We start from the raw sequence: 72,089 nt of genomic DNA on the forward strand, positions 1-72,089 counted from the left end.
TTTCTTAATAATCTATTTCTTAATTTCAATGTTTGATTACTCAAAGCTTTGTCTCGTTATGTTCCCAAATATTCAAAAATGTCTCACTCCCTGCCTGCCTTGACTCATTCTGAACTCTATTTCGGCCATGAACAGCATTTCTTGTTAACAAAGAAGCACCTCCAGTGGGGAAAGACCTTTAAATTCAAAGTGAAAGGTAAATGCTTCATCTAGCATGTCCTGCTCTTGGTTCTTTGGGGTGAAGCCTGGCAGCTTTGTGGCATAGGCTGACATCATTTCCCAAGATCTGAACACAAGGGCTTGAACGCAGCCTTTTGATGAGCTGATAAAGTATCAACCTTCCACTCGAACCCATTCCTCAAAACTACAAGTGCCATGTGTGTGTCATAAGTTGTCAATACTTTAGTGTAAACTTGTTAACCTTCTCATTGTGAAATACCATCTGCTCACTACACAGAATACGACCAAACATCACAAACACTTTATTTGTGGTTACCAGTTATTTTTACAGAGAATAAAGAACTCATTAATTTGTAACACTGTACATTAAATTAAAATACAACCCACCCCTACATCAAAAATTATTTAAGTTGACCAAGATAAAAAACCGTCTCTAAAAGCTTATATACATTAGAAGTAGCAAAAATAATAATAAAGGAAGAGATTAGAAAACAGCCATCAAATTCAGACATCTAGAAGAATTCTCCAACATCTGCTCTCTTATCTCGGCATTTGCTTCGAGCTTTTGTTCGAGCTTTGAAAGCTGCAGAGTTATATAAATGCTGAAATAGAAAAGAAAAAATATACATGGATCAGTAAGACAAGATATTCTTATAAACAAGAGGAAACAAACTAGGGGGGAAATATAAAACTCTCTAAGGAACTAGAGAAGTAACAGGCACACATCATCCTACAATAAAGGGCATGAACATTTCGCTACACACATTTACCTAAATAAAAACCAAACACAAGAAAATGGTGCCAATCACTACTTCAAATTATGGACTCCTTCTAGAAAATAAGCCTGGCACTCCACTAAGTTATTGCTCAGTACAACAGAAACACGCAAATGTTCCCATCACCAGGCAGAATCAGAGCTTTAGTTCCTAGAACTCCTCTTCAATGTATTTAGTCCTAAGAAGCAAAAGGACTCGAAGACCTGAAGAGAAACCAGAGAAGCTGTACATTTTGTTTAAAAAACAAAAACCAAAAACCTACCCTTTCAAAACGAGAAATCTTCATGGTTTTAAGTGTTGCAGCATCAAGCATCACAGGGGGTCCAAGCTCAAATACATTGCGAAGGAATTCATTTGTCTGAAATGAAAGAAGTACGGCGTGTATCAAATATCTATTTCACTGCATACAGTGAGTCTGACTACAGAAGTGATATGGCTCTCTGAAATAAGAACCTGAGTGCCTTAAATCCTAGGACTATGTAACGTAAAACTGTACACTTTCATAGAGCACCAGTAATATTCCAGCAGACATTTACTGCTTTTTAATGCCTGGATGCATCCTGGATATCAAGTTAACTTCAAAAGCCACTCTAGTCCTATAATTCCACCCCACTCAATTAAAGCAAGGATGTCACTCACCTGCAAGTGGTACTGCATCCCTGATCCAAGAACCTCTTTAAACGTGTCATAGGTATGTTTTTTGACCCAGCTATCAATATACATGCGCTCAGGACCAAATTTAACAGTTTCTGTTGGAAAATCCCGTTCCTATACAACAGAGGAGCCAAAATTATCACATGTCCTAAAATGGCCCAAACACAATTCCTATTCTAAAAAACAGTGATATAAAGGAACAGTATTTGAAACTGATATTTCTTTATCCAAATGTGGTCAAGCGAGTAACTACTGTCTCAGAGCAAGAGGGAAGGAACCTCGTGGAACTGTATAAACTTGAAGACACAATTAAAACAACTAATAAATTGGGAACAAAGCCACAGTTTTAAGTATCCTAAAACTTCAAAGGACTTAAGAAATGTGAAGACAAGTTCAAGTGTTTCTATTGCTGTAGGATGATGGGAGAAGAGGAGGCTGCCAAAAGAAATGGCACAAGACAAGGCGCAAGCTGAGTGAACAGATGGACCTCTGGACTCTACGAGAGGAAGTACGTAAAGATAAGTAGGTTAACAGACACGGAAATGGGAGAGAACAACCAGGAGTTCCAAGAAACCTCAGTTCTAGGTTTATTAAGAAAACAAAGCCAGGTGCAGCAACGTATACCTATAATGCCCAAAAGGTTGAGGCAAGAAGACAAAGTTCAACGGCAACCTGGGTAAGATGTTAGAAGAGAAGGGAGAAGAGAGATGTGTTTTGGAGGCAGGGTGATTCTGCCACAGCACCACAGCTATTCTTAAGAAGCAAGGGAGCTGTAGCCCAAGAGAAATGGACATTGCCAGTGGACATCCAGCTCACTGCCACAGGGATCCACGAAACCTGAGGAGACATGTGCATTTCACAACGACCCAGTTCCTTTTCTCTAAGCACAGTAAGGAGAAGGAAGTGGAAGGAATATGAATTCCATCTAGGCTTACATAGCTTGTCACTTAACAAGCAATCTCTTTGAATCTCTTCTGTGGCCTACAAAATGAAGCCACCTATCAGTTATTACAGGTTTAAGAGAGAGCATGGTCTATGAAGTGACATCCTGGTAGTCAAAAAATATATTCTATATTCTTTCACCCTTTGTAGTTTCATGGAACATGTAGACCTCAGAGCTTACTCCCCAATCATTTCTGTAAACTCCTTCTAAACCCTTATCTCTTCCTCCTTCCTAAAGATAGCTAAGCCCCTCTGCTTCCTAACTCAGGGATCTGCATCTTTCCCTTCCTCTTCTCCCTCTTCCCCACTTCCTGTTTCACTGAGTACACACATGGAGTGTGCACATGGAGGCCAGAGGGCAACCAGTGTCAGTCCTCGCCCCATCTTCCACCTAGTTGAGATCAGGGTTTCTCATTGGTTGTATGCCACCGTGTACAACAGGCCCATGAGCTTCCACATTCTACTGTCTCTGTCCCATCTCAGTGTAGGACACTGGGACTATAGATATTTGCTAACCGTAGATTTTGGCGATTCAAATGCAGGTCCTCAAACTTGCAAGGCAGATGCTTTTACTCACTAAGCCATCTCCCCAACCCTCATTTATATTTTCAAACTATCATTTTTTTGATCCCTTTCACTAGCAGCTAACACAAAACAGAACAAAACTACTAGCTGTTTATACCACTCTAGCTGCCAGTTCTACCCCTCTTTAAGTCTTATAGCCATGCCTATTAACAGATATTGGGGACACATTTCTTCACCTTCCAAACCACTGACCTGGCTTTTCTCCCAATGCTTCATGGTCTAGCTTAAATCCTCATATACACATCAAGTCTTTTTTTTTTTTTTGGTTTTTTGAGACAGGGTTTCTCTGTGTAGTCCTGGCTGTCCTCGAACTCAGAAATCTGCCTGCCTCTACCTCTCAAGTGCTGTGATTAAAGGTGTGCGCCACCACCGCCTGGCTGATTAAGTCTTGAATGCTCATCTGTTCCACCCCAAGAAAAATAAACTCTTCTTACCAACCAACCAAAAGCAGTTAGGTCTTCAACTTCAAGAGACTGCCTCACCCATCCTAAAGAAAGCTCATCTCAACCAAGCAGACGAACCCAAAAGGCTCTGACTGCCATGTGGCCTTTGTAAGAGCCTAGGTCTTGTTATTTTGGATTTTTAGCACCCAGTCCTCCCACAGATCAGAGAAGCTTACAGGCAACATTATACCAAACCTTAAGAAGCACAGAGTGTCTTTGTCTCAGTCACAGAATTCTGATGTGAGACGTAAGGTAAGATGCTGCCAACCACAGACAGATCTCTATTTCTTGTCTCCAGTGTGGTATAAAATTCAGAGCTTCGCATCTGCTAAGGACACAGTCTCCATCCGGACAGTGGCTTCAGTCCTCCTAACCCTATAGTAAGTGCTTCTGCTTTGCAGGACTTCATCCCTGTACTGTTGTGGGTGGTAAAGGCCTGACATCAGGGAGGTCTCCATGCAAGCATTCACCAGCCCAGCCCAGCCTCTCAGACACAGCTTCACAAAGGAGTCAGCTCTTCCCTATACTGTTAAGACCCTGCTCTGGGGTTTAAATGAGGAAATAGCTTTGGGCTACAGTGAAAATCAAGTAACAAAACACAGGTGCTTGCTTGAGTCTCTCATTTCAGCAAGTTGCCGGCTGTGCTGTCACTGACGAGGCCTACCTCCACAGCCCTCAGAACATCTCTGAAGACAGACCGCTGCTTTCTCTTGTCCACTTTGGCACGGTGTTTATTTCCATCTGTAGCCAGAGCCCGGAGCATCTGGGTCAAAGAATCCATATCTTCATAAAAAAAGTCCTGACCAAGGAAACAGATTTTATTTCACTTATTTTTCATCTTTTACATCTTCTGAAATTGACAAAAAAAAAAATACCAGTTGTATAAAGCAACACAAATTTGCTGTTTATGGAGATTTGTGCACAAATAAACAGGCAGATATTATGCAAAAATTCTAACTACAAAATAACACTCTCCTTCTGAGTATAACTAGCGATCAAGCACAGGCTGTGCTGTGCTGTGCACATGACCTGGGTTTCTAAAGTTCCACAAGGCAGACGTGCCATCTGTTCTGGATACCTGATCACTCAGACAGTGGCCCTCAACACACAACCACTTCTATTTCAGAGGTGCAAGTTAATCACAGTGCTTTTTCAGATGATGTGATTTCTATTTATGGCCACTGTCTCTAATAAGTAGTAAGATGCAGCAAGAAACACAATTCAATAATTTAATTAAAGACAGCTAGCTACTTCAATCACTACTGGGGGAGGAGCTGATACAAACTTGAAATCAATGTGGTATTCTTGCTTTTAATCTTTTATTAATGTATCAACTTGATTTGAATGCTGGTATTTCTGATTTTCCTTAGCTCTTCTAATAAATTTTTCCAACATGCTCCAATTCAACCTAAGCCTCTCTTATATGCCACACCCACCAGTAAGGTATCTTATATATAATATATAATTAACTATTACATCAGACCAATGTTATAATATCTTTATATTTAAATACCAATAAAATTGATTGTATCCTAAGATGATACCATTTTACTTCTAAGAGTTCAAGGGCTGCTAATTTTCCACTCAAATTTTACCAATTTGTTTTCTTGGTTCTCTTACTTTTTAAAAAGAATATATGAAGTTTTCAAATCTGTGAAGACAAGTCAAATTTGAGGGATCCAATACACTATCTTAATTGGATCCAAGTACTGCAAACCAGTGCCAATGATCCTCAACTGTGGAAGACTGCACCTCCCAGGTCGCTGGCTTTGTCTGGAGACATTTTTGGTTGTCACATTAGGGAAAGTGATATTGTCATCTAGTGGGCAGACTCTAGCAAGGGATACAGCCAAATACCTACAGCGTACTAGAAGCCTTATCGAGCTCCTAACAGCGGCAGTGCCAAGGCTGAGAAATTCCAATACAGTCTATGCAATGATGAAACTCAATCTAAGGACAGCTGGGGAACCACTAAGCTCAACACACTATTATTAAGTCTTGGAAATGCAAATGCCTAACACAAAAGTTTCCATAAAGTAAACAAGCATAAAAAATAAAAAAAGAAAATACAATACACTCAACAAAGGCATCCAATAAACAGTATCAAAAGTCTACTTTATTTATTAGGATATAAAAACTGTACACTCTTGAACAAACAAAAAAAATGGGCTCTGGAGATATAAACCAGTCAGTCATCAGTCTGACACAATTTAAATAGGATAGAATTAAGGCAAAATGAAATTATAAGAAACTTCTGAATAGGCTTGGGGCAAAAAGTTTAACATCACTGAAAGCATTACTCCTGTATGAAAACATCAGCACAGTAAAAAATGAAGCAAGCTAGGATGAAGAGATGGCTCAGTGGTTAAGAGCACTGACTGCTCTTCCAGAAGTCCTGAGTTCAATTCCCAGAAACCACATGGTGGCTCACAACCATCTGTAATGGGAACTGATGCCCTCTTTTGGTGTGTTGGAAGACAGCTACAGTATATTCATATAAATAAAATAAATATTTAAAAAAAAAGAAAAAGAAAGGCAGCAAGCTGGGTCCTAGCCAGCTGACTAAACTCTATTAGATAAAAATTATAGCCCATTTTCGTATAATGGCAAACACCTGTCTAGAAAATCACCTGGAAAGCTTACACTGAAATACAATTTGATCCCTCCCCAATTCACAAGAGCTAAACATGATCTCTAAAATGGTTTTATCCTGCTCTACTTCAGCACAAAGACTTTCCCACTTCACTTTTGCCAAAGAACAGACATTTCACACTGGGTCAGTTTCCTATCTACAAAGGCAAGAAAGAATGCCAAGGTGCTCTTTTGAGACTGTAATTATCAGACTTAGCCCCAAGGAGCTGTTGTTGCTGATTTAACCTTCTGTTTCATTATATATTGTAGCATCTCCTCTGTGCAATCAGATGGAAAAGAACAGGGAGAACTGGGGAATACTACAAGCTGACCTGCTTCCCTGCTATCATGTTTTGAATCAGAACATCACAGGGCCTCTGCTATTTTATAATAGATGTTGCTGGAAAGAAGCCACTCTCAATCCAATCAACATCTAATATAAAAGGCTACCTCCCACTTACCTGACATAGTCACCATCATTTTTCCTCTTTAAAGAAGAGGACACTGAGAAATAGAAGCTCTCCAAGATCAACTAGGAAAGGTGGCAGGCAGGAAAGTGTCCAGGCAGCATGGCTCCAGAGGCCATTGCTTCCCATACAGATATACAGCAAGCACACAGTAAGCTAGTACAGTAATCAAAGGAGTAATAATTTCTACAATTTTAAATACTCACTAATAACTAACCAACTAATCTGCCAGTTAACAGGTTTAATCTTACATTCCTCTACTGGCTAGAAATGGCATTTTCCTTTAACCCTTTTTGGAATGCCTCTTAAAGGTGAAGTAATAATGTAGTTTTAGTTTAAATTATATTTTAAGTTTTATTCCTGTCTCCAAGGTTCAAGAAAGATTCACCACACTGTAATAACCAGGCTAACAGTCCCACAGAACAATTATGTTAGCAAAAAGTTCTGAGTAATTAAATACTTATTTGCTATAAGAATTATTTTAATTCTGCCTATGTAATTAATCAACCTGTTTTTTTCTGATTCTTAAAAAGGTTTTATTAGTATAATAATTATATATATTGATTTATTATATATATATGGTTTTATATAGTTACTTAAAAATCAACCTGTTTAGCAGGGCGTGGTGGCGCGCGCCTTTAATCCCAGCACTCGGGAGGCAGAGGCAGGTGGATTTCTGAGTTCGAGGTCAGCCTGGTCTACAAAGTGAGTTCCAGGACAGCCAGGGCTATACAGAGAAACCCTGTCTCGAAAAATCAAAAAATAAACAAACAAAACAAAACCAAAAAGACAACTGTTTTAACTAAATTTTTTGCAGTAGTAGGACCTTGGTTACACTTAGCAAGTGCTCTACCACAAAGCTGTACCTATAACCTTGATTTAATTAACTTTAAACACTATAACTGCCCACATGTAAAAGCTTATTAAAAAAAAAAAAAGGTTCTATTTCTAACCCAACTGATTGCTGTTTAGTGGTAACTACTTGCATCACACACTAAACATATCCAGATGTGTTACCCTGGCTAGCCTATACATTTTATTAAGTCAGAGAACAAAAAGTATTTGGGTAGTAAAACTTAAAATGTAATTTAAACTAAAACTACACTATTACTTCACCTTTAAAATGCTTTCCCTTTCTAGCCAGTAGAGAAATGCAAGATTAAACCTGAGACATCTAGTTTCCATATCTAGTTAAGAGTCATCAATTAACTCAGTAAAGTGAATTGATTGTTAAATTTGAGTCCAATTATTAAATCGAATAAACTGATTCCTTAGCTGCTCACAGTTTTAATTTACCTTCATTCTTAGCTGCTACCTTCCTAATGAAGGGGAGGGGGCTACCACCCCTTCACACAGGCTGAGTATTAAAGCCTAACCATTTGAGATTTGGTACAGTCTACAACATTCGCTGTTCTAAAACTTACGACTAACCACAGCTTCATCCTGCAAATACCGCCTTTCTCCTTAGGTTAAAACTCAAAGAGGATGGACCGCCCAGGAGGCCTCATGCTTACACAAAGAACTAGAGGCAACTGAGAAAAGCAGGAGAAATGGCCCTCCCCAACAGTCTACTCTGACACATATGTACCAGAAACATCATATATACTGGATTAAGAGTATCTATGGAATATAAATATACATGTATGCATTCAATAACAGTGAAAAAAGGAGGCCATGATATAAATATACTTGTATTTTTGAGGCAAATTTAGCCTGAATATGTCGAGGAACTTACTCACTCATCTATAGATCTACCTGCCTCTCCATAGTGCTGGGATTAAAGTTATATGCTATTAGGATTGGCTCAAGGCCATGAATTTGAAGAACAAGAAGGGGTGTATTCGAGGATTGGGAGGGAAAAATAAAGATAAATGTAATTATATTATAATCTCAAAAATAAATACTTTAAAAGCACTTATTAAGTAACCCAAGGTTGGAAATAACGTCTCCTATTTAGTTAATAATTTCCCACATATTTGGGTTTCCCTATGACTTTTTTCCCATTTGCTACTATGACAATAAGGAGTGACAGAAACCTTTGTCCTTTACTTGTATTTTATGTGTATGAGTGTTTGCCTCCATGTGTCTCTTTCCACCATATCTGTGCCTGGTGTCCTCAGATGCCAGAAGCCATGGATCCCCTAAGACTGGAGTTACAGATGGCAGGTAGTAGATAGGTACTAGGAATGAAACTCAGACCCTCTGAAAGAGTAAGTGCTCTTGACCTCAGCCATCCCTCCAGCCTGTTTCTCAATTTGAAATGCCAGCACATTGAATGAATTAGTATCTAGGAATAAACTGACCTTTCTAGTAGCAATAAAAATTATGAACAGGGTAAACAAATATCCAGTATGCCAAGATAAAATCCTAGAACAGAGGACTTCCAGTTCAAACTTAATGTAGTACCAGTATCAGGGTCAATTAGGACAGCGGGTCAGATATTTCTCATTTAAATACCCTAAGAGGCCCAGCCACAGTAATTAACACCTGCATATAGACAGTGGTTAGGCAAACAGAATCCAGAGCACTATCAAAAGCAATGCTAAAGAACAACAACAGAACTTTCTCTCACCCCAAACCTATGCTGACTGGTGGTTCATCTCTTTGTCTTAGATTATAAAACACCACATGCCTAAAGTCAAGTATTTGTGAGTAGAACAACATTCCCTTAACTTCAGTTCTACAGACAGCAAGAATGTTTCTACCAATCCTACACCAGATTATACTCTCAAAACCAATCACAAGTTCTCAGGTGACCAGCCAATAAATGTATTTATTATCCAATTCCTAATTTTGACAGTGACAATACAAAGGAAAAATGGTCCTCGTGTGTCTCCTTCTGCCAATTAGATACTCACACTCTCCATTCCTCTGGCCAATTCAAACAGAAGTGCCAAAGATTCGCCAGCAGCAATTCTCATGTTTACATCATCACAAGAAAGGAGGCTTGGAAGTTTATGGAAATGCCTAGAAAATAGTCATTACTTTATGAGTACAACCAGTTATGTTAACTAAATGGTTTTTGTTTTTTTGTTTTTTTTTTAAATGAAACTAAAGGGTTTAGAAAATTGGCTCAGTGGCTTAATAGCACTTGCTTCTGTTCTTGCAGAAGACTCAAATTTGGGTGCTAACACACACATCAGGCAACTCACAACTGCTTTTAACTCCAGTACCAGGGGATCTGATAACCTCTGCTGGCCTCTATGGGCACCAGCACTCAGGTGGTACACATACACACATGCAAGCACACACACATAAATAAAAATGAAAGTAGGTTGAAGAAAGGTAATAGCACTGGCTGCTCTTCCAGAGGACCCAGTAAAATTCCATGCACCTTCATGGTGATATTCAACCATCTCTAGTACTAGGGAATCCAAAACCCTCTTCTGGCCTCCAGGGAGAATGCACTCATATGGTGCACAGACATACATGCAGACACCCATATACATAAAATAATTAAAGAAATGTATATATAGAAAATAAAAATACATACAGCTCCAGCTTTTTCTTCACCTCATTGATTGGGCATATGGTCAGTAATAATGTCCACGCGAGAAGCGAGCTGATGTGAAGCACTGTATTAGGAGTGCTGCAAGTAACATTAGTGTCTTTCTCTTTAAGATAGGACTTGGTGAAGATATTTTCTAAGCATTCCAGAGTTGAATACAGCTCCTGAAAGAGAAATAATATGCAGTAAGACCAGGACTATCTTCAATTAAATAAAATAAAAGCACTAACTGGAATTAAAAATTATTCTGCTTACAGTGATGTCATCTGTGGCAATAAAACAGCAAACACCAAAGCAAGTTGCACACTACAAAATAAAAGATATTAATGACCATTAGATTCTTGTTATACATTTGCTTTTAAAATTCAACGTGAAACCTTTCTCAACGACTTCCCTCCCTAATTCCCACACATAGTGTAAGGAGATGGGAAAGGCGGAACAGGAAGCAGAGGAATGTCCGACAAGGAGATTTTAGACCGAGCGCTGATATCAAATATCAAGACAACTTTACAACAGGGATTGTTTCTCTTGCGTCTTCCTCTTTTGCTAACTCATGAAACTAGAAGGAATATTGCACAGATCAGCTTCCATGAAGCACAAAGCAGAAAGAAATCTAGTAAAGTTCAAGTGATTCTCAAACTCCCTCAAGTATCACACAGTCAGAGATCTGAAAGCATGCTCAAACCCTAAGACAGATTAACAACACTTCACAGGCTACCTCAAATGTCTGACATTTATCCAAATGTAGCTTTTCACGAGGACTTAACCCAACAAACACCAGTGGCATTTAAGCTCCAACCTACCTTAACAACCAATTATCTAGTACCTGGGTATGGTCTTTAATCCCAAAAGTAAACAATGTATTCAAATGGAAGACTTTAGAGCACAAAAGAGAATTTGTCTTAAACTGCTCACTGTTTTAAGACAGGAGAGTAAAGTACTAGTAAGATCCTACTACTTATGGCTTGGGTGTTGAGTCTGAACAGACCTGTAAATTTTAATCTCATACTTACAGTCTGCCTAGCCTGGATACTAGCTGCTCCATCACAAATTATTTTTTTTAGGATTGGTCCAAGAGTCTTTAAAATCTCTTCACTCTCAAATCCAGGGCCCAGCTGAATACAAAGAACAGATGCTACTGCTGCAGCCGCACGCTGCTCGTCACTCTTTCCTGGAAAAGCAGCGGAGAAGCAAGCAAGGCAGATTTTATTTTCAGTATCAAGTGAGTGAGTTTCCAAGGTAGTAGTTTATAAGGAAGCATCTTTATTTCTGAAACCCATACTGTATTCCAGGCTTAAAATGCTCAAATGCTAAAAACAGATAAACCTCAGTCAAACCACAGATAAACACACATAGCTTAATTTCTCCAATGTTCCAAATAGATTTGCTCATCTGTAGACAGAGTCTAGTATCCATCTTGAGGGATTATTTTATTGACTGCAAAGGCAAATGGTTCCTGTCAAGCTCTGCCTTCTAATTCCTTAAGGAACTCACACTAACAGGGCTGCTACAGTAACCCTAAGCATGACTTACCTAAGGGCATATGCAGAGTCCCTCTTCTGATTATTTTAACAAAATAAATGATTAAAGTAAAAGATCTTTCTACATAAAGATAAATTTAGATCATTTTTCAAAGACACACACAGTAGAAGGTTTGAGCAAATACTGAAATTAAAAAAAATTTTTTTTGAGATGGGGTGATCTCACTATGAGGCCTGGTGTCTCATTCCTGTTACTGAATTGCTCACATAAACTTCCAACCTGTCTTCCTGTTCATAGCAATGCTCAAGGTAGAGATCTGAGCCACTGCATCTACTGTGTTGTGGGTGCCAGGAACAAATCTGGGTCATTAAATTGTCTCAGCAACCAGTACACCTACTTAGCCTGGTTTGCTGAGATGACGTCTCTCACTGCCCTGGAGCCTGTTTTGCTTTACGAGGATTCTGAAGATGGCCTCAAGTTCTCAAGCTCGTAAAGCAAGCAACCCTTTCTCTTTATTCTTAGAAATGTCACCTTTTACAATAGGAATTCCAGAACTTCTACTACACAGCTATAAAACTCAAATATGCCAGAGATATTCTAAATATGATGTTATTTTAGAATATAACTGTTGTTTTACATGCAAGGGAAAATTGGGCTGGATTCTTATAATGCTTTCCCATGTTTAGAAAAACAAAGATGTCTTGCAAAAACCCTACTTTCAGTTGCTATATGATGCGCTCCTCCCTTCCCTATGTAACCTGAGAATGGCAAGAACCTCTTCTGAGTTAACAAAAAATGTCACTCTACCCTCCTTAAGATCTGTTTATTAGCAAAAGTTACTGTAAGAAGAGAGCCAATTCCTTGTTGGTTCTGCACAGGTCTGTCAAGGACTATGGCATTACCTTTTTTCAGACAGCGCTCAATGCTATCAGTTAAAGTCATTCTTCTCTCGAGAACAAACTCATACAGCACTTTTGAAGACAGTGCATTTTTAAGACCTTCAAGAGCTGCCTGTCTTGTCTTCGCACTATTGAAAACAAATTAAAAAGGAAGAACTAGTTAGAAGACTGCTATAACTAATGACTTCTAAAGACATGTGATCTCCGTGTCTGTAAACAAGCTCCAAGCATCTATCTTTCAATAATACACTTATATGATCTCAAAATAAGAGGTGCTTTTGCAGTGTTTTCTATCAGAGCACTTCTCTTTATTGGTAGCCACAACTCTAAATGACTGTGTAGTATTTTGTACTTTCAATGTATAAAACATTATGTGTAAGACATGCTATGTAGTACGTATCTTAAGTAAATTCGGCTTCAGACCACCCTACCCCTTTAAACCAGCACTTATTATTCCGTCCAACCAGTCTCAACTTCCTGAGCTCAAATGAGCCTCTCACCTGTCAGATCCTCAACCATCTGGGACCAAAGTCATAAAACACATCTACATCTACATGCTACATATTCATGCTACATCTTCTGGGTATCTTATTTCATCTGTTCAATTCTAAAGATACCATGAATAAAACTTACCTTTGACAGTTCTCATACCCATAACCAATTTAGTGGAGAAACAACTTAAAGCAGTTTGTCCTGGTAAGCTGAAGATCAACTTTTAGTACTATAAATTTCAACTACAAAAGTTAATATATGCTACTATGCTATAACAATGAATAATACAAACCAATTTAAATGCTGATAACATGCTACTACGCACACTAATTGGCCAAAGCAACATTACATCAGACAAAGTAAACAAATCCGAGCTTCAGAAAAACATACTGCTTTACCAGAGAAATGCACAAAGTACATACTAAAGTAAAAAGTACATACTAAAGTAACTGGTTAGAATCACCCAGAATGGAAAGCTTAAAACGCCTCTTACCTCTTATCAAGGGTTAGGTCAATTAATCCCTTCAACTTGTACTCTAAGTCTTCTTGAGTTCCTTCCTCATCAAGAACTTCTGGTCCTACAGAACAGAAACCAATACTGTAACAAAGCAGGGAAAATGTAGATTGGGAAAAGGAACACTATAGCTCACATACAAGAATCCCCACGTCATCTTTGTACGGCAAGCCACAGGTATACATTTAAAACTCCTACCGTCCTCCGCAAAACTGGAAGGATCGCTATAGCCGCTGCAGTGGCTCATTGTTTCAATGGATGCATCTTCATCACTGAAAGGTTGAACAGTCCGATGCGGGCCACCTATTAGGAAAAGGAAAGAGATGAGTTCTCTTTGATATATATATATATAGCAAATTCCCTTTTTTTTTTTTTTTTTTTTTTTTTTTTGGTTTTTTGAGACAGGGTTTCTCTGTATAGCCCTGGCTGTCCTGGAACTCACTTTGTAGACCAGGCTGGCCTCGAACTCAGAAATCCGCCTGCCTCTGCCTCCCCAGTGCTGGGATTAAAGGTGTCTGCCACCACGCCCGGCTAGCAAATTCTTAACTTGGAAATGATCTTACTTAAAAGTGATCTTGTAATAAGGTCAAACTTTTTGTAAAGAGACAATTAAATTGCAAAAGAAGATATGTAACATTCCTAAAATAAGTTGATTCATCAAGTCTGTACTACAGAAGGTCAACTATTTACAGTATGAAGCAACTGCAGAAACGTACCAATCATCAACAGTGAGAACTAGCTTTAGTAAGCAGTAACCAGTAAGTAAATAGCCTCTTGTTCAGGAGTCTTATTTTAAAGGCAAGTGCCAAGTTCAAAAGGGGCAGGTTTTAAGGTAACAAAAGAATAGCAGAAGTTCTATATCTGATATGTTACCTGAGCTGGCATGGAATTCATTATGAAGACAAGGTTGGCCTTAAATTCACTGCAATCGCCACATGTCAAGCTCCTTAGTGCTCGGTTCACCAGGATGAACATGTGTGTGAGCTGTGGGTCCCTCCTTGAATTCCACCATGTTTGAGACAGTGTCAGTTTTAATATTTAAAAGTGTGTGTTAGCCGGGCAGTGGTGGCACATGCCTTTAATCCTAGCACTTGGGAGGCAGAGGCAGGAGGATCTCTGAGTTCAAGGCCAGCTTGGTCTACAGAGTGAGTTCCAGGACAGGCAGGGCTACACAGAGAAACCCTGTCTCAAAAAACCAAAAAGAAAAGAGAAAAAAAAAATACTGTATGGTAAACTGCAAAATTCTGGAATTCCCCTATCTCAAACTCTCTGTAGGAACACTAGGATTATAGATTTTTATACCATCCTGACTATACATGGGCTCCAGGAACTCCTATCTGCAAAAGCTGTTTAGCCATCTGCCAGTTAAAAAAAAAATTACCCTTTTAAAAAAAAGGAACTCAGGCTGTGGCTGTATAAACCTTTAATCCCAGTACTTGGAAGACAAAAAAGGCAAAGGTCTCTTGAGTTTGAGGCTGGCTACATAGGGGTGGTTCCAGGCCAGCCAGGTTTACACAGTGAGACTCTGTGAAGATTCCAACCATATCCTAGAGTTTAAAAATACCAATGCTATTACCAAAAATAATTTAACTAGCATATTTTCAGAATAAATTCATAATTGAGGGATTACACATTAACTTAAAAATTATGAAGTAGTGAATTACTTTGAGTCCTGAGCTAAAATGAGTCTCATATTCTGACCATAAAGTGACCTGGGCAGCCTGATTTACCTGCATTCAATTTCCTTGCATTAGTAAAAATCAAAGACTACATACATCAAATATCAATTCCTTATAATAACTAGTAACTTTAATATTATAGAGTACATTCTGCAGGAGATGCTAGGATTACCACCTGGACAGAATACAGAAAAATGAACATGAACTACACAACAGAAGTCAATCTCATTTACCCACCAATGTACCTAACCTCTTCCTTTGGCACCTATTATACAAAGGTTTCACCTACTACCTTTTATGCACAATCTATGTGCAATTTTACAGAAATAAATTTCAATACTAAGCATATCAAACACAATCACATCATACAGGAGTATAGAAAATAATGTGTCCTATACTACAATGTAGGAGTGTTCTACTAGTACATAAAGATGTCATTAAGTAGCATTATACAGTCATCTTACTATGTATAATATACTGATGTAACAGTGTATAGATGCAGACAATCGCTGCCAACCAATTCCCACCAAAGACTGGGCGAAAAGGTTAAGTATCAAAAGCCCATAAGTATATTAATTTCATCATGAAAAATTATAAAAAAATATAGATTAATGAGCATTATATTTGAATGCATATTTTTAGAACTTCAATTTCTCCAGAAATATTTTAATGTATAATTATTAACACTTCTGTACACACATCATCATGATTAATACTTAAACTTTAGGTATGAATAAAAATCAAATTCCTCAAAAAAATTAAGTTCCTGTATTTTTATTGTCATTATTACCTTACTTTTATTTACTTATTCCAGTTTGGGGCAACAGTCGGGCTCTGCAAGCCAATCTCACTATATAACCCAGATTAACCTTCAACTCCTGCCAATCTTCCTGCCACTCCAGCCTCTCAAATCCTAGGATTAATGGGTGTTAATTTTATTTTATTAAATCCTCTAAAATCAAGCCTGTTAGAGTTAGGCTTTAAATAAGTTGCTAAAACAACAACAACAACAACTACAAAAAAAAAAAAAACAACTCTATGCAGAGAAGTTGGCAAAACTTTAAGTGACCTTGAAATCTGCTTGCCTGATACCAAAGTAACTTGGATTAAAGTAGGAAAGCACAGAGAATAAGTGAGGCACCAATGCCAACATTTCTTAATCACTGTGCTAGGAAAAAATAAACACCAGCCTATTTCTGGATCTTTCCTCATGACAAATTATGCTAACAGCTGAGTATATTCTGAAGAATCTTACCATATTTACATACTAGCCAATGTAATTTTAAAACTGTTCATATGTGGCCTGTTTTGAAGATTATTTGTACACAACTTTAAGCTTCTGTCTCTTAACTAACTGGTTTGGTTTCTTCATGATTCCAGGAAGGGGTTTGAAAGGGCAAGGAATGACTGGCAGGACGCCTCAGCGGAAAAGGTGCTTGCTGCCAAGCCTGTCCGCCTGAGTTCATCAAGCCCTGGGATCCACACAGAAAATGTGTTCTGACTTCCCTATCCGTGTCTTGGTGTGTTCACATTCACGCACAAATAAGTAAAAGCACTTTTAAAGCAAGGAAATTCATCTTGTAAGAATGTCTAACATCTAGGTCAAGCTTACCTTGTAATCCTGACTTAATAACGAGCAGGCACTCTACATATGTGAAGTCCTCCTTATTTCTCAGAGGCTTACTATACAAACTTTTTTCCTTAAAAACCCTGTCTTTCATGCTAAATCTATGGCTTTACATCTGCTATTCCAGCAATCAGAAGTCTAAGACAAGAAGCTGCCTTTGTTTGAGAACAGCTGATGCTACAGTGAATTCCAGAGCAGGCTACAGATTGAGACTGTCATAATAAAAATGAGAAAAACAAAAAAGAAAACACAAAACATGAAAATCCACTCCTCAGGTCAGAACACTGCTGTGTAAACTTATCCACGCATGAGATCAATTTCCTTGGTTTCCTACAACTCTCCAATTACTTACAAAGAATATAAATAAAAATCCAAGACCCTAAGCAACAAACTGAAGGCTGTAGAGAGTCACTTAAATCAGATTTATTCTCCCTGTCATCCAAACTTCAATAGAAAAAGTGGTTTCTAAGTAAAACTTTTGCTAATTTCCTTTCGGACTCAACTATTTAGGAAGTAAAACACACGTGGCTAAAGTAGAAAATTACAGAAAAGCATTCTCATCCAGTCTCACTTGCTAGAGGTAGCTTTTATGGTAACAATATCAAAGCTTGCAGTTTCAACAACCAAATCAATTACTTTCCTTTTATAGATGCTTAAAGTGTTTACATTACATATGCTAAAATGCAGTGTTTAAACATGTATCTTTTCTATGAAAAAGAATTTAAAAGATAGCACTGATGCAGTCTGATGGCAGGTCAAATACACCTTGAGGCAAAATGTGTCTGTCCTAAGAAAAGAATAATACTTGTCAGGAAACTACAGAAAGGAAGGGTGTCTGTGAGGCGGAGACCTCTGTTAACATCTGTTTCCAAATTGTCAGTGTTTCTCCATTATTTTCATTTCATCTTTTTAAAAGGAAAACTTTAATAAGACTAGTAAGACTTTATGAAAGAACTCCGGTATTTATTCAGGAGGGAAAGCTTAAACAGAAGTAGCAGGGGCCTTGATTCAACCACAACTAGGTTACATGAACAGTATTTCATAACTTCACAGTGAATTTCACCACGCATTCAGGAGAAAGGGAAAAAATATCTAAAGATACATTTCTATTTATAATAGTTCATACCCAGCCAGTTATCACCTAATGCATGATCAAGAGCTTTCAGCTCTCCAGACCCTGGAGAAAAACTTTTGCATTGCCAGTCTCCAATATTTAACATGAAAACTGGTCATTCACTTTTCTAATATCATTCGAATGATCAAAGAGTAGCAGCTAGGTCAACAAATACCTCATGGCTATTATCTTGGTGTGGAACGACTGGGGGCATTCCAATATTCAACTCCATAAATCATAACAATTACTTAGTGAGATGACTACCCATTTCAATACTACTCGACTTATGTCTTGTGTGCAGTCTTGTAGAAGGGACCTTCGGTTGCAATCATTTTTTTTTTCTTAGCCATATGTTAAGAGAATCGTACATTCAGTTCAGCAATTAACCATCCAGAAAAAGCTTAGTCTTAGCATGGAAGGGGAAAAAAAAACAACTTATCCCTAACTTTCCAGCCAATTGCAACCTCGGCTTCTCACCCCTCTATCACTGCATGGAACCTATAGAATGCAGCACAAAGGAGAACGCGGTCGCCTAGGCTGGCAGCACAAGGGCTGCGGGGGCTCCCGGTTTCTGCAGGCTCCGGGTTAGGAGTGGAAGCCACGCTAAGGGTGGGGCGGTGGCCATGGCTTCCGACGCCTCCACCCGGCCTTAGAGGACCTGCGAGACGCGCAGGAAAGCAGCGGGATGGAAGCCACTCGTGCCTCTGCGTCACCCTGGCCCCATCACGCAAAGCTCAGGCCTCGTGACGCAAAAGCCGGTCCAAGCCCGCTGGACGTTTGACACTCCCGAGAACTCCATGTTGGAGGGAGAGCCACAGGCAGCGCGCAACAGCGGCAAGCCACCAGCGCTCCGCCCCATCTCTAGCTCGATAAAGAACCGGACAGCAGGCAGCGACGTCTAGGAAGAACGCCAAGTCCTGGTCACCCTTATTCTGACTCTCCCTCCAGCCCAAGGTCCCACTTCTCCCCGCCCCCAGGGCCGGAGCTCCAGCACTGCTCCCGCGTGCCAGCTCAAGAAGCGCGAGTCCCAGGGCATGATGGGAACTGCAGTTCAGCCGTACCACGCGCTATGCAGACTTGGGCGTCCGAAGCGAAGACCGAACTACAAGTCCCACCGCGCCCCAGGCCGGAGTCTCCCGTTCGGCCGGCCAGCCGGCTCCCGGGCGTGGGGACACCCCTCACCTGCCGTGGCCGCCGACGTCGCTGCCCCGGAGCCGCCGCCACCCCCGCCACCGCGGTGGGGAGCGTTCCGCTTCTTGTTCTTCGGCATCGTGGGCCGCCCGGTGCCGCCTACACTTGGAGCTCAGCGAGGATCAGCCGATGGAGCTGCACTGTCTACTCGTGCGTCTGTGCGGCGGGCGGCTGAGAGGCGAGTCTCGGGCTAACAAGAGAGGCGAGGAGCGGCGCGGGTGAGAAGCGGCAGCAGCAGCAGCAGAAATCCCCGTGAAGAGCTGCGAGCGGAAACGATACATGTTTCTCTCTAGCGCGGGAGCGAAGGCGGGGTGGCCAGACCACGACGCCTTAAGTAGCCAGACGGTGGCTTGTCGTCACCATGCGTGGGCGGGCCTCCATCGCTCGCTGGCCAATCGCTGCAGATCTCCCCACCGCGGCGTCCACTGGGGCGGTGCCTGCATTCGGACTCCCATTCCCAGAGCCTCAGTCTGCGCTCGGTGCCTGGGCTGCCATGCCTTAGGGCCGCGTGGAGCTTTGGGAGATGTAGTTAGCGAGAGGGCGCGGCCTTCTCCGGGCTCCTCCCAGTCCGATTGCGTCGTGACCTCGTCCCAACGAGGCGTCCGCCCTGGAATTCACCCGGGTAGTCACCGCGATGAGCCATGCGGCAGTTATGCAGCTTGATGAACGTCAGCTTGATGAACGTCAGCTTGTAAGATCACGTGTAACAACCTTTCCCCTGCTAATATGAGGCCCCTGTCCAAGCACAACCATACACTCCTGTGGGTTCAGGGACGTGGGCTCCCCACCGTCTAAAAAAAGTGTGCTTTCAGCTACTTCAACTTGTATTGTTCGTGGATCTCATATTCTAGACTAATATCTCAAATAACGAGACTGATGATTCAGTCTCAGATTTTCTTACAAAGATGTGGCCTTGATTCCACCTGCCAGTTTGGAGGTCAGTTTGGGATAAGGGTTTATGAGAAGTTCGCAGCTGGCAAAACATACATGAGTTATATCAACAGTCACAAAGGGGTTTATTTTCTCAAGGTGCTCCTGTTGATCTGTTTTCCGTGTCGCAACACCCAGTCCTGTTTTCAGGAGCTGCTAGTAGGTTCCTATACTGTCCATATGACAGAACAAACTCACTGACTCGTGCAAGTGACTCACTCCACCTCTCACCTCGGCTTCATTCTATTTCAAGTGACGATAGTAAGTCTTTCTCCATCGTAATGTCCCTCTTGTACCTTAAGCCAACTTAAATTTTTCTCTCCTTTACTGCCATACCTTAATAGTCAATATATTATCTTCCCCCATATTCTGTAATTTATTCACCATAATTTATTCAGTTTGTTCATAGTGTGTCCCCCCACTCCCCACAGCAATTGGTTTTAAAATGAAACGCAAGGCTGTATCTTGATCTCTAGCCATATGTAGCCTCAGTTAATACCAGGTCACCCACTTCCAATGTTTCATGCCCAGGAAGGCTGATTATTTACTCAAGTGTCTTGTTTGACTAATCCACCTACCTCACAGATCTGCCAGTCCTCCTAACCTAGCCTCTCTCACTGCTTTCCAGATATCTTGTTCTTCTCCTGAACTAAACTGGTCTTCGTTTCCAGTACAGGGCTCTTTTTGTTACTTTGACTTCATTGTTCATCTTGCTTCCTGTTCTTAAAATGAATGCCCTAACCACCACCCCCCATCTTCATCTTAAGAATTATCTCCGTCTATCAAGACCAGCTCAAACACTATCACCTTCACGAAGCTTCGTCCTCACAAGTCTTTGACTTTGTAACGCTCTGCTGCCACTCACTCTCCCTACAGATCGATCACAGATGGACTATTCACAAAGATTCGATTGGAAGAGCAACGTTCAAGTTTTGCTTTACTCTGTGTTCTCTTAAAGAACAAGTAAACTACACAGAGCATGGCTACCAAACAGGGACGCAGACATGCACACAGGCCCCCACTAGGTCCCTTGTGTCTGGACAGGCACACCTGAAATCTGACATGAAGTGAGGGTTCTCAGTAGGTGAGGCAAAGAGCTATACATGTTGACGACACTTTATAACCACAAGCTGAGTTCTCAAGATAAGTTGATATACAGAACAGTAACTTGCTGCTCTGTGAACCCCATCCCCCTGGTGTCATAGCGTCGAGACTTTGAAAATGGTGTTTTACCAGAGTTTGCGATGGGTGTGTTCTTTCTGTACCCACTCATGTGTACACAGGGGCTTTTCTTGGACAGCCTGTTCAGAGCCTACCATATCATACAGTGCTTGTTTTACATTCATTTGTGAATATTTCTATCATGTCATGAAATTATCCACTTCCTCAAGACAAAAATCCCTGTTTGCATCATCTCTCTATTCCTTATGGCAAATAAATAAATAAATAAATAAAAATTTTAAAAGCTCACAATTTATGCTCACAACTTAAACTCTAGAAATTACAAATCACCATCCGTGTGCGTGAGCTTTTTAGAGATAGCAGAAGTGTTAACCTTGTGTTCCACGTTGTCCAGCTGAACTTTGATTTAATGAGCCTTAATGAGCTGGCAGTCATCCGTTTCCCAGAATCCTCTGGTCCAGGTTTTCACTTAGGACCACCAACTGCTCAAGGACTGATACCCAGCCAGCAGAGGGCACCTTCTGCTGATTTCCCCTGCTGCTTGTTTTCAGTTGTTTTGACTGAATTTCTTCTCTAAAACCTCATTCTTCCCACTGAACTCCTTCTATAGTTCACATGAGATAGATGGGGGGTGGGGGAGAGAGAGAGAGAGAATATTTCAATAAAGAAGCTAGACAAAAAATATGATTTTTTTTGACCACTTCCAACTTGAATTTCCTTGGGCATCACAATATTAAAACCTCACAAATAGACCTTGGGGTCAGAGTTCATCTCCAGCAGAGCAGTGCCTATGAGATGCCCAACATAATAATACTTGTCCAACGTTAGATACCTCAAGCTGGACATAGATTTGTACTTATATACTGCTGGCCTAGGAAGAGGTCCAGTTCTCCCAGAGCTCCAGGCTTGCTTTACCCTTTTATCTAGGAAAGAACGCCCATCCCAGCGACTTCTATCTACATTTTATTGGCAAAAATTGTGTCATTCTATGACTTCGGATTGCAGGACTTTACAAGACAAATGCCTGTGCTATGTCAGACAAATCTGAGGGTGTAAATAAAAGATAGGAGGAAGGCAACTGAGGAATGTCCATCTTATAAACCATGAGGCAAAGTTCTCCATGTTCTATCATTTAAGATCTTTTGCCATCTGGACATTATTCACTGCCTCTTATCTCTTAGTCATGGTGACATATGCTTTCATAAAACCTCCTGTGTGATAGGTAATGCCATAGTGGAAAAACTACTCAAATGTTGCACAAAATAAGTAATATTAGTCAGAATTGTGCATACTTGAAAAGAATTTTCACCTTCCATGGGGTCTCTGTTGGACACTTTACAAAATGTAGCACATATATATTCCTTGAAAGCATAAACATGAGTTTTTTTTTTTGAATGGCTTTAATTATAGCTCCTTGAGATTCTTTGCAAACTAATACGTAGAAATGTTTCCTTGCTCCTCCATCATATCTAGTTCTTTTTTTTATTTTTTTAGATTTGTTTGTTTATTTATTTATTTATTTATTTCATGTATGTGAGTACACTGTCACTGTCTTCAGACACACTAGAAGAGAGCATCAGATCTCCATTACAGATGGTTGTAAGCCACCATGTGGCTGCTGGGAATTGAACTCAGGACCTCTGGAAGAGCAGTCAGTGCTCTTAACTGCTGAGCCATCTCTCTGGCCTGGGATCTAGCTCTTAAAAAACAGATTTTATTTTTTTTGTTGTTGTTGTTGTTTTTGTTTTGTTTTTGTTTGTTTGTTTTTCGAGACAGGGTTTCTCTGTATAGCCCTGGCTGNCCTGGAACTCACTTTGTAGACCCGGCTGGCCTCGAACTCAGAAATCCGCCTGCCTCTGCCTCCCGAGTGCTGGGATTAAAGGCGTGNGCCACCACGCCCGGCTCAGATTTTATTTTTATTTTTATTTTCTTTGTGTGTGTGTGTGTGTGTGTGTGTGTGTATGTTACATGTATGTGGGTGCCTGAAGAGACCAGAAGAGGTTGTCAGATTCACCAGAACTAAGTTACAAGCTGCCAGACATGGGTGCTGGAAACTGAACTCTGGTCCTCTGTAAGAACAAGCAAACACTCCTAAACAGGACACCATCTCTGCAGACTCACAGGGCTTATGACTTGGGCCTCACACAGGAATGACATACAACTGCCCATCACTCCAGCCCCCTGTAATTCAGCTCTATTGGTCATCTTTACCGACTTAAAGCCACAAACTGGATTCTCCACTTAAGCCTTGTGCAACAGCTCCTGTCTGCCTAGTGTAATCATCCTGAGCTGCCCACAGTTGCCCTTCAGATCTCAGCTGAAATGACAACTCCCAGAAGAAAGCTTCCCACTCTCCCTCCAAAAGGAGCAGCCATGCTCCCCACCCCAACCCGTACCACTCAGACTAACGTATTCAACCAAAGTGCCCCTCAGTACTTCTCAATTCAGTTTTCTCTCTCCACTTACTAGAACGTTGGAAAAGATAAAATCTGTTGTTTAACACAGGGTCTTGCTTTGCAGCCCGGAAAGGCCTAGATTTTGCAGAGCAGCCCAGACTCAACATGTTTGTAACTCTGCTTCCCCGGCACTGGCCTTCTGACACTCAGCTTAAGTTCAGTACTGAGACAGTCTATGGAACTTAGTACATATTTAGTTAATCTGACTGCACAGATAGGGAAATAATTGAACATCACCTCTTTGTCTAGAACATCACCCACAATCTCTCCTTCATCTGTTAAGTCATAGCCTTTGCCCCCATCCCAGCTTATCTGATTAAATATCTTCAGTTTTTTCACATGTGCTCTGGAATATTAGTTATATACACTGTAATTTTTTATTGTTTATCTCCACATCAGAGATAAGGTCCTTGTGTATAAAGCCAAGTTGATAATTTCTGTAGCCCACACCAGGTCTTTACAGATACATACATACAACTTTGTGTAAGTAAGAAAAAAAAAGATGGCAGACTTGAAGATTGGTAATTGGTAGGAATTTACCCCCTGCTGAACCCTCCATCAAGGAAAGGGGGATGGTCATAGTGCAAGCACATGCTTGTTATGATGAATACCTAGGTGAATGTACTATGTGTCTGAATGGTTTCCTCAACAGCAAAGGAACAGGTGGACGTGGAACTTAAAATAAACCAAAAGTCCACAGTGTTGGCCTGAAAAGATGGTTCAGACAGAGGAGTGCTTGCCACACTAATACAGGGCCCTGAATTTCTTTCTCAGAACCCACATTTTAAGTGGAGGGGGGGGGGAGTCAAAGATGGCGGTGCTCTTGTCTCAAGGCTAAAGATGCAGAGAGAGGCAGAGGCCTTGGCCTCGGTGGCCAACCAATGCTAACTTACTTGACAAGTTTGAGTACAGTAAAAGACTTGTTTCAAAAGTAAAACAGACATGTGGCTCCTGAGGAATGACACCCAAAGCTGTCCTCTGGCTTTCATGTGTGTGCACACATACGCACATGCATACACACACATACAGAAGTTATTCACACATCTTATGTAATTCTTACAACAACTGAATTGAAGAACGTTTAGTTTTACCCATCTTATAGAAGAAAAAGAAATGGGCTCACAGGGGGTTTCCAGCTTCACCAAGGTCATTTCAACAAGACACCACTGGGAAATGATGAGGCTACACCTAACTCCCTGGGCCACCTGCTTCCAAGGTTGTGGCCGGCCAAGCTTTGCCACATGGGAAGCTGATTACGTCAGAGTCATGCCTTATGTATGCAGTCCTCCTGCAAAGGTTCATTTGGGCAACATCTCCCTTGTAGGACCTTTTGTTCAGTGGTCTTTCACTTCCAATGCCATTCTACAGTCCCTATAGGTGACTAATGATTTCATTGCAAATTTAGATCACTCAGATTATCTCTTAATATTATAGCATAACTTCATTATCAAAGAATATTATTCAAACAAGTTTTAAGTGAATTGCCACCTGTAATAATCTAGGTTGTATGGTTTTCTTAATATGTTTGCAATTTCTGTCTCATTGCCAAGAATGGTGATAATGCATTGTGCTAATAAATATGAGATTCCTGTTAAGCTTAAGAATGAGCATGATGTCAAATTTAGTTAAAACCCTCCTATCCTTAATATAGCATAGGAGACCTTGGGTATGGTTTTAGTTTCGAAGTTGCATCTTTCTCTAATAAAATTTCCAACAAAAGACTTAAGAATAATGTTCAAGTCTCCCCTAATACAAGAATGTTTCTCTCACACAGTTGCAGTATTGTCAATAAACAGGGAGACTGTGTTTGAAGAGTACTGTGTCCCATTAGTACTGAACAGTAAATCAATACCCATGACCTCAGACTGGAAAAGCTTTTCCATGGTAACAGCACACATGGAAATTATTCTTTAACAATTAAAGAATGTCATTCGATGTTTTTATTTGGCTAACTTTTGATGTTTCATACCAAATATAATGAAAACCAACTTCTTTCCGGAGCTCCCCATCCTACTTCCTGCAGCCATCTCTCTTCTCCAGCATGACCTATGTGGTAGGTACCACTAATCACTAGCTAAGCCGTGAGAAAACTGAAGTTGAAAAAGACTTGAGAGTTGATCTACTTCAAATTCCTCACCCAGGAAATGCTCTCATAGCACAGTTAAGATCTAGCACCATAGCTGTAGCTAGACAGTGGTGGCACACACCTTTAATCTCAGCACTCAGGAGGCAGAGGCTAGTAGATCTCTGAGTTTAGGGCCAACCTGGTCTACAGAGTGAGTTTCAAGAGGTCAAGCCAGAGCTAACAGAGAAATTCTGTCTTGAAAAAAAAAACCAAACCAAAGACTTAGAACTGTGTTAGAACTTAAGATGAAAGAGATGAAGGGACCTAGGTATTAGGCCCCATGTCGTACAAAGAATATACAACATGAGGTACCCATGGCTGGCCTTCCCTCTCAGTACTCTTCTCTCCTGACAAGCTTCCACCACCGATTCTCAGGACAAAACCAAAGAGATCTATATCTACACCAGAGATCCAGTGTGTTCTGAGCAGGTCACCCTAGCCCTGAGTGCTTCCATTTTCTTATGTGAAAAAAAATGAGTCAATAATCCCTGCTCCATTGTTGTCACTCTATTGTCATAAAACAATGAGATCATCAAAGTCTTTGTTACTTGCCAAGGATTCTATGCTTATGGGCTAATCTGTGTTTTAAACGAAAGAAAAATATGATACTCCTGACTGGAGAATGTTAGACTGGCCAACAAAGGAAGACCTTTTAGCTAAAAGTTGCTAAGAGAGTTTACCAAGGCCCCCAGTTTACTTCCAAGATTAAACTGAGTCAGCAAGGAGGCCAGCCAGCATCATCCCTACAAACCTCATTGGTGGCTACAGATGGAATCAAGATGGATCGTGACTCAGAAGCCTTATCTATCAGTTATCAGTTTGGTGACTCTCCTGGTAAGTCTTTAGTGGAAGCTACTTTTCTGTGTTGGTGAATCAGATTCAGAATTAGAATCCCTCTCATTTGAGAAGAGGGGCTGCCTTCTGCCTACTATAGACATGGAAGAACACAAATGCAAGTTTGCAGGGGGAGAGGATTGAGACAGGGTTGTAGAGTTACAGACCTAAAGGAAGGCCCGAGCTACCTGTGTTTTCCTCTTCCAGGTGGCAAGGCTCTCAGAGTACAGGTAACTTTGCTGTAAAGGTCAGAGGACATCTCTGAGCTAAAGCTCTTTTTTCATGCTGAAGTCAGGTCATGCCAGTCTTTATTATAAAGCCAGAATGGAAGCCAGTGGTTTTTTTTAAGCATTTCTGTTTTTCTTGATCTTGTCTCCCAGGAAACTGGTGACCCTCAGGTATGATTTACAAAGCCTGTCTTTTACTCTCAGCTGAAAGGCAGTAGGAAGTAGGAACAGATTGGCAGCAACTTGGAGGCAGTTTGGCAATGAAAATGAGTGAGCTGCCAAATTTGAACTTTAACAATATTTATTGTGAAGGAATCCAGTTAAGGGAATTCTAAAGATACTGAAAACTTACATCAAACAAAACTTTTGTATTTGTCACACCGAAGCACTTAGTTTTAGTTGGTTTTTTGTTTTGTTTTGTTTTGTGTTGCTGTGATAAAGCATTGATCAAAATCTACTTAGGAGAGGACATTTTATTTCAGCTTACAGGTTACAGCTCCTCTTTGGAATAGTCAAAGAAGGAACTTGAAGTCAAATAGGAACTTGAAGCAGAAACCATGGAAGAATGCTGTTCACTGGCTCACTCACAGGCTCATTCTTAGCTTTCAGCTTTCTTAAGACAATCCAGGACCACCTGCCAAGGGAATGATGTCGCCCATAGTGGGCTGGGAAGATACTGATGATTGCCCACCCCAGATCCACATTATCTCCATTTTCGTTCTCAGAATTCTAATGTTCTTCAGATAGCCAACTTCCCTTAGGGAGTCAAGTGCTTCCTAGGAGTTGGAGTATGACTGATCCCATGACTAATCCCTCATACTAATTCCTGGTTGGTTAAGCTTGGCTACACAACACAATTCTAGCCAATGGTTTATTAGCGTTAAGAGACATAGGGAAAGTAATTGTCAAGAAAAAGATAGTCATGTCTTTCTCTGAGTATTGTCACTTGCAACCATAGGACAAGCAAATCTAACACATAATGTCAAAAACAACAGCAAAAGAACCTGGGTGAGGTTCTATAGTCACTTAACTGGCACCGCCCACCACCTCTAGACACATGAGTAGTAAATACTTCAAATATTTAGCCAAATATTTTTCAGTGTTAATGTCTATGACTTGGGGCTGAAAGCATCCTAACCAATTCTGTTATATCTAACGATCTCCTTCAAATGATGATAACATTTGGTAGTGTCTAGCATTCTCAATGTCTACAGCAATGAGTGGAGTAAAAATAATCACTCAACTCTTCCTTTACCTCCCCTAAAAGCCCCATATGTTTCAAGAAAGAAAATGTCTTTGAATTCCTCACTCCTGTCATCTGCTGTTTTGTACGTAGAATGTACCAACATAGGGCTACTGCCCACTTTCTGCCGCCTCCACAGACTTCTGTCCAAGGACACCCTGTTAAAACTCTAAAACTCTATTTGGAGTGTTTCCTTCCCTCCACACCCTCTCTTATCATGTATGACTGTTTTTAAGGGACTTTTTCCCTACCCTCTTCTTTTTTTCTCTATCCTTAGCATTCCTCATTAACAGTTTTCCTTTCTTTTCTTGACCGTAACAGGACTCCTCCTTATTGTTTGTTGATGCTAATTGGCAATATTCTTTTCTTAACTGAAACATCTTCCAATAGGAGAAATCGAGTTTTCTCAGTGGTATCTCAGTTGGCTAACTTTGCTCATGATTCATGAATGGCTTTGTTTCCTTCTAAATCAGACTGCCATGGTAGGTAAGTAATGATACCTTTTCTATAGTCTAAAAACTGAGAAAATGAAGTGAAAGCCACTCTCCCAACTATAGTTATCTAACAAGGGTATGACTTATCTCTTTGAAGGCTGTTTCTTTATGCTCTTTATTTTCATAGCTTATTCTGAGTTATGGGGATGCAGGAAGTATCTTCTGGCCGCAGTTATTTCCACTTATGTATCTATCCAAACCAGTTTTCCTTTGTCTCCTGGTTCTGCTTCTTGAAATGCAGTTAAGAAGCCTTAGGCTGATCAAGTAACTCTAGTGAGTCAGCAACTTCTATACTTTTATGGTTTCCTTAAATGCTCATGGCAATATCTTCTTACCCTTGTTCTCCCATGTCTGACGTCTTTACCTTAATCCACCCTCTTCCACCTCCAAAAGTGTAGAGTTTTACAGTACCATTTCACACCATATAAATTAAAATATCTGTCTACACGTCTGCTTTTATAAATAAAGTTGTATTTACACTTCACCAGTGTGATGATTTGTATATTCTTGGACCAAGGAGTGGCACCATTTGGAGGTGTGGCCCTGTTGGAATAGGTGTGACCTGGTTGGAGTAGGTGTGTCACTGTGGGTGTGGGCTTAATACTCTCACCCTAGTTGCCTGGAAGTCAGTCTTCCAAGGCTCCTGCCTTGATGATAATGAACTGAACCTCTAAACCTGTAAGCCAGCCCCAATTAAATGTTGTCCTTTATAAGACTTGGTCATGGTGTCTGTTCATAGCAGTAAAACCCTAACTAAGACAACAAGCTTCACTGTTTTCTTTCTTATGATATTATTCACTTATTTTTTTATATTTGGTCTCATTTAAGATGGAATCAATAGTTGCATTCTGACATATTATTGAAATACAAACAACTAACAGTTTGAAATTCTTCAGATATGACATAAATAACACAATTTTTAGTTTTGATACTAATACCAAATTCCAAAACCCATGTTCCAATTTTACTTATATCGCACCAATTCCCTAAATTCAACCACTGGAAAATGTTACTAATTTATTTTTGTTTACTTGATTTTGGGTTCTTTGTACTGAATTTTATTTTATAAGATTTCAGCACTGGGCTGAAAAGTATATATCCTTTACACTCCTTTTTTTTTTTTTTTTTCATTGAATGTTTGGGTTACTACTTGGTTGCTAATTCTTCACTGGCTTCTACCCATGTTGTAGTAGTTTGAATGTTTGAATAGGAATGGCCTCCATTGGCTCATGGTTTTGAAGGTTTGGTCATCAGGGTGTCACACTATTAGGAGGTGTGGCCTTGTTGAAGTGGGTGTAGCCTTGTTAAACAAAGTATATTACATGAGGTGGACTTTGAGGTTTGAAATGTTCAAGTCGGGTTCTCTCTCTCTCTCTCTCTCTCTCTCTCTCTCTTGCCTACTGATCTGGATATAGAACTAGCAGATCTCCAGCACCATGTCTGCCAGAGTGCTGTCATGCTTCCTACCAGGATGATACTGTACTAAAGTTCTGAAACTGTAAGCAAGCCCCAATTAAATATTTGTTTTGTTTTGTTTTGTTTTTTTATTTTTTGCATTTTTTGAGACAGGGTTTCTCTGTGTAGCCCTGGCTGTCCTGGAACTCACTCTGTAGACCAGGCTAGCCTCAAACTCAGAAATCCACCTGCCTTTGCCTCCCAAGTGCTGGGATTAAAGGCGTGCGTCACTAGTGTCCGACTAAATATTTTCTTTATAAGTCATGGTGTCTCTTCACTGCAATAGAACACTGACTAAGGCATCTATAGAATAATAAGACACCTACAGGGTAAAACACTTTTTAACATGATTGACAAAGCCACTGAATTCTGGCTTTTATGCACCTACTCATCTTCCTGCTTTCCTATACTCCAGCTAAGCAAGATCACTTGAAGTTCCCCATGCAGACATTGTCTTGAGCAAAGAGGGTCTTTCCAGGGCTCTTCTCCAAACCTAGTGAGCATTTTTTCTAGTTTGCTTCTTCATTGCTGTGAGAAACACTGACCAAAGGGTACTTGAGGAGGAAAACACTTGTTTGACTTGCAAGTTGCAGTTGATTACCAGGGGAATATCAAGCCAGGAGCCCAAGTACAACAGGAACCTGGAGGCAGGAACTAAAGCAGAGACCATGGAACACTGACCACATGATCCCTATGGCTTGCTCAATTTGCTTTTATATACAGCCCAAGACTACCTGTCCAGAGTTGCCATTACCCTCATTGGGCTGGGCCCCTTAATTTCAACCATTAATCAAAATAAACAAAACAAAACACAGACAAAAAACAAAGCCAAAAACCCCCTCACAGATATGCCCACAGACAAATCTGAAGAATACAGTTCCTTGATTAAGGTTCCATCTTTCCAGTGATTCTAATTTGTATCAAGTTGACAAAAAACAACCATCAAAGTTATCGCTTTATAAAACAGACCCCAATCAATCTTTTTTCCATAAAGTCTTTCTTGGCCCTTTTATCTGTAGCTATTGTGGTGGCTGAATAAGATGGCCTCCACAGACTCACATATTTGAATGCTTAGTCTTCTCATCATTGGGAGTTGCACTACTAGAGAGGGATTAAAAGATGTGGTCTTGTTGGCGATAGGTGCTCAAGCCAAGCCAAGGGTCTCTCTCTTCCTGCTTCCTTTGGACCTGTATATAGAACTCTCCAGCACCATACTTCCTGCCGTGATTAACAAAGGACTAAACTTCTGAAATTCTTAAGTAAGCCCCCAATTAAATGCTATAAAACACCAACTAAGACAGTCATCGAGTCTAAAAATGCATAATCTATAAGGAACACTTAAGTGGAAGTTTCTGGTTAGGTCATGTGATGCAGACTCGGGTGGCATTTTACTTACACAAGATCCATGAGAGGACACGTGATGTTTGGAGAGAGTATAAATAGGACTCAATGGACAGTGATTGAGTATTTGCATTTCTAGCCTTTCAACATTTCATTGGTCTGGAGTCTTTGCTGATCTTCACTTTGTTGAGAGAGGCCTGGCTGAGAACTCCTGGCGTCCCAGTTGCTCCCTCTGACTTTTGCTGATTCAGTGGAGGTCTGGCTGTTCCTGCTGGTTTGTGCCACTGCTGCTGATTTATGTTTGGTAGCCAGACACTTCTGAACTGGACGGCTGGTATCCTGACAATGCAGATTGGAATCACCCCCCGCCCCCCCCCCCCAAGAACTACTTCTAAGGGTTGGAGAGATGGCTCAGAGGTTAAAAGCACTGACTGCTCTTCCACAGGTCCTGAGTTCAATTCCCAGCAACCACATATTACCTCACAACCATCTGTAATGGGGTCTGATGCTCTCTTCTGGTGTGTCTGAAGACAGTGACAGTGACAGTGTATTCACATATATAAAATAAATAAATATTTATAAAAGAACTACTGCTAAATAGCCACATTCCCTTGTCCTATTCACCATCTTTTCTCCCCTACCTTTGGACAGTGGGCTAGAATGGGGATGGAGGGATTTGAGAAACCCTTGTCAAACATACGTTTTGAAAAGTCTAAGCCTACAGAATACTTTGCTGTTATTATACTACCATGCAGGAGACAATAGTATGTCCATGGCTACTTTTTAGCTAGAACACACTTCTCCCTCCTTCCTTCATTTCACATCTTCTATGAAGCCTGGCTACCTATAATTGAACATAGGGTACCAGTGTCCTGCCTTATGCAGCCTCATCTCAACCACCCATTCCAGTGATGATAACAGACAAGACATTCAGAAATTATTTGGTCAATGAATAAAATGTTAATAACTATTTTTTCAGTTAGCACTGCATAAGGTAAAAATTCTGCCATCCATTTAGTATCAATAGTGAATATTCTCAACATACAAATCTTCCCTGTTGCTTTGAATAGTACAGTAAAATACCTGGTTGTGTGCCTTGGTGATCACATCCTGTATGTGTTGCATTAAGCTTTTAGTCACCATTAAAACATCTTCTTTGATCAAACACTTCCATTTTAAACACACACACACTTCTGCCTCAGTTTTGGATTGGTAAATTCCAATTCGGTTTGTGTTCAGTGAACTTTCCAATAAAGCATTGTTCCTTAAAGATGATATTCAGCCAGCAGGAAATAGATGCTCCAGCATGACAGTTTCATGACATAAACTGTGAAACTGCAGACAGCCTCTGGCTAATGATGGTAACCACGTTGTCAGACCCATGTTGTACAGAGGAACACTGGCTGGTTTAATGAGGGAACCATATCCAGGCTCCCTCTGCTTGTAATGACTCACTGCCCTGGGAATCGTCACTTTCTGTAAGGATAAGCCCTGGAGGGTCTGATCATGATGGTCTCTATGAGAACTCTGAAGCTTTCAGAGGTGCTGTGGGCCTGCTGGAGGTTACCTGTGGGATGTGATTTTGAGGAAGCTTTGTGGAAAGGCAATGCTCCTACTGACACTCATTAAAATCCTAAGTGAATTATTGCCAATAAGGTATTTGTGTGTCTACCATTAACCCAGGCTAGCAAGAGCATCTTGTGATGAATAAAACAGCATCTCAAAGGAGCCAGGTCAAGGTGGTATGTGTAACTCCTCAGAAGCTGTTAAATAAAACAGGATGAATCAAAAACAAAGACTGCCATGGTATGTTGCAGGCTCTCCATCCATCCACCATCCAAAATGCTTGGGACAGAAATATTTCAGATATGGAATTTCAGGGTTTTCAGATTTGGAACTATTTGTACAGATTCTGCCTGAACAATCTAAAAGATATACTGTTCCAGAATCCAAGGATTTGGGATTTGGGGCTTGGGAATTCTCAACCCATATACATTATGCCAGTAATAAAGACTCAGGTTAGCGTCAAATTATGACTAACTCTAGCTATATGCATAGCGTTAGGTTTTGGCTTTTCATAAGTTATTTCAATTATTTTTCTACCATTCTGTAACATAGTAGGTGCATGTAAACTAGGTCTAAAATACCCCTGTTGTGGTTTGACTGAGAATGGCCTACATAGTTTTGTGTATTTGAATGCTCGGTCATCAGGGGGTTGGTCCTACTTGAGAGGGATTAGGAGGTATAGACTTATTGAAGAAGTGTATCACTGAGGGGGTGCGGCTTTGAGGTTTCAAAACCCCCAAGTCCATCCCAGTGTCTCTCTCTTCCTACTACCTGTGGGTCTGGATATAGATCTCTTAGCTAATTCTAAGTACCATGTCTGCCTGCCTACTGCCATTCTCCCACATGAAATTGTAAGCAAGCCTCAATTAAATACTTTATTTTATAATAGTTACTGTGGTTATAGTATATCTTCACAAAAATAGAGCACTGACCAAGACAACCCCCAAATGAAATTTAGATGGTATATGAAGTCACTGAATTTACGATAAAAATATTGTATAGTTAAGTGTTTAAGCTATATTATTCCAGATCATACTTTAAATAAGTTTTAACAAATAATTTACAGTGATATTATAGTTTCTTGAACTATAGTCAGTGAAAATAAGACTATAATCTAACTCTCTAATATATTCATTAGTTAAACTTTGAACAGAGCAAAACAGATTTCTCTTACAGATCTATATGCTTAAACAATTTAACATCTCTGAAATTAAAATTCATCATAGTGTGATACCCATTCTCCCACTCAATAAATTTTATATAATGAAGGTATTTGTTGAGCAAAACAATAGCAACAACAATAAGAAAGATTAAGGAGTAAAATAGCCTTAATTTCCATCTATTGTGTTTCCACTGGCAAACAGGTCATTTTCTGCTTGTAAGCAATACCCTGTAGAACCATTCAATAAAGCCCTTTCCCTTGGCCTCAGTTTTCAAGGATTTCTCACATTAAATCTCCTCTTGACCCCCAGACAGATTGTTTATTCTCTCTGGCAGCCTTGGGCTATTCTGTTCAGTACTTTGTTAGGTTTTACTTGCTTACTGGCTGTTAAGTTCCTATGGCAAGAGGCCTGTGGATGGTTTGTCCTAGCTACTGTCCCAGGAAGCAGCAATCAAGAGGAAGCAACATGGAGCCTGGGAAGCAGCAATCAAGAGGAAGCAACATGGAGCCTGCAGCTAAGCTGACCAGCGTACAGATCTTAGCTTTCCCAGCTACCAGTTCTGTGATCTCAGCAAAGTTATTTAGCCCCTCATGGTCTGATTTCCTTATTCATAAGTTGGTGATAATAATGCTAAATGCATAGGACTTGTGTAAGGGTTTAAAATGAGCCATGACAGAAAAGCTTGGCAAGATGCAGGCTCCTTAGAAGCAACTGTTACTGTTTTACAGCAGGAACATACATTTTGGAATCCTATCTTCGGATACTTTCTCTAAGGCTCAGCTTCTAAAGGCCATGAAGATGGCATCTTCTCTGTCTGGTTCACTATTGTGATGTTAGCATCTAATACAGCCTGCCACATAATTGTTGAATAAATCAAAACACAAACCCTTACAGCACTGTTAAAAGAATTTTAAAAAAAAAGACAACCACTTAGAGTTATAATGCTTAGTATACAACAAGTGTGTGTGTGTGTGTGTGTAGTTCAGAAGTCAGCCTCTAATATCATCAGGAACCATCCATCTTGTGTTATTGAGACTGGGATTCTCACTGAAACCTGGAGGTTGACAATTAGGCTAGAGTGGCTGGTTAGCAAGCCCCAGGGATCTGCCTGCCTCTGCCTCCCTTGCACTGGGATTACAGGCACTCACAACCACACTGTCCAATGAGCACTGAACTCAGGGCCTCACGTTCACATGGCAAAACCCAACTGACTATCTCCCTAGCACCACAACACTGATTAAAAAACATTTTTTTAAAATACAGTATGCATGTGTCTCTGTGTAGGTCTCTATGCACACAAGTGCGGGTGCCCAGGAGAACATCAGCATCAGATTCCTTGGAGTTACGTGCATTTGTTAGGTAGCTGATGTGGGTGCTAGGAACTGAACTTGGTGCCTCTGAAAGAGCACTACCCTCCCCAGCGATCCAATTTTGTGACAAATGGATGTAAAGTAGAATGTTGAAAGCCTCCTGGCATTCTTTCTTCTATAATTACAGAAGGCGACAGAGGACAAGGCTAGTGGCTGTCCTGATGACTAACATCTTCTGGTATTCAAGTGTGCTCCTGCTTACAGCACTGCTATTACAGGCAGCAAGAGTCACTTGTTGGTTTGGTAAGTATTTATGGAGTACTTAGCGTGGAGGAGGCTCCCAAGTAGAAAAAATTCTTGTGAGCCCAAGCATCGGTGTCACGGAACATAGGGATGCTGCTGTATGAGGTTCACAGCCTCAGATGACTGGGGTTTTCACATAAACAAGATTCCCAAAAGATCACAATGAGTAGGCAGCATATACAGCACTCCTTTCTGTTCTCTGTTTTAGAGATTACTTCCAGAGCTGTGATTTTCTGGCTCTCCCACTGAGGCAGAGTGAACAATCCCCTTTGGTTATAAATGCAGATGGTACAGAAATATATCACATGAAGAGACTGGTCAGTTTCCTCTGATTTGAACCTTTCACAAAATATGCACATACGGAAACATCCCAGTACACCTCATGGTATCATTTTTCTGTATCAGTTCTAAAAATAAAATGCAATAAATAAAAGCAAACAGGTTATGGAGGTCAGGGCAAGGGAGTTGCTTAGTGGCCTGGATACTTTCCTCCCATCGTTACAACACAAGGAAGGAGGGAAGACACAGGGCAACCAAGGTAGGGAGGCCAAACCAGAGCCTGGCGCCTAACCAGAAATGATGGCACCTCTCCCCTCACCTCGATCCTAGGTGATCTCACGTATAACACACTCAGTGGATATGTATCCTTCCTATTCTCCACCTCGGACAGGATAATGGCCCCACGAGGAGCACGGGAACCACATTTGTCAAAGAGGAAGGCTTTGGAGCTGCTTTGCTGGGTTAACAACTTGAATCTCATCATCCTACATTTATATGCTGGGATCAAATTCAAAATAGATAATAGGACAGTAGCTACAAGAACGCTGCGCATCTTCTTCTCATAATGTCTAATCAGTCACCTCTGAGCCTAGCCTGATGCTTGTTCAGCTCCCTTTCTTGTCCTCCAATGATGGAAACAGTTCACTGGCCACAACAGAGAACAGAGGGCACTGGTAATTAAAATAACAACGCAGCTCGAAAAATAATGAGCAGGAAATGCCTTAGGATCAAGCACACCAGAAAGGAAGAAGCAGGCAGGCAGAAAAAGGGAAGATAAGAAAAGACAGTGGGAGAAAGGAAAGATGAAGTCAACAAAATTCCACCCACCTTAAGGATTTACAACGTCAAACACAGCTGATGGGGTTGTGAGCAATGGTCCTTCCTCCCTCCCTGGTCTCCGAGGAACAGCTGTATCAATTAGCTGAAGAGCTGTGTGATGACTTACAAAAAAGTCAGACACTGGAAAAATCTTTAATTTTTGGAGAATCTCATACATGAGTATATTGCTATATCATTTCTAGCCCCCTACCTTCCAACTCCTCCCTGCGTTCCCACCACTGCCCTGAGTCAAATTTATGACTTCTTCTATGATTATTGTTGTTACATGTACACACACACACACGTGCACGCGCATATATAAACTGATGACATGACCACTCTGTGGTATGGTTAAGGGGAAGATTTTTATCGGAGATATGAGAAAGAGGTGTCTGGAAGAGACCAGAGCAGACAGAGAAAAAAATACTCTGAACCTGGTCAGAAGATAGCCAGGACTATGCTCAAGAGAGGGGAAAATAGCAAGGGGTATAAAATAGAAAAAAACAGTGAGAGGTACAAGTATAATAGAGAGACAGGCAGACAGGTACACACCACACACGTACACACACAGTGGTGGCAGGTCATCAGGAGAATGAGTAGCTATTGGGAAGGAAGCCCTGTGAGCTAGAAGGAGCTTAGGGGAAGGGAGGAGGGGAGAAAGGCAGGATGCTAGCATGGTACTTGTGATACTGCGGCAGCCTGGAGGCCAGCATGAGCTCTGGTATGCACATAGGCACCACAGGAAGCCATATGTCCTTTCTGCCAGAGCTAGGAAAATGTTTCCTTTGGGTAGATGAAAACCCGGTTTCACAAGTTGCTGAGGAACGCTGGCTTTCCTCAGAACCAACCAGAGAGCCTCCTATAGTCCAGGATGAGCTCTTTGGACTGCCCTTTGGAGTTTGAGAAACTGGAGTTTCCTTTAAACCTAATATCATACACACACACACACGTAACACATGTGCGTGTGAGTGCAACCTACTGAGTCCGATTACCAGTATGTCCATGTGTTTATGGCTGACTGCTTAAGGTTGGAAAATCTGTCCATGATAATCACTGGAGGAAACTGATTTCCCCTCAGTAGCCACTGACTGCTTGTACCACTTTGCCTAGCGCAGAAGCCGAGAAACCTGAGTCAGGCACTGTGTCGTGTAAGCAGCTAGGGCTGCTCAGAGGAGGGGAGGTATGAGGTAAAATCCACTACAAAAAGGTCTGCGTGTCTTTGAAATCTTTCTAGTTCCCTTTATCTAGTTTATCTTCTTTGTCCTCTTTCACCTAGCTAACCACCAATAGAACAGAGACTAAAAAAAAAAAAAAAAAAAAGGACGAAAAGTGGCTAAGCATGAATTGCCTTGTTTGTGCCTGGGGCTCATTAGTGCAGATTCTGGACTGACCAGAATATAACTTAGATTTATAATTAATAATCTTAACAGTATGTAATTTTGCTATTCTCTGTAGTTCTCTTGAGGGAGCAAGGGCCAGACTTCATGCTATGTGTGACTGAAAGGAAGTTTGGTGTCCCTCTAAGTTCTCCTTCCTGCATGCTTCTGAAAATAAGGACTGAAGTGATCCACCCCTCACCCCTAGCTTGGGGTTCATACCCACTCAGGCCTTAGCAGGCACCAGCACTGTCTCCTACCCACCTACCTCAGACTCCACCAAGCTTTTTTTTGGACCTTACTCTAGCCACTAACACACAGGATAACACATCCCCAAAGCCACACAGACACCGAAAGACCTGGCATAGAGAAGGGATTAAAGCTAGAGAAAATAGTATTTTCTCTTTTACACACACACACACACACACACACACACTGCTGCAACTGTTCAGCACTGCTAAGGACAAAATTCATTTTGCTTTCCCTTTGGAAATGAGTTTTTTGTGTTTGGACTTTTTGCCATGAAATCGGGTCTCAATGTAGCCTAAGCTGGCCTTGAACCGTCCACATAGTTGAGGATGTTGCTGAACACTTGATCCTCCTGCCTCCAATTCCCAGTTGCTTGTGTCATATGGGTGACATGTGATAGCACATCTGGTTGGAAATGACTTTTTCTTTCTTAGGGATGATGACGGTTATCCCCCTGTGGGTTGGCTGGTGTCACAAGCCTCACTTCCCCTCTGATCTCTACCCAGCAACATGTTACAGGCCTGGAAGTGTGAAGAAGAGCCCCAAGAAAAATCTGGTAGGGGCCTTCACCACAGCACTCACAAGTGTCCTCTGAGGGAAACACGTCCTAACTTTATTTCACTTCTCTAGAACTTTCCCCGTGATAGTACCCGCTCGATATAAAACTGAAGGACTATCAACACACAGCGGAAGAGGGCTCCAGCTTTTGTAACACAGGCTGAACAGGGTGTTCTTCTTCAGAGCGATGCCTCAGCCCTAAATAAGAGCACTGTGAGAGCGAGACGTTTATTGAGATTACCGAGATAATAAATTGATACGACGAGAACCGTCTTAGTGTGAATGAGAATCTATCGAAGCAGATGGGGTCTTATGAGGAGAAAAAGCTTAGAAAGTGAAATTAGATTTCTCGTACATGGCGGAGCAGCTGCTCAGATAAGAGAAGAACCCTCAGAAGTAATTTATCAGGTAACAATGTCGCTAACAACAATGAGGAGGGAATGGGTCAGACCAGCCCTATGACTGCAGATGACAACAGGCTATATTCCAGATATTGGGACTCCTGAATAATGAATATCCAAAGGCTTATATTCTAAAATGTAAGATGCCTTTGATTCAGCATCAATAAACAGAATTCTGAAGTGTGGTCACATGCCACGGTTAAGGGTGATGTTTGCCCAGTGTCAGATGGATTCTGTGGGAAGGAGACTAGCGAGAGCTGTCCAGAGAAAATGACCAGCAATCAAGAGAGTTCACAAAACAGTCACACAGAAGCACTCTACTGCAGATAGGTCTCAAAGAGCTTTAACCAACAGGGCAAGGTTAGTTTTCTGAAACAATAAGCACCTGCTGGGAAATTAATTTTAGATAAAGGACAAAAAGGGAAACTCCAAGGTTCGATGGTCAAGTTGATAAAAGCCACTGGCACGGTGACAAAGGTGCTGGGCCCCAGGCTGACAGAACTGCAGTTGTTTGGGGGTCAGGTGCTGATAAAGGAAGAGCTGGGAGTGGATTTGGCAGGAGTGGATTCAGGTTTTGTGTCTGCAGCTAATATCAACTGAAACAGGGTTGGGACCTCTTTCAGAGAAAAAAAATATAGATTTTTAGAAGACAAAATTTTTAGGGCCACTTCTCCAGAGCCTTTGAAAAGGATCATGCAGGAGGCTCAGCTAAGTCTCAATGGTCTCAGAGAACCACCTCATGGGTCAGTCCCTGTGACTTTTCTCATTACTGTTGACAACATGCTGGACAAAAGCAACCAAAGGAAGGAGGATTTTTCTTCTCCTGAGTTAAGAAGGAAGCCAGAACGGGGTGGGGGTGGGGGTGGGGAGTGAGGGGTGAGGAAACATTACGTTAGCAGTCAGGACTCACAGAGTAGGCTGGGCGCTGGGTTCACTTAGTACTGTGTTCTTGTTTAGTAACTGTCAGGCACCCACTCAGCGTACAGGCGGTGCTGCCTACTTTCAGGAGGAGACTTCCCTCCCTCATCAGGTAAATCAGTTGATCTTGGCGAGATCTGACTCACCTAGAGGTGTGTCTCCTTGATTTCAAAGCCAGTTGATTAGACAGCACAGATTAGACACACCGCAGTAAGAACAAAACCTCCAAGGCGGTTGCGCTCACAGGCTGGCCCTAGGCCAGAGCCCGGGAATGATCCAGCTTTTGTAACACAAGGCTGAACGGCTTGTTCTTCCGTAGAATGGTGGTAGGCCTTGATCGATCTCCTTTTTTCTCTTTAGCCATTAGGTCTTTTTATCTCCTAAGCATCTCTCAAACTCATTTCCTTTCTTCATCCTTACCGTTAGGACCTGAGACCTGCTAATCACTCCACTTCTAAAACCCTCCAAATTGGTGCCTTTTCCACTCTCACAGACTTTTTAGAATTATATTCTTCATCCCACGGCTCAGAATACTCCCTCCGAGGGTATGACTCTATGACAGACACTTCTTAGGGCCTTCTATTATGACCTTGCCTTAAACCTGTAGTTTTCAGGATCTGGCTTTAGCCTTTGCACAGTGCCCAGAAACCTTTGTTAATTCTTTGAAAGTTCTCACATCTAAGTTTCTGCTTTCTGACTTGGACCCTTTCACCACCAAAAAAAAAATCCTCCTTTTCCACAGCCCTCTTCATAATACTACCTTTCCAGGTATGCTGATGGGTAACTTTATGTTTAAAATTTTAAAATCTCTATGCTTAAGAAAGCTATGGAGCAAAATTAGACCTCTAAATGTTAAAGGTTTTGTTTTGTTTGGTTGGTTTTGTTTTTTTTTTAACCGCTGTTTCTGTTTTCTAAACAAAAGCGTGTAACTTTGTATTCTCTGCTTTTATAAACCCCTGATGGAGGTGGATGGGCCCAGCATTGGGGAATCCCAAGTCCAGGTATAGACCTGGCACCAATATCTGAATAAAAAGCTCTTCTTTGTCGATATTTATTAATGCTCACTCAGACTGGGGAATCTCTGAATGACCCCAGACCCATACATACTGTAGAGGCCTTCTCTAACACCCACCTCTCTAGGCTCAAGCCAGGTCTTCCTCTGTAACCACACACACAATACTCCATTGGGGCACTCAATATACCACGTTAAAAGCCCATGCCTATGGCCGCTTTCCCCTCTCTACTTCACCCATGCACCTGCAAAGCCACATCTCGTTCATTTTCGTATCCCCAGAACTTAGCAGAATGTAGGTCCTCACCAGATCGTTTTGAATGAATAAACAAATAAACAAATGAATGACTGAGCCAGTTACACATAAGCCATCCTCTGTGACCAAACACAGAGGGACAAAAAGCAGAGAACTTAGGCCTGGGGTGTACCCAAGTATATAGGTAGATGGAAGAAAGGAAGGCAAATAAATAAATAAATAAATAAATAAATAAATAAATAAATAAATAAATGCAGGCTGCTGAGGATGTTTGCCAGAAAAGTAAGAGGATCCACAAGAATTGCATTGTCGTTTTTGTTTTAATTTTCTGCAAGTTAAGTTTCTGCAATATATGCAAATTGCTTTTGGAACCGAGGCTTTTGGGATACTTGCTGAGCTGGTGTAATGGAAGGGGGTCCCACTATTATACGGGACTTGGAGAGTGGCCCTGGTATCCTCCTCATGCCACCTCTGCTGCCTTGCCATCTGTGGCCAACACTGATTTCAAACAGCAGTGAAAACAAGAGGAAGAAGGGACAAGCAACTAGCTTTAGGGAAGTCAGAGTTGCCTACACTCCTAGACATGCCTGCCTCTAGCGTATGATGGTGCCTCTACTTGTGTGTCAACACAGCCAAGGAAAACTTGGAAGAGTTTCAGCCATGAAAGGAAGAAAGTACAACTGAAGGGACTCTGGCCAGCTCCAGGGTGGCAAGCATGGCTCTGGCGGGCCTTGCCCTTCTCCCCCGTTCCCTCTGCCTTGCTAAAAAATCATTAGATTACATTCTTCAAGCTAGCCACCAAGGTCCATTCCCTTAGTTGGCCACTTTCTTCCTCCTGAGGCTGACTACCAAGATCCAGCTATCAAAGTATCGAAGTCCAGCAATCAAAAGCCCCCTTGGCTCACCTAATTAACATGCCCAGTTAAAATTAAACACCTCATCCTAACACAGGGTTTCTCCTCATACCTTTATAAACCTCCATTTGCCCATGGGGCACATTTGTTCCCCTCTCTATCCTGAGGCAGTCATTTGTCCCCCAGAGGGGTAGAGGGTGAGACAAATACCCCTCCTCCCTCTCCCTAGTTCCCTTCTCTTTCTCCCTCATCCTCTATCTCCTACCTTTATCCCTCTGGGGCAACTAAATCTCCTTTGTGCTGAGAACTTGGTCTTGGGAGTTCTGAGCCAATACTTTTCCTCTTAACAACCAGAGAGCTAATGTAGAAGGGGGGCAGGGGGATAGTCGTGAAGTAGAATTGGAATCAGAAACCAGGTTTCATGACAGTTACTGGGAACTAACCAGATTAAAGCAGAGCATTCATCAGGTTTAACGGTAGTTTAGTGCTGGTATGGAATTTCATGGTCAGGATCTTATTTTTAAAAAGATAAAAATAAGTAAATGAAAGTCATGAAGTTAGAGTGCTAAGTATGAAGAAGTTTAGAGTGGTTTGGCTTCACTTTGTTTTCCTCAAAGGAAGAATATCTAGTTTGTTTGACAACACCAGCAACAGAGAAAGAGATTCTTTTATAGTTGGAGGCTTAAACCTCCAAATTTTAGTCTTAAATCCAGGATACATCTGCTTGCACAGCTGGAAGAAAGGAAAAAGGCAATTTAGAGAGAAAGAAAGCAGGCAGGTTGGGAAATGTAGATTACCCACCAGCTTTGTAAACACTGAAGCTTCCCACCTTGACCTGACTACACCCCCAGCCACGTTCATCTCAGAGCCATTCCTTCCTATTCACTAACTGGCAAAGTAAGAGACATCACTTATATAAGAAAGAGTATCAGTCTTCAGGGGAGACTGCCTCTCTATTTACACATTTCCAGTGCAGTACATAAAGGTCACTTTCTACACACCTACAGCTAAGGATAAGGAAAGAAGCAATGGCAATCCTTTGCCATCCGTGAGTTTGATTCTGACAACAATGTGTACAGCTGCTAACTTTTGGAAAGCAATGCCCTACCTCTGCCATTGCACTCAGTTACTGTAAATGTCCAACTTCAGAGAGTAAGAGACGGCGGGCACACAGTGTGCTGTATGCTTATCTAGTCCAGTAAGTGACTTGAAGAATCTTGACCTATAATAAATCTACAAAATTCAAACTTGGAAAACGGAGGTAACAAAACATGTTCATCTTGAGGAGCTATTAGGCGGTCAGTTCTCTTAATCCTTGAACAATGTAACTGTAGTGGGCACTGAACTATTGTTATGTCAGCTCATGGAAGTAGTCCTAGAGATAGTTTTGTGCTAAAACTATCTTGAGTAAAACTGGTCTCTTCACCAGCTCCAAATTCCTACACAAGGTGCCTCTGAGCTAAAGGTTAACTCCCTGATCATTCAAGTGCTATTATTGCTGGCTTCTGTAAACAGTGCTGGCTTATAGCAGGTGTACTGAGAGCAACTGAGGGTTTTTGTTCAGTTATTTGTTTGCCCTTAAAAATAACCAACTGGAGGTCAGGGCTGCTTCCTGCTAATCAGCTTGGGACAATCCCACCAGCGGTTACTAAAGACCCCACTTGACTTATTCAGCCCATTCGTGGGGGGTTGCTCTTCAAATATCACATAACATAACATCACTAAGCCTCCAGTTTCTCATTTGCAAATAGACATGGTAATCCTTACCTTACCGTCAGCTTCAGAGAGATACACAAAATGTCCTTGTAAATTGTTCACATTACACTGGCACCTAGGGATCACCAATAAATGGTACGTTATTATGGGTCAAAACTGACAAAAGAAGCTAGCATTAGCCCAAAGTTTTAAAAAGTCATAAAGTACCATCAAGTGCCATCAAATGCTGGGATGAGCTGCACACATCCCTTCTGGAACAACCTTTTACACCACAGACAGAGAATGTACCAGGAGCCAGAAGGAGAACAGGATGGTTTTGCAGCAGTCAGCCTTGATAGGGCCTCCTGGATTTGGCCTTCGTAATAATAGGAAATGCTGAGTCACCCTGCCTTTGGAGAAGGTGGGGCCGTGGCAGGCCTCCCAGAGAGCTGCCCAGGCCCTCTCCATCCACTCTGGTCTCCTGACCCACTTAAGGCTGACCTTCTCCTTGTCTCTGCCCTGTTTACGCTTCAGTCTCTCACCCGACTGGTTATTTTCCTGCTCCGAACACGTACCTCCTAGCTCCATTTCTGAGGCTGAACGCAACAGGCAGGTGCCCTTACAGACTCCTGGGAATTTCCATCTTCACAGGAGAGGAGGCCCCCATGCCAACTTCTTTGCTAAGAGTCCTGTTTAGGTTCACAGAAGTGTTAACTGAAAGGGAGGGACAAGTCGAAGACACGTGGGAAGTGGAAATGAATGAAAACCTATCTAAGGGAGAATGAGAAGCCTGCTCCAGTGCCCTGTGGGAGGTGCCAGGGTTATCTCTATAATAAGAACTAATTACTTGTTAATTGGCCCTTACTCCATACACTTGCAACTAGGAAATGGCTTGTTCTGGTGTGCAGGCTGCAGAGCTCTCTCGCAGACTCAGATGTCATCAGTAGATCCCATTGATGCTATCAGAAATGACAATGAAATGACTTTTTAGCATCCACAGTAGCGCGAGAACATGCATTTGTACAGAATCCTACCTTCTCCGGTCGTAAATTAACCACTCCCAGCCCCGGTTCCCTTTAACTCCACTTCCTGTTTCTCCTTTTGTGAAATACAGAGTGGTTAGAGGTCTCAAAGGGTGTTTAGACCGAGCTGTCAGAAAGGCCTCCTCTGTCACCAGTTTTCTTGCAACCTTGGCCACAAGCCCGTGAAATGACAACACAGTAGGGGCTTAGTGGTTGTGAAAAGAGCAACCACCACCTCAGCCACTTCCTTTCTTCTTGGGTACCAATCTCTGAGATTGTACTCTTGAACCAGAGGGAGCTTCCAGCCCCTCCAGTGATGATGCAGATGACTTAAGAAACCTCCGGCGCTATGCCCCATAGGCTTTCTCCATGCTGGTCTCAGAGCTGCTATGGTGGCTGCTGAGTGTTTTCCTACTCTAAGCCTATCAGTCCAGCTCGTTGGAAGGGGGCCCTTTCCCAGCACAGAATGGGGAGCTATGGTTCCCAGAAAACCCCATTCCCTGACAGTGAGACTCCTTTTATTGACCTATACTTTCAAAAGCTTGCCTTTGAAAAATGTCTTAAAAGTGCTTAACTTTGACCTTTGTGCTAAGATCCGCTCCTCAGTTGAAGTTCTTGTCTGTAGGCTGCCACGCCTTAGTTTGACTTGTCAATGAAATGACAGATACTGTTTCCTTGATCTGGTTCAATTTTTGTCGTTGTTACTATTGAGAATCCAGATAGAATCCTGCAAAAAGAACTGGGGATTTTTAATTGTAAAAGTGTATAAACCATTTTTATTAACAATTCTGATTACAAACTACTATAAAGTCATCTTATAAGATATAAACATTCGCAGTGATTAATATGGATCTATTTGCATTCTTCTATATGCAGATATAAAGTTAGAGCAGCACCATTTATTGAAGATATTTTCACTTTTCCATTGTATATTTCTGACTTTTTAATAAAAAATCAGGTGTCTATAGGTATGTGAAAAAAAAAAAAAAGATATAAACATTCAAAAGAAGTTTAATCACCAACCATAAAAAGCACAATAATCTCACCATTCAAGAGTAGTAATTATCTACACACTTTCACTGATCTTAGTTCTCTACAATTAGTGAGAAATAGCCTTTTTAAAAAAAATTAAAAGCTCCATTAGTACTATGTGGTAGGGCTTTAGAATACACATTTGCTAGTATTTCCAACATAGAAAGATTGGACCAGTAAAAGGGCTCAGCAGGTGAAGCTGACTCTCACGCCTGATGACCTGAGTTTGGTCCCCGGAACCCACCCACATAGTGAAAGGAGAGAACAGACTCATAAAACTTGTTCATTAAACTCCATACATATACACATGTACACACAACCACAAAAACAGTGCACGCATGCACCCACACACAAGTGTGTCCATAGTAAAGAAATGTAATTCTCTTTTTATTTAACAAATACATGTTCCCAATATATAAACTAAGTCCCTGGAAGGTGAGTTCGCCACTCATCCAAATGAGGCCCAAACCCCATCCTGTCTCATTCCCAGAGTCCAGCTTTCCTAGAAGTTTCATGCCGAGATATGACAAGCTGAGAGAGTGGCTTGGAAGATGGATGCTGGTTTTAGTGACTCAGATCTCCACAGGTTACCTTTAAAGCTACAGAGAGAAAGTTCCCTGTCTGTGGACAGATAGGTTTTTGAAAAGAGATTTACTTCTCCAGCCATTCAAAAGACAGAATCTGACAGAAAGCAAGGGGGGAAAACTTCACAAAGCAGCCTGGTTGGAAGTCTACCAACAAGAGAGGAGAGTAAATCTTTGGCTGTTTGGGCCACTTTCAACACAGCATGGGCCTGAGTAATGTCTAGGCTATTGGGGATGGCCAGCTGCAGCTAAAATCACAGCAACAGGGGCCAGGGCTGTTGTCCAGACATGAATAAATGTCAGTAAGAACAGGGATGAAGTTGTAGTTCTAGTAAAAACATCTGGGCTCAGATAAGACTATATCAGGCTACGTCTGTACTCATCTGATGACAGCTTTAGTAATTGAAATAAATACATAAAAGGAGAGCTTATTGCTTGTAGGAGTTTGGTTCACTCAGCCCATAGTTTTTGAGCACCTATATTCCAGATATTGTGTAGAGACGAGAAATGTAGTTGAAATGAGCTATGCAGATTCCAGACCTTCCCATGGCTGAAGTATAAAGAGGGCGCTTACAGTGGAAACTCAGGGAAGAAGATCAACAACTGGAGGCACTACTAATACTAATACTGCCGTTTGGTGTTATTTTTAAATTTATATGTCTTCAATGGCAGGGTGGGCCATTTACCCTACTCCACTTCACTTCATTATTGGTCTCCAAAATTACAGAGCAGCAACATCAATCAATATAAAGAAATTTCACTCACAGAACTGTCTCTTCATCTTATTTTTCCTGACCCCTCTGTGAAATCACTTTTAATAATTTTTTTACATTATTTAAAAATAGTTTTTAAATTTTTTTTATTATTTTCTTTATTTACATTTCAAATGTTATCCCCTTTCCTAGTTTCCGCTCCGAAAATCCCCTATCCTCTCTCCCCTTCCCCTGCTCCCCAACCCACCCATTCCCATTCCTGGCCCTAGCATTCCCCTATACTGGGGCATAGAGCCTTCACAGGACCAAGGGCTTCTCCTCCAATTGATGGCCGACTAGGCCATCCTCTGCTACATATGCAGCTAGAGCCACAAGTTCCACCATGTGTTTTCTTTGATTGGTGGAGCTCTGGGGGTACTGGTTAGTTCATATTGATGTTCCTCCTATGGGACTTCAGTCCCCTTCAGCTCCCTGGGTACCTTCTCTAGCTCCTTCATTGGGAACCTTGTGCTCCGTCCAATGGATGGGTGTGAACATCCATTTCTGTATTTGCCAGGCACTGACAGAGCCTCACAGGAGACAGCTATATCAGGCTCCTGTCAGGAGGCTCTTGTTGGCATCTGCCTAGTGTCTGGGTTTGGTGGTTGTTTATGGGATGGATCCCCAGGTGGAACAGTCTCTGGATGGTCATTCCTTCAGTCTCTGCTCCGAACTTTGTCTCTGTAACTCCTTCCATGGGTATTTTGTTCCTCCTTCTAAAAAGGATTCTGAGCTTCTGGGCTAATACCTAATTTTTAAAAATATTTTTAATTTAAATTTAATTTTTTTAATTTAAAAATAAATATTTAAAATTTATTCTCCTGTAGATTTTGATAATCATTATTCTTATTTCTTCTTTTCTTACAGAAATAATATAGCCCTCTATACATACTTGTATATCATACTTCTATACATACCTCTGTATGGATGCATACCTCTGTATCTATTCATAACTCTTTATATACACACCTCTGTCCAAATATCTATCCAGTCTCTTACTCTGAATCTTGGTGTTCTGAGAATATTTTTCTTCTTTTTCACAGCTGCTCCACCCTCTCATTTGTGAATGGCACACAGCGTATTTCACATGTCCTCTTCAGATAGAGAGCTAGGTTAGCTTAGACGCTTTGCTCTCCACCAGGCATGGTGCTAGAGGGTTGAATGAGAAACATTTTCAGCTTGAACATCTGGCCCCTGGCTGGCGGTGCTGTTTGGAGAGGCTTTGGATGTATGGCCTTTTTGGAGGAAATACGTTGCTGAAGGTAGGCTTTGCTAGTTTAAAAGATCGCACCACGTCCAGTTCCCTCTGTCTGCTTCGTGCTTACAGTTCAAGATGTAAGCTCTCAGCTTCCTACTCCAGCCACCATGCTTGCTGTTTCCTTGTCATAATGGAATCTTTGCTTTCTGGATCCGTGAGTCAAATTAAACACTTTCTTTTATAAAGCGTACGGACCACAGTGGTTTTTTTTTTCCCCACGTTAACAGAAAAGCAACTAAGCACAATGGTGCTTTAAATCCCAGCACTCAGGAGACACAATGCATACCTTCCAGCTCCGATCGCTTTCCACTTGTAAAGATGGGCAACAGTGGAAGTCCTGAGTCAATGGGTCCATGCAAATGTGGTTTCATTATTGAGTTCCTGATCTGATTGACCTCACAGTCACTCCCCACCCCACCCCACCCCACCCCCAGTGATGGTGGCACACTTTCCACAGCCTTATCAACATAGATCATTAACAAACATTTTGTGTTCTGCCTATTAGAAATGTTTAGCCTGGCAGTGGTGGCACACACCTTTAATCCCAGCACTTGGGAGGCAGAAGCAGGTGGATTTCTGAGTTCGAGGCCAGCCTGGTCTACAGAGTGAGTTCCAGGACAGTCAGGGCTACACAGAGAAACCCTGTCTCGAAAAACAACAACAACAACAAAACAAACAAAATGAAATGTTTATAATTTTTTAAATTTATGTTTCTACAAACATAATCAATGTTAAATAGCTTTTCAGATATTTGAGGGTCATTTTTTAAGAGAGGGGAGTGGGGTTTCTCTTTGTAGCCCTGACTATCCTAGAACTCGGTCTGTAGACCAGGTTAGCCTTGAATTCAGACATACGCCTGTTACTGCTTCCAGTGTGCTGAGATTAAAGACATGCAACACCATACCTGGCTAGGGCCACCTTTTAAATTGTGTTGTTCTTCTCTTAACAACTAGTTCACATCTTTGGTCTCCTATCCTCCTTTTTAGGGGAGTTCCTGAACACCCTTATGTGGTACTTAGATCCATATGCAGAGCAGCCCCTTGTCCAGTCACACAGGCTACTTTGTGTGTCACCAGTGGAATCAGACTCCTCTCTGTGTTTGTTTCGCACCTTTTTCTGTACTCACTTAGAGAACTGCAGCAGGAAGCAGCTGGACATACCCAGAGGAAAGCTGGCCATCGCGGTGACTCATCTTACTTTAATCTTAGTCCCACAAACCTCAAGTATTACCTCAGTGTCACTGTGCAGTACACTGCCACGCCCATTGTCTCAGACTTGCCCTCAATCTTTTCCTGTCCTCACTGACTGACAGAACAACAACAATAACAACAACAATAAAATAGAAACCAACAGAGCATCTGTTGAACACACAATAATGACCATAACCACCTAACCTGATCCAACATACCCCACCTCTAGCAAAAGTACAAAATGATGCCAGGGAACAAGAACTAAAAATAAATAAACAATCAGACAAACAAATCATGTATCATTAGCATAAGTAGGAGGTAGAATAATACAATCACTCATAAGTATCCATAGGGGACTGATTCCACGGCCTCAGAGAACATCACAATTTCTTTCTTTTTTCTTTTTTTTTTTAATTAATCATTCCATTTGTTTACATCTCAAATGCTATCCCACTTTCCTGGTTACCCTTTCACAAACCCCCCATCCCACATCCACCCTCCCCCCCACCTTGCCTCTGTGAGAGTGCTCCCCCACCCACCCACACTCTCCCACCCCATTGCTCCAGCATCCCCTTATGCTATGGCATCAAACTTCCCCTGGACCAAGGGCCTCCCCTCCCATTGATGTCAGATGAGGCCATCCTCTGCTACCTATGTATCTGGAGCTGTGGATCCCTCCCTGTACACTCCTTGGTTGGTGGTCTAATCCCTGGGAGACATCACAATTTTTTAGTGCTCAACTCTCTCATATAAAATAATGGCAAATAGTAAAATGTGTAGACCACCTGCATATGTTCTCTCATCTACTTTGAATCACCTGTACATTATCTATAATACTTAATGCATTATAAAAGAGTGTATTACAACAAGAAAAACATCTGCACATGTTAGCATACATGGAGTTGTTCTCAAAAACACTTTCTTCTACAATTGCCTCCAACTGTACCTATGGACGTGAAGGGCCAACTGAACCGAGTTTACGTTAGCTTTAAATGGAGCTCCAAATCAAAATCCAAGAGAAGCAGTTGCTGCAGAGCTTCCTCCAGATGCTAGATGTCTGGAATCACTCAAGCGGAGAGAGGAGCTGTGAGCAACACTTCCATACCTGCACATGGGATCCACACCAGCAGTGTCGGGATGAATCTGGGCCTGTGTGGACTTCAGTCCTCCAACTTGCCCCACAGAGAAGGGGTGGTCTTACTGGCCTTGACTAAGTGTGTGTGCTCTGCCTTGACCACTGTGAATAGGTTAGGGATGCCTGGCAAGGCAGGACAAGCTCAGGGGGATCTTCTCACCCGAGGAAGACCAGGGAGCTGTGAGGTTCTAGTTCCTCTGGCTGTGGTCTCGTTTGTATTCAGCTGACGGTGCTGAACGTGAATAACGCAAATCAATTATGAACTGATGCAGAACGACGCTCCCAGTGCACTGGGTGACAACTTTCTAAATGAAATTGAGCTCCTGACTTATTGATGTCTTGATAAGAAGTAGGCGCTACAGAGAGATTTTCATGCCTGCTATACACATTGTCAAGTAGGCATTTGCTAGACAGACCCCAAAACCAGCAGGATAAAGTATATATCCGAGATCCACATGGATGTCTAGTTGGCATGTTCTCAGAGAGGTTTCAATGTTGCCAGCAGAGGGCAAGAGAATATTTACTTGTCCAAGAACTATGGACTTAACCATGTTTGCAACGGCGCTGTGGAGGTGTCTGAAAAAACAAGTTATATAACCATTATGAACGTGGACCTCTGGGAGGAAAATGTATTTAGAAACTATATGTTGAAATCAGAAATGAATCCCCATTGGCATTGCAACAGATAATTTTTACTTAAAAAAAAAAAAAAAAAAAAGAACTTTTCTAAATGGTGCACATATCTCACTATAGATCCTTAGATGCTTGACAAAAGCATGGGACTATTTCAAAGTAGTGTAAGCTGATATTTTTGAGGAACATTCACCGAGGAGACTATTGAAAATAAACACAGACCATGGGTAGATGAAGGACAGAGGAAAGGCCCTCCAGTAGGCAGAGGACAAACATAGGATTAGACCTTAGGGAACCCGTGATGTCAGTGGCCAAGTGTCTGCTCTCCCTAACGCTTATCGGAAATATATTTGTTGTTCTGATGTGGCCCCACTGGAGGGGTTGTGGCACAAGTCCTCCACGTGTTGAAAATGAGCTGTTTGGGTGCTAGGGCCCTTGGGTAACAGACCTGGAACCGCTGGAAAGGGGTTAATATTGTAGTAAATTTGAGGTAGGAACACGGGGGAAAGTCAGCAGGGCAAAAGGCCTGGGATTCTGGCTCGACCACAGTCATGATCTGGATGAAGTCTTCTGCCTCTGTTTGTTTTTATTTTGTTCTGTGTATTGTGTTAGACGTGTACCTAGAACCTTGTGTGTGCTAGGCGTGTAATGAAGCGCTGAGCTACACCTCCAGTCCACATTTTCAAGTGTTAAATAACAGTTTGCCACTAGGGGATCCCCAAGGTTCCTTCCTACTCACAGAGTCAATAATGACTTTTATGTTGTCCCCATCTTAACGTTCCCCATCTCAGTTAACACATGAGCTTATAAAAGTGAGAATAAGATGCTAGTTTTTCTGCAAAAACAAAACAAAACAAACAACAAAACAGGTAATTTAGGAAAGGACTCCTATATGACTCTAATAGACTCTAATAGGCCTTTCTAGTAGAAATTTCTGATTTGAAAGCACAGAAAATTAATATCCTTTCATTTATTTCATGTGGATGGGTTTGTGCATGCTTCAACCTGCTTCAAGCTATAATGCATATTGCTTGTATATAACTGTATTCCTTGGGGCTTCTCCAGTAGACAGGATGGCTAAATTCTAATACTTCTTCAGTGTGAAGAGGCTGTTACCTGCCACCCAATGTTAGACTGTCTGCAGCAGCTGAAATGAAATAAATGTTCAGTCGCAGAGACTTCCACTTGAAGGAGCAAGATATTTAGAACCAGGCCTTTCCAGAACCACCCTTCGTGCAACAGTCATGCCTGGCAGAATTGAGGGCACTTGACTGTAAGTATCTGTCTCAGTCAGCTGCTGGTACGGCCTCTCAGAGGACAGCCATGCCAGGCTCTTGTCTGTAAACATACCGTAATAGCATGAGTGTCAGGCTTTTGTGTCCCACACCCCCAACTCCCACACACACCAGCCGCCATGAGATGGTTCCCAAGTTGGGCCTGTCATTGGACCTCATTTCCTTCCAGGGACCCCTATGGTTGAATTAGGGGAAGGACTGAGAAACTGAAAGGGGAGCAATCCCATAGGAAGACCAGCAGTCTCAGTGAACTCAGACCCTAGTGAGCTCCCAGAGACTGAGCCACCAACCACGAGCATGCACAGGCTACACAGCATATACAAGGCTCCTGGCACATATATAGCAGAGGTCTGCCTGGTCTGGCCTCAATGGAAGAAGATACAGTTAATCCTCCAGAGACTTGAAGCCTCAGGAAAGGGGGAGGCCTGGCAGGGGAGAGCACCCTCTCAGAGGTAAGGAGGAGGAGGAATGGGATGAAGAACTGTGAGAGGGGAGACCGAGGGGTGGGGAACAACTAGAATGTAAATAAACAAAGGAAGTTTAAAATAAAAAGAGCACTTTGCTGTAGAGTGACTACCTCGAGAAAGCAGAAAGGTATGAGCAGACAGCCCCGCATAAGCAGAAAGAGATGAGTGAGTGGGCACACAGAACTTTCTTCTCTTCTCTTATGCACAAGTGGGAGAAAAGTCTTGGCCCAACAAACTTCAACATACTTGCTCTTAAATCTTACAGGCTATGCACCTTCACCAAGACTCTTTCTTCTTGCTTTGATCCGTCATGTTCCACAGCAGGGTCTGCACAGATATCCTCACACTGCTGTTATGAAAATGAAGGAAAGTATTTTCAGCCCGTCTTGTCTTCTCATAAAAAGAGCAAGTTTTGAGCAGACATTTATTTAGCCTATGGCATCCACCAAATGAGTCTCCGCAAATTTAATCTCTACATTTCTCCCTCATTGCTTAGTTTGTTGTGCTTCGCGGGCTTTTCTGTGAAAAGAACTCTGTTTGAACAGACTACCAGATTATTCCTGGAGACGTCCCTAGGCTAGTTCTGAACGCACACGTTTCTGCAATAGCCCAACAGAGGGCAGCACAACACTGCTGGCTCCTCCCGTGTGGGCTGAGGTGGTTGTCAAAGGATTTCAGTTTTGAAAAGCCGAACACGGTTCTTTCTGAGCTCCTATCTGCTCAAGAATTTAGAGTAGAACTTTAGACAAAGGATCTTTAATTGCATGCCGATAAAACGTCAAAACTATTGTGCATGAAGTAACTGGGCTTTAAAAAAATAACTTTTAAAACAATGCATTCAGGATTAGGTGACAGGCTTGCCGCTGTGAGCAAAATTCATTTTTTTTTTTTTAACTCATCAGAAAAGCTTCAGGCTGTGAGGAAACTCTTACAATCTCCTCTGTAAATCACTAGGCTGCGCCTTCCTACCTTTGGATTACATAATAATACCATATGCCAAAATGGATGGTCTGCAGATTCCGGTAACCCATTTTTAACTATAAAGGAGAGGTTTGGGGTTTTTTTTTTGTTTTGTTTTTTGTTATTGTTTTTCACCTCCCTGTGAACATTTTAATGATGGCTAAGAGCGGCTGTTTGGAGAAGTTGCTTATTTCACAGAACGCAGCTGTTATGCCTCATGTTAGATGTGAAGAAAGGCATCTGAAGGTGACCTTTCCTCAAGTCTTCTCCGTCATAGAAAACAATAAGGAAAAAAAAAGTTTCCCCAGGTTAGGCAGAGGTTTTTCAACCAAGGCTTAGATAACCTATCTGTGCCTAGACTTATGGGGACAGCGACTTTAGGGTTTCTAAATCAATTCCTAAGGCACCAGTAGGAAACTTAAAAAACTTTTTTTTTTTTTCAAGTGGGAAGGTTTTGATTTCTATTGAGCTTAGACACATTCTGAGAGGGAGCATTTAGTGAACAGAAAGATCCAAAAAGTCTGAGGCACGTGTTACTGCCCTAAACGGTATTTAAGGATTCAGGAAATGCAAGAGCTCTCACTGGACATCAGAGTGCGGTACTCCATCATCTTCTCTTGATTTCCAAAAGATTCCAGATCTGCTTCTAACTTGCAAAACATGTTAAATCTAAATTTAAAAAACAGAAATAAATGAGGTACACTGTCAAATCTCAGGGCGCACAGCCAACGAATGCCCTTTCCATGCAGCTGGGAGCCCTTAAGAAGGGCCTGTTCCGCTTCAGCCCTCCAGCACATGCAGGATCAGCCACCTCCTGTTCTCTATGCTCCATCCTGGATGGCATAAAGAAGCCCCCTCATGTGTGTGTGCTCCTCAACTTAGGAGCTATAGTAAAGCCGCCTATTGCTGGTACTTGTTTAACTTTAAGTGGTTTTGTTCACTCAAGATTAATTTGAAGAGGCTTAAGTAAGCTTCTTTATTGGAGTTTAGCACACATGCAGAAAAGTACAAGAATGTTAGAGGCCTAGGGTGTGGCTCAGTTGGGAAAGATCTCCATTTGGATCCCCAAACACCTAGGTAAAAAGCTAGAGATGGCCTGTAATCCCAGTACTGGGGAAAAGAGGCAGGAAGAACCCTGGCATTTCCTGGCCAGCCAAGTCTAGCCAAACTAGTGAGTTCCAGATTGACCAAGAGACCATGCATCAGCAAGTATGGTAGGTAGCGAGCAATCCAGGAAGATACCTGAGGTTAACTTATGGTCTAGACACACACAAGTGAACATATGTATGCACACACACAGAGAGAGTAGTGAGTATAACTCAATGAAGAAACACTATCAAACAGATTAATCAAAGAAGACTTTACAAAAAAAAAAAAAAAAAGGCAATATTCTAGGTGGCAGACGCCAGGAATGCAATGCTAAGTGACTAAGTAAGACAGTTCGACATATGTCCCCAGAGTACCTGTGACTCTGGATGCTTTCTTAGTCTATAACTATAATGTTTCAAAGAAGCTGAACGGACATTATGTGGTAAAGGGGGGCTGAAGAAAGAAAGAATAAAAAAGAGCACAAAGCAGGTTGATTTTTCTTAAGTTCCTTTCCTGGTAGAGGTTGGAACAGAGAGGGTCGTTTTGCAAGCTCCACTGGCTTTCTGAAGATTCATCGGCCCTTTCCCCATTTCTGGAAAAGCAGGATAAACACCCTGAGTCCTTGTTGTGTCAGATCTCCATTGTCTGCATTTCTTTCAGCTTTTTTTTAACCTTCCGAGTTCCCTTGGGAATGGTCGTTAGTTCAGCATGTAGTATTCGAGGGTTTTTCTAGCCCCAAATTCCAAACTCTTCCATAGTCCCTCCAAACACAAGATCCAAACTTCTAATAACCATTTGGTGAGGTTGATCGGAGCAATGGTCCTACTTCTTGTTAATCAGTTTTCTGGATGTTTCTTCCCCTCATGGCTGAGACAAAATATCTGACCAGAAACTTAACAGTGGAAGGACTTATTGTAGCTCACAGTTGAAGATACATACAAGCCATCATTGCCAGGATAAGACAGAGACAGGAGCTGGAAGCAGATCATCGAATTGCACCCAAACCTGGGAAGCAGAAAGAGGTGATCTCTGGAACTCAGCTAACTTTCTCCCTTTCATACAGTCTGGGAGCCCAGACTCTAGAATGGTGCCATCTGCATTTAGAGCAGGTTTCTCTGCTTGAATTAGCGAGGCCCAGATATTTGTTTCCAAGGTGATTCTAGAGTGTATCAAGCTGACAATCTGTATAAATCATCACAACTTCCCTCTCTACTGCTTGTCTGGTAATACAAGCTCAGGCTTGAGCAGGGGTGGTATTTGCTGTAGTAGCAGAAAGAGACTAGAAACAGATGTTATATGCTAAGGGTGACCATAGGGCAAGCAAAGGAAACCAAATATGATATAGTTGAAGCAGCTCATTTCACAAGCAGCTACATAACTTTGAATATACATAGCCTATGTAAATAAGTCTATTGGCTATCACAAAGTTGATCTCTAGCCTGGGAACATTTTGATTCTTGAGTAGGAGTTTGGGTGAGACAGACAAGCTTTTAAATTAAAATCATAGGGTTATAGCAGTGTGCTATCAAGGTCTCCCTGAAACTTCAAAGCTAGAAAGATTAAAATGACAGCTTGGACATCCTAATCATCCTAAAATGGTCGAGTATCGTGTATAATCTAGGTCCTCTCCAGAAGCGTCTCAGGTAGGATAGTCTGCCTCATTAACCCTAGCTTCTTTCCCAGCTGTGTCACGTTGTTCTCAAGTTTCTTTCTAGGGGCAGCACCCTTAGAAGCACATGGCCCCAAAATAACACAACATCTGAAAAAGAAGACAGATTTGGAGTCCTGAGAAAGAAACAACTTGTCAAGGGTGGAATGTGTGGTGTGTGCTGAGTCTGAAAGAGGCTTCCAAGTCCAAGTCCGTTTTGAGAGCTGTGACCTGTTGGTAGCAGTCAAGTTGCATGCATCCAGGGGCACACCTGACACCCTATGAGCATTAGAGAACTTTGCATTGGATTTCTTTGTTTCTAAAGGATTTCTAATTATCTTTTAGTGGAAATGATTACCAGATGGCTTAGTGGGGGAAATCTCTTTCACCTAGAGGAGCACAATGCTCCCTTTCTAGAAATGTCCAGTGCCAGGAAATAAATGATTTCTCAGTTATGAAACTAGAACTCAAAGATGGCTCACCCTTACACTGATATACTGTCCCACCATAGACTTAATATATCTAAAATTCCGAGCCAACCCCTCCTGGATCTTGGGGGTTGAACCCAGGGCTTCTAGCAAGTACTCTATCACTGATCATCCCCAGACCAGATTTTAACCCCTTTACGTTAATTTTCTCAGATATTTGCTATAGTATCCAAAAGCTAACGCTGATGATAAAAGCAGCTTGAAACTCCAAAGGGAAATGAGGGTTTCTGGTGTCATGTCTTCTTGACCCCCATAGGCAAAGAATATCAAGGATAACAAAGGGGTGGGGGGCTTGGAGAACCAAACAAGAATCATTTTCTTTTTTTTAAATCGGTGGATGGGATGATTTTCAAAACATTATCACTATACCCGTGGCAGGAGCTTTTAAAAATCTAAGAACACAAGCACAGGACTCTGCTGATGTCTCTGGGAAGTAATATCATAAATCTCACATTCATCTAAGAACATTGCCTCCCACCTTCTTGTTCTTATTTTCTCGGAGCATCTGTAGCATATTTCAAGAGGAGGCATGAAGAATAAACTTCATTCATGCCCTTTAGAGCAATCATTTCAAACCTTCATGGGAGATGTATAGCTGCAACACAAAACAAACTTCGCCAAAGGGGCAAAGGTGACTTGCTACTGGTTTATTTTTCACTGGCAGCAATGATAAGTTTAAACAAAACTTCTGAACACATTCATAATGAGCACATTTGGCAAGGCAGCCAGCCTAGCTTAGAAGAATAATAAACTCCAGAAGAGATTAAGTTCATATGGATAAAGAAAGGACCATCATCTGGGTAGTGGTGGCTCACACCTTAAATCCTAGCACTTGGGAGACAGAGACAGGTGAATATAAGTTTGAAGCCAGCCTGGTCTACAGAGTGAGTTCCAGGATAGCAAGGCTTACACAGAGAAATCCTGTTTGGAAAACAAAACAATAATCCAAAAACTATCATTGTAAATAATGTCTGTCGAATTCTGATACATGGCATGCCCTCCTCTAGTTAATATACACACATAATTACATTTTATTACCAGGAAAGTTTACTGAGATAAGAACTTGCATCTCCCCATCGCTTGCCAAAAATAGGAATCTCTTCACCTAGAAAGATTAGGTGTCTATTCCAAAGCAAGATAGATCGCAAGTACTGGCGTCTGAGCACTTCTGAGAAAGACCAGGGGCCACAGAGAACCTGATGCTCTACGGGTCAGAAGATAATGAAAACTCTTTTTATTCTTCTTTCTCCTTTTCAGTGCTGGGGATTGTTTTAATGCATTCCATTGAAGTTAAAAGAAAACAGCTATGATTATTAAAATGTATTGCGGTAAAAGCATAACACGAGACGTACTATCTCAAAGCTTTGGAAGAATCCGGTGAAGTAGTGTTAACTATGTAATAAACTCCTAGGAACTCATTCAGGCTGCAAAGCTGGAACTTTTTTTTTTTTTTTCATTCTCCTACTCCACTGAGCCTCTAGGAACGTCACTACTCACCCATTCAGTCACTTTACAACCTTTATACAAAAGGAAGATCGCTGGTAAGATGGATCCGCAGCTAAGGCTGTTGTTGGTCGAGGACCCAAGTTCACTCTCTGGAACCAAGATGGTAGTAAGGAGAGTACCCACTGCCAAAAGTTATCCTCTGACCTCCATACAGGTGTTGTGGCATGTGCATGCATGCATAATTTTTAAAAATTAATATAATAGTATAGTATTTGCTGGACTTTTTGGGGGACTGGCTGACTTTACTTAGAATGATGTTCACAAGGGCCATCCATTTTATAGCACGATTATCAAAATTCTCGATATCCATCAACATCCAACATTATTAAAAAAGTTGATTTTTACTTCCTGTTTAAAGCTTACTAACATTTAAATCTCACTAATTTTTCTTTTTATAAAACAGAAAGTTATGATTCTTACTAACCATCCCTCAGAACTCCTTCTAGTGGGACAAACATCCAAGTAGCTTGCTGTTTCCTGCAGCCTCCTACATTCAAAGTGTATCAGCCCAAGTTATTCAACCATCGTCACCAGTGAGTAGTCCAACCGAATGAACACTTCCATAGCCCGACTTTTGTAACCATTGTATGGTTGTAGGGAACTCTCAGTTCTGTGAGTTTCCAGAGTGGTCTCTTTAATTCCCCGTGTTACGTTCAAGTTAAGCAATTTTCTACCCACACAAATGGGTAGACTCACACAGTGACTCACTCATTCTCCCACTCAGCAGAGCTGCGCACCACTCTTAGGCCATCTGGCTAAGCTAGCACCTCTGCGACTAATAACCTAGGGCTCTCTGGGACCTAATAATTATAGCAGAAGAATACATATAACTCCTGCTGGCTAAATAATTACATCTGTGCCAGGGCTATGAGACAGAGGAGATACTGATTTAAATAACATGGGTAGGACACTTTAAAATGTAGTAATTGTCATTCATAGTCACATTTGTTTCTTACCAAGCATCTTATGTTCTAGATGCTATTTTTATTATAACCCTTTCACCATGTTCCCTTCTTTTGCCATGTATCCAGAAAAGGATTTTGATGACTCCAGAATTCAAGAGCAAATTCCCACAAAGAGTAGCAGTTGGCCCTCTATAAGTGCATTCTGCATAAACAGGAACTATCTCCAGTGAGGAAAATCCTATTATTCTCCTTTCCCAACCTACCCTTGGCTGGACTTCAAAATTGTTTCTATTTCGTATTTGGGAGACTTTTTTCTTTTGGTTGTTTGAGTCTTGCTTAATGAGCCAGATTCTCCGAGAGAAAGGTTACCTTTCCTACTGGCCCCGGAAACAACATTGTCCGTATTTGTTGTTCTGACAAAGCAGTTGGATGATGTGGTAATGAGGGCCTGCTGTGAAAACTCATCTCCCACAGAAAAGTATGGCCCCCTTCACCATCACATAGGCAACTTCCCAGAGAGGGAAACAGTCCATAGATTATTTCTATCTGGAAGCTGATATGTAGCCACTTGGGGTGCACATTCACATCTGTCTGAAGCAAGACATTAAGTGTGTTTATGAATCAAACATACTGTGGTAGTTTGGAATCACTAACGTCAGGACCAGCTGTAAGAGGCCTATTTCCGGCTTCACTCAGATTTGCACCCCCCACCCGTCACTGCTTCCTTTCCTAGGTCAGGTGTCTTTGCAGGTGAGATTTGTGGTCTACCTGGGTTGGTTTGCGGGGAATCTCCCAAACTGTGCTAATCTGAGGTTGGATTATTGGAATCATTTAATATTTCTCACTGGTGTTTTAGACTAGAAGACCCAAAGACTATTATTAGAGGGAACCTATGACCTTCAAGGAGTCCTCAAAAGTCCTTTCCTTTAAAAAGGAAATACTTGAGGGGGCTGGAGAGATGGCACAGCAGTTACGAGCACTTGCTGTAAAATCATGAGGATCAGAGTTCAGATCTTAGCACCAATATAATAAGTTGGGCATTCCACAAACATCTCACAAACATTCCAGGCATCCCACCAATGCCTGGAAGTCTAGCTCCAAGGGATCTAGTGGGCTCTTCTGTCCTATACACATGTGTGCATGTGTATATATACACACACCACACACACCACACACACACACACACACACACATACCACACACCATCTTTTTTAGAGAAAATACTTGAGCGGACAGGGAAACAGATTACAAAAAGACATGTTTCAGCAGAGGTAACAAGATTTCTATCATTCTTCATTTTCTTCATATTTCAACTTTTGATATTTAACATGGGCATATAATCATCAGACACAAGGCGTTTTTCTGGTCACACATCTAAGTTCTGGACAAATTATGTGTTATATGTAGTCTCTGGGAAGAGTCCTGTTGCAAAGGATGCAGATAAGATGCACAAATAACCACCCCAAATCAAGGGGCTGGAGAGGTGGCTCGGCAGTTGGGAGCACTGTCTGCTCTTTAGAGGTCCTGAGTTCAAATCCCAGCAACCACATGGTGGCTCACAAGCATCCGTAATGAGATCTGATGCCCTCGTCTGAGGTGTCTGAAGACAACTACAGTGTACTTACATATAATAAATAAATAAATCCTTAAAACAAAACAAAACAAAACAGCCCAAATCAAGACTAAGTGCCCAGCACAGCCACTGTGCTCCAGCCACCTGCATCCCAGTCAGCCCCTTAAACCACGGACTAGAGCTGAATTATTCCCAACCTTCATTCATATAACAAACAAGCAGACTGTTCTCTTATATCACCACTATTCTGAAGTTCTATCATAAACAAAGAATCTACGCTTTACCCTACTTTAATAAACGTATACAGCTGTGTAGGTTGCTTGTGTGCAATGAGACAAGTCCCTTGGTCCTCTGTTCACTTTGATTTTCATGTAAGGAGTTGCCTCTCTCACTGACGATCTAACTCCCTCTCTCTTCCTCTCTCTCTTTCTTTCACTGAGTCCTTTTTGCTCATCTCTGTTCTACTGGAAGGCAAGTGAGTTTCCTAACAGTTTCAATCCCCTTATCTTGTGGCATTCTCATGAAGAAATTCACCATCTCTTTTAGCATTTGCTACCCCTGTAAGCAGCTGACCCAGGAAGCACAGGTCCCAAGTGAGCTTCTGCTCGGAACGCAGCAGTTTTCCAGGACCCTGAAAACTGTTTCAGGTAGAAACTGATGATACACTCAGATTCAAATAGGAGGGGTGGACAGAGCATAGGGAAATTATATGGGTTTGGGTAAAATTCCAGGACAAGCAAAAGCCTAGTCAGAACTTAAGAAGGGGGACAGAGGGAAGGAAAGGGGACACAGAGAGAAAACAAATGATCCGACCTGGCTGAAGGATTCAGTGGCCCTCATCGGCCCTGTAGGGAGGAAGCCAGGGATATAGATGCCCACCATACTTCCTCCACTGGTCTCCCAAGGCCCAGGTCAGGGGATAGGGAGAGTCTGTAGGCTGAAGCAGAGAGTGTGACTTGGACCTGGGCACCCAGAGGCCTAACATACACGTTTTGAAGCATCGAGACATTTCCAACTCAGCATACCTCATAGCAGAGCACTCATCAAACCACTCCCCAGACCTTGCCAGACTGGTCCGTTCTGTTGTTCCCAATCTTTGGAAGGGGCCCACACACCAACTGGCTTATCCAAGCAGAGAGATGTATAGGAGGGATTGCTGGATGGTCTGCTCTACTTCACCTGCAAGAGCTGCAACACAGTCTGAGCACACTGTGTATTCAAGAACACGACGATTATAACTACTGTCTCCCAGGAGTTGAATTCTTGAGCCGAGAGGACCATCAAGGGACATCAATTGTTGTGGATGGCCTCCTCATGGTGTCCACTGGCATTGGAGGTCCCTGATCTCCCATTAGTCCATGAGCATTGCCTCCTAGCTCCTGCCTAGAAAGCTTCCTTTTGCCACTGTTGGTGAAAGTTAGTTTTTGCTGCTTATCAAAGAGCCTTGATGAGAAAAATAAAATGTCAACTAGAAACTTGGCTTAATAAGTACTGCCGGAGTCCTGCCGCCCGCAGAGACAAGAACGACACGGACACCAAGTCGGGTTCACGCAACAGCTTCTTCTTTTACTCCTTCTTGTAGCTTTTTCTTAACTCTCTCCACTTAGGTAATTCTGCTCCTTAAACATGCCATTCCCCTTCATAACCTATGGAAACTCCCAAAAATGGAGCAATGAGAGGGGTAATGTTATTAATTTAAACATGCAAGGCTGCTACATGTGATTGAATGGACCCCCATGCCAATGTTAATAGTGGGTCTCTGGGGGACGGCTTAAAGGTCACTTTCTTCCATCTTTGAGTCTTTGATCCCAAGTTTTCAAATTGTGTGAGTGAGTACATATCACTCTTGTAACTAGATTTTGCAAAGTAAGTAGATACTATCTTTAAAATAAGTTTAATAAATCGTGTACTAGCGTTAAAATAACAGTAAGGCAGGTCTCACATCCTATACCAAGACAGCAGAAAAGAGAAACTGCAGAATTGTGTCAAAGTACAATACTAAGGTGCCCTTTCCAGGAATGCTTACATTACCTGTTCATACCCACTCACACTCACACACAAAGTCACATAGTCAATGTCATTATTCAGTGAACATGTATTAAGTATCCACTACACATGTCTCAGGCAATCAAAAGAGTGAACCATCTTACTGTGTGTGGGTACTCCAAGTAGTCTGTGGCCAGACTACATTCAAGTCACCTGAGGTATTTGTGAAAAGATGATATCTGGATCAACCCCCATCCTCTCCTCATCCCAGATGCCAAGAAGACAACTGAGGAAGATTAAAACTTGACCTTGAATAGTCTAACACATTAACTGTCCAAAGTGACAGACATTCCAGCCTGTATAAAACAAAAGCAGTCGAGACACAGTCCCAGGATTCTAGCCTTACCACTTTTAAACAATGTACCAAAACATCAATATTACAGATTTACACTTTTGCCATCTTAAGAGTAGACATAAGGAGTTAAAAGCTGGATGTGGAGGCATCAGTGGCCTGAAAGAATAATTGATGGAGTTATTACCCTCTTGTTTCTCCTTCAGACAGACTGTTTGGTTAACAAATTATGCCTCCATTATATGCCATCTATGACCAATAATAAACACAGCTGGATTTTCACAGCTGTTGTGAATTGAGAATGTCTCATACGCACAACTGGAGTGCAGCTCAGCTGACTCTGGAGTACCATTACCTTTGAGACACGAAACAGGAAGGACATTTACATTAAGTGTTTTTTTTTTTAATTGCAACATAAATATTAACAGGGCCCTTTAAAAACCACAAATCCTTATGCTGCCCCTGTTAATCATAGACAACTCATTTGGTTGATTTGTTCTCTCACTCAGTCAGTTACAGAGACATTGAATGCCACGGTTTGAAGGCAGGCTGTGTAGGATCCAGTTCACTGAAATACCTTCCTTTTAAAAAGAAGTTGAGGCTGGAGAGACTGCTCAGTGGTTAAGAGATCACGGGCTGCTCTTGCAGAGGACCGTGGTTTGGTTCCCAGCACACACACAACAGCAGCTCATAATCATCTGTGACTGTAATTCTAGGGAGTCACATGCCCTCTTCTTGCTGGATAATGGATAATGTTGCCTGTGGTTCATTTATACATATGATGGCAAAATACATAAAATAAAAATAAATAAATCTCTTTTTAAAAACAGAGATTTACAAACCATGTAGGAAAAAAAAAATCCCAGACAGGAGAGACAGTAAGCAAGATTGCCCCAAACATGAACTTAGAAGACACTAAGAGTGCTTCAAAGTGGTAGAGGGACTGGCATTTAGTATCAACAGAGCAACCTTGCCTCTGACAGCTCAGCTCATTAAGGAATGAAACAAACTCTTCAACAACTGGAGGTGGGAGTCCAAGGATTAGCAGTGCTTAGAGCCTGCACAGCAGCAGGAAGAGGAAGCTAAGAGGAGGAACAGCTCTTGAGAGTTCCATGTAGGACTGAGCCTGCTCTGTTGCCAGGAAATCTTCAGAGAAGTGGAAGCAAGTGTCTGGGAGTGCTGATCTTAGGCTCAGTAGAGAGCGCTGGGCCAAAGGTCCCTGTGGACCTGCAAGCCAACATAGAAGCTCTACACTGAACTGGAAATATGATCTTCACCCTTTCCTGTTCTCAGCTTCCTAATCTGCAAAGTGAAGGCACCAGGTCAAGTTCATGGGATCCAACTAGTCTGTGATATGATTTTCAATGGAAAAAGTGAGATTTTTGCCGGATTTTGTTAATTTAAATACTTTTATGTATATTCTCATATGTGCAGGTACACATGCACGTGTATATAAGTACATATGTATACATTCACATCAGCATATGCTTATAGAGCCCAGGGTTCAACATGGTGTTTCTTCAAATGCTATCTTATTTTTTGAGACAAGGGGTCTCACCGAGCCTGGAGCTTACTGGTTTAAATACATTACATGGTTGGCAAATCCCAGGAACTCTCTTGTCTCTATGGGCACTGGGATTACAAGTGAGCGTTGCCAGCTTGGCTTTCTACATGAATAGTGGAGATACCAAGTCAGGTCCTTGTGCTTCATGGCCAGCACGTTACAAATGGAGCCATCTCTCCACGCCCTAATTTTAATTTAATTTTTGTATTTGTTTATTTCTTTATTATGGTCAGTGCAGAGGACAACTTTCAGGAGTCAGTTTTCTTCTTCCACTGGGGATTCAGGGGATCAAACTCAGGCTGTCCTGCTTGTGTGGCCAGCACTTCTTCTTTCTGAACCATCTCACCAGCTTGCAAACCCCTAATTTTAATGTATTTTAGATAAAAATACTATACAAACCGCTTGGTCACAGTGATGGCAGTTTCTTGGCAAGTAAATAGGAAAAGAAAACCTATTAAAATTATATACATGTTTGTGTGTGTGTGTGCATGTGCGTGTGCATGTTAAGTAAGTAACACAGGCAGTATAGAGATGTGTGAAATGTGAGAAGTCTTTAAATGTTGATGGTCACAGTGCTTTAGTCACTGGGCAGTGGTGGCACACACCTTTAATTCCAGCACTTGGGAGGCAAAGGCAGGCAGATCTGAGTTCAAGGCCAGTCTGGTGTACAGAACTGGTTCCAGGATAGCTAGGCCCGCACAAAGAAATCTTGACTCAAAAACAAACAAACAAACAAATAAATAAATAGTGTGTATGTTCATTCCCAATAGTCTAAGATTTCTTTAAAACTAAAACTTTGTTGGATTTTCAAAGCAGAGTGGAAGAAAACAGTGAGACCTTCAAAGGAAGGGATTGCCAGAAGGGCAAGAGGCTTGGTGAAATGAAGGGACCTACCTTGGGGTGAGGGAGCTGCAGAAGGGGAGGCCAAGAAGAAGGGGCAGGGAGCTACTGAGAGCTGTTCCCTTGCTGAGATAGCTGCTGGAATCTGAGCCTGTAGGGGGAAGAGGTAGAGGAAATTAGCGACGGCTTGCATTTCACTAGTCTGTGGACACCCTCTGGTTCTGGGAGCCGAGCAAGCTGAGAGCATCAACCACACACAACAGAATGGATGAAATTAGTCACCCCAACATCCCACACTCTGCAGGTTGGTCTTGCTGACTTTTCAATATTTTCTAACTATTTCTAGATGCTGTTCATCGTAGTGAGGTTTAGAAAGAGATTAGATATGGCCTCTTCCCTACGGAACCAGCCTTAAGGTTACTAGTGCTCTGATGAAACATCATCGGGGAGGAAAGGGTTTATTTGACTTACACTTGTGCATTGCTGTTCACCACTGGAAGAAGTCAGGATAGAAACTCACACAGAGAAGGAACCTGGAGGCAGAAGCTGATATAGATGCCATGGAGGAATGCTGCTTACTGCCTTGCTCCTCATAGCTAGCACAGTCTGCTTTATTATATAATGTAGGACCACCAGTCCAAAGATGGCACCACCTAAAACAGGTTGTCACCTCCCCCCATGAGTCACTAATTAAGAATATGTCCTACAGTCCTGCCTACAGCCTTATTGTCTGGAGGCATTACCTCAATTTAGGCTCCCACCACTCCAATGAGTAGCTTGTGTCAAGTTGACCAAGCCTTCAAAGGGGGAAGGGAAGCAGATGTATATAAACGTGCATTAGATTTCACTGAGATGAAACCAGTGATAGTGCCCAAAGAAGGAGAGGAGTGAGGGAATACTCGGGGAGTCTAATTGCGTGAGCTGGAGAAAAGAAAGACCAGCTAGATATTGACCACGAATTACCCAGGAATCTTACCAATACCAAATACTCTGTGATCTGGACATTCAAACCATGTTTACAGACTGTCTGGCATGTGTCAAGAAATAAACAGTCAATAAAAGTGATTTTTAAAAAAATCCTGCCTCTTCAAAGCTAGAGGGGAGAGATGGAAAAGACACACATAAAAGTATGTGAAGAGGTAGAACAGAGGATAGACGAGGACGGGGAGGCTTGCTGCTCTTTTGAAAGGCACTCAGGAGAAGCTGACTAAAACTGGATTATTTGAGCAAACTTCTGAGAAAGATGAGGAAGCAAGCCATGTGGAGATAGAATAGTGATCCTGGAAAAAGAAAAGGGGCTAGCGAAGGTTCTGAGGTAGTGTGTTTAAGGAATAGCACAGAACTGAGTGATGAAGAGAAAGAGACAATAGAAACTAAAAAGCAGAGACTGAAGGAAGGACCATCCAGAGACTGCCCCACCTGGGATCTATTCCACCCACTTATAATCACTGAACCCAGACACTATTGTGGATGCCAACAAGTGCTTGCTGACAGAAGCCTGTTATAGTTGTCTCCTGAGAGGTTCTACCAGTGCCTGACAAATACAGAAGTGGATGTTCACAGTCAACCATTAGACTGAGCACAAGGTCCCCAACAGAGGAACTAGAAAAAAGTCCCAAGGAGCTGAAGGGGTTTGCAGCCCCATAGGAGGGACAACAATATGAACTAACCAGTAACCCCAGAGCTCTCTGGGACTAAATTACCAACCAAAGAAAACACATGGTGGGACTCATGGCTCCAGCTGCATATTTAGCAGAGGATGGCCTAGTCAGTCATCGATGAATGGGAGGAGAGGCCCTTGGTCCTGTGAAGGCTCTATGCCCTAGTGTAGGGGAATGCCAGGGCCAGGAAGCAGGAGTGGGTGGGTTGGTGAGCAAGGGGAGGGCAGAGAGGATAAGGTTTTTTCTTTTTTTTTTTTTCAGAGAAAAAAGTTTCCCCTTTTTTCAGAGGGGAAACTAAGAAAGGGTATCCCCTTTATTTACATTTGAAATGTAAATAAAGAAAATATCTAATAAAAAAGAAAGAAAAAAGCAACATTTAGACACTGAATACATGAATTAAATAATAGATCAAATAAGTTAATTATGTTACAGGCAGTTCAAGTGTGAGCTAAGTAATAACATGCTGCCTTTAGACATCATGGGAGTGGTTATGTTCCGTGGGCAGTGAGCTCTCCCAGGCCACACTTCAGGTGAGAGGTCTGAGTTGGGCACAGTGTATGCAGGTGGCATCTACAGCCGTGAGAATGGACCAGGCCTCCAAGGAAATGTCCTAGTGAGAAAAATAAGATAGGAAGAGTGACTGCTGAGAGCCTGCGGTCTCGGGGATGAGCTGAGAATGGCTCTGTGGTGTTTGGTGACTGTGGCAGTGGGGAAGAAGCGAGAAGCAAGATGACACTAGCCAGATGGGACATGGAGACCAAGAAAGTCTGGGAGATCAAGGGGACCCAACATCCTGGAAGCCCAGTGAAAAGCTGGGAAAGAATAGTTAACTATTCAGTGAAGAAGAGGGAATGCATAGTCCACTGTCAAATGCTGCCTCTGGGCCTAATAACATGAAAACTAAGAACGTGCCGCTGGAGAAGGCTGCAGACAAACTGCATACCCTCACAAGAGCCTTCCCATAGTGACAGAGAGAGACAGAGACAGAGAGACAAAGAGATGGACAGGAACATACACACACACACACACACACACACACACACACACACACACACAGAGAGAGAGAGAGAGAGAGAGAGAGAGAGAGAGAGAATGAGGTGGAGAGCAAAGCCACTCAGAACTGGAGGAGACAAGGCCTTTAGCTGGGGACGTGGGCAGTTATTTTGAGGGTTTCTCGAAGGCTGATATTTTGAGGTAGCATGAAGAAAGAAATGGGGTAGTTGCCAGAAGAATCCTGTAGGGTCCAAAGAATTCTTTTTAATATGCAGTTTATAGTCGATTAAAAAAATAAGGATATTGCAATTTACTCATATATCAGTAGTTATGATCCAAAGAAAAATGAAATTTCAGTGCTGTAGGAACAAAAAGAGGAAACCCCCAAAGCAACAACTTTTCATAGAAAAAGCAGAATAAAAAATGATACAAAAGTTCATGGAAATGTTCACTGAAAAATTGAAGCTAACAGGAAATCCCCCAATTAACCACTCAGGATTCCCACTGTGGGCACAAGTATTTGTATGTATGTTTATGATGTAATAAAAAAGATTTACTTATCTGTTTATCATATTTATGTGTACTCGTGTGTGCCTATGAGTTTATGTGCACCCTGTGCACGGCAGGTGACCTCAGAGGTCAAAGGGCTTCAGATGACTAGAACTGGAGTTCCAGGCCATTAGCTGTAAGCCACCTAATACTCATGCTTGGAGCATGTAAGTCACCTCTCCAGATTGTGACATTTTGGGGTGAGGGCAAAACCTATGGTCTAATAATGTGTTCCTTTGGAATATCATGGCATTAAATGTAATTAAGTTTGTGTTGTCCTAAATAATGTGACTTTTAGGGACTCAGTCAATTATACATTAAACAGATATTATAGTACACACATCATATACTGGGCCTTGAGGTTAGTGCTAAGGACACAAGAGTATGCAAGACAGAGTAGTCTGTGTCTTCAAGAACCTCAAAAATCAAAGAAGCAGACAAGCATTGACTAGATGTATGTAATCAGCCTGTGTAGGAGGACGTGTAGGCTGCTCAATGTGAATATTGAGATGGGGAATCAAGGAGTTCTCCCAGAGAAGTGATATCTTAGCCGAAACATGAAGTGGATAGAAGGAGGAAGACAAAGCAGGAAACAGTCTCTTCTCTGACAGGAAATGTCAGAGCCATCGTGCCTCTAAATGACTCATAGGAACTTGAGACAAGAGGCCAGAGACTCACTTGGGGAACTGCTGGGCTGGACTCACTTGTCACACCTTGTAAGACCCTATTAAGCCCTAGAGTCCAGCAGTGCAGTTACTATTGTCATCTTACAGATAACCACATTGGGGGCAGAGAGATAAAGTGACTTCCAAGGGCACAAGAAAAGTGCCCATTGGGGGTGGGCTTACAATGGAGGGTAGGGACTCTACTAAAGCATCCTTTTTTAAAAATGCCATCACAGTGTCTGTTTTAGACACTGTTCTATGGCTGTGAAGACAATTTATATTAGAAAGCATTTAATTGGAGGCTTGCTTACAATTTTGGAGGATTAAACCATTATCATTATGGAAGAGAGTGTGGCAGTAGGCAGACATGGTGCTGAAAGCTATACATCTTCCCTCTGCCTGATCCACAGGGAGCAGACAGAGGGAAGGGAGGAAGGGAAGGAGGGAAGAAGGAAGGGAGGAAGGGAGGAGGGGAGGAAGGGAGTGAGAGGGAGGGAGAGAGAGAGAGAGAGAGAGAGAGAGAGAGAGAGAGAGAGAGAGAGAGAGAGAGAACACTGTACCTGTTAAGGGCTTTTGAAGAGCCTGGAGTGGTGGCTCACGCCTTTGATCCCAGCACTCAGGAGGCAGAGGCAGGCAGATTTCTGAGTTCGAGGCCAGCCTGGTCTACAAAGTGAATTCCAGGACAGCCAGAGCTATACAGAGAAACCCTGTCTTGAAAAAAAACAAGAAACAAAAAACCAACCAAACAAACAAAAACAAAAAAACAAGGGCTTTTGAAATTTCAAAGCTTACGTGAAGTGACACACCTCTGACAAGGTCACACCTTCTAATCCTTTCCAAACAGTTCAACTGGGGACTACTTAGCATGCAAATAAATCAGCTTATAGGAGCCATTTTCTTTCAAACCAGTATCTAATGCCTTGTATGCTAATTAAGAATAATAAAATAAAGAGGACCTGTTGGAATCGAGATGTTTGTGTTAGATACATACAAAGAACTTATTATGAGCCTGGTCATAGCTCAGACACTCACATGCACGGTTGTGCAGCTAACCCAGATCGCATCCTATATCATCCGCATTTTACAGAAGAGGAAACTGATGCACAGAGAAGGGTAACCTCTCTCAAGTTTGTACAGCAGGTAAGTGGTGGGGAAAGGTTTCCCACCCAATTAGTGCAGCAGACCATCATTCTCTCCGTTTCATATGACTGCCATGGTTACATGAACTTCAGAGATACAAAGAGGATGTGTGTGTGTGTGTGTGTGTGTGTAGTGGGCAGTAGAAACTGTTTTTTTCCTGGCACTGCAAAAGCATGTTATTTATATTAGGATACTCAACTGAGGCCTGTGTTGTACAATCAGGTCTAATTTGGAGAAACTTATGAAATGGAGGACATGGTCATTTCTGGGACTCAGAAAATGTATCATTCCTTTGTTTGCATTGTTCTTTGATGCCCCCAGGCTTTCAAGAGCTTCTGTGATACATACATAAATGACTCATATACCAGACATTAGGAAGCAGAGATCTGACTGGCTCAGAAACCTATCAGTACTGAGAAACCCCAACAAGGCTGTTTCCTTCCAACCAGTTCATTCACAAGAACTGAGGCTATGCACAGCACTCAGATCATTTTTGTAACATCTAGATCTTATGGCATGTAGAAAATGCTCATTCTTTCAGCAAGGATTTCTGAGAATGTCTAAGTACCCAT

General features: G+C 41.8%; 1 protein-coding gene across 1 annotated transcript; it reads right to left on the reverse strand.

Moving 5' to 3' along the window:
• Positions 1-459: 459 nt before the first annotated feature.
• Ifrd1 (interferon related developmental regulator 1) lies at positions 460-19,538 on the reverse strand. Its single transcript, XM_021179179.2, has 12 exons — positions 19,176-19,538; positions 13,772-13,876; positions 13,553-13,637; positions 12,571-12,695; positions 11,200-11,357; positions 10,442-10,492; positions 10,172-10,350; positions 9,537-9,645; positions 4,245-4,379; positions 1,596-1,724; positions 1,219-1,314; positions 460-782 (listed from the first exon to the last, which is right to left on the reverse strand). The coding sequence occupies exons 1-12, from the start codon at positions 19,261-19,263 to the stop codon at positions 693-695; spliced, it is 1,350 nt and encodes a 449-aa protein (XP_021034838.1). The 5' UTR covers positions 19,264-19,538; the 3' UTR covers positions 460-692.
• Positions 19,539-72,089: the final 52,551 nt, after the last annotated feature.

This window comes from Mus caroli, chromosome 12 (genome assembly GCF_900094665.2).
Source record: "Mus caroli chromosome 12, CAROLI_EIJ_v1.1, whole genome shotgun sequence".
Classification (NCBI taxonomy): domain Eukaryota; kingdom Metazoa; phylum Chordata; class Mammalia; order Rodentia; family Muridae; genus Mus; species Mus caroli.

Bases quoted from the DNA above. Each gene is read 5' to 3' on its own strand.
- Ifrd1 (XM_021179179.2), bottom strand. From the start codon at position 19,263: ATGCCGAAGAACAAGAAGCGGAACGCTCCCCACCGCGGTGGCGGGGGT. The intron at 1,725-4,244 runs GTAGGCCTCGTC...TCTGTTGTATAG, and splicing joins ATGTTCTGAGGGCTGTGGAG to GAACGGGATTTTCCAACAGA. The intron at 783-1,218 runs GTAGGTTTTTGG...TTTCTATTTCAG, and splicing joins AGATTTCTCGTTTTGAAAGG to CATTTATATAACTCTGCAGC.